The following is a 72,089-nucleotide window of genomic DNA, read 5'->3' on the forward strand; positions in this document are numbered from 1 at the left end:
TAATGCTCTCATGAGGTCTCTCTGTAGTTAAGCAAGAAGAGGTGGAATTGTAAAAGCCATGAAGGGCAAATCAATACGTATCCGGAGGACAGTGAGCATCCAGGGTCTCTTCAGGCTATTAAAGGCTGGTCCATCAGGGGGAGAGTGCTTTTGCTTTTTCCTGTCTTATTGCTGGTGCAGTGGGACAGGAAGGGGGGGGATTTTGTTGTGTTGTTTTGTTCTGTTTTAGATTAACTTTCTTCTTATTTAATTATGAGCAACACTAACTTTGGTAAAGCTTTACCAGCTTACAACATGAAACTATTCTAATGTGAAAAACATTTTTTTCCCCTAACTTGCCTGCAGATTACTATTTACCCTCTTATTTCTAATGTTACAAGTTTACAACTGCGTTTTCAAAAATGCACAAAAAAACAAACAATTTCAATAGGGCAGACACTAAGCTGCATATTTTTTTTTATCAATTAATAAATTTTGTCTCAATTAAAGATAATCAGTAATTGATCCCTATAACCATTTTGCCCTATTTCATTAGATGTTTCCGTACACATCTGTAAAGGCAGCACACACACAACCTGGTGATTATGTACATGTCTGTGTCAATGTGGTGAAATGGTTTCTACATCAAAGTACGCCTCAGATTTCATTTTCCGAGATGCTTAAAGCCCTTTGATCATGGCTCAGCTCCTCGTGTTTGCCTATATTCTGAAAAAAAAATCGGTTCTAATTTGAATCACATTTCATTTTGAATAAGATGGATGCTGATAAGGTGAGAGCGAAGCCTGCAGCCGATTCACCAACAAGATTAGTTTCTCTTCCTACACATATTGCAGTTTATTGAAGGATGAAGAGCTCTTTTCTGCTGGTGAAAACAAACATTTTGCTTGAATTGAAGCTGTAGACGTTGGCAGCAAATTCTTTTTCCAGTTTCAGCAGTTACATTTGACATTGCGCAGCTTCAACACATTAAAGCAAAATAAAAGGAAAAAAAAATTCTGTCAGAGAGAAATTGTTAGAAGTAAAAAATATACTGCGTGCTGCCGTGGAAAGTACGTCACCTGCTGAGCACAAATCCATTTGAACTTCACATAAGCTGCAGACAAATGTACTGAGGTGATTAAGAATTTAAATCAAAGTGGCAGCACTTCAAAAACTGACTGCAGGGAGAAGGAAATTAAGGAAACACAAACCTTTGAGAACAGATACTGTTAAGCCACTAATGTTGCATTATAAATGGACCTTTTCAATTTTTTTTTCTTATTGAAAATGTTATATTACAGGTCATTCATGCTGAGAAATGACTAAACTATTATGTATCTACACTGACCATTTATGATAGTTATTTTCTGCAAACTTTTATTAAAACAAAAACAAAAAGGAACAAAAAAAACGTATTTGGAGAGTTTGTCAGAGACTACCACAAACAAATACATGCCTTTATCTGAATTTAGTGATTTAGTGAAGATTGTCCTAATTTTGTTTTTTTTTTTTTAGATTTCTTTTTCTTTTTTTTTTTTTTTTAACAGTTTTATAGTAGTATACCAGCTGAAAATGAGATATGGGAAGAGGAAAGCCCTGGTTTCTGATGGAAAACTTGAGGAGAAAAATGCCTGTGGACCAACAGTGGTAGATATTGTCACTGAGTCAACACAGGTTTCCTTCGCCAGGAAAACAAACCGAGACAGTGGAATACATCTTTAAGAGAGCGGAAAAAAAAGAAAGGGAAAAGCTGAAAAAATTAAAGTCGAGCAGTGCAAGGAATGTGAAGAAGAGAACTGGAGGGCATGTAACTGAGCTTTGAGAATGAGGTTATTACTTCCCTGCTTAACTCATGGCCTGAATCTTCTTCATAGCCAACTGATGCTCGCTGTTTGGACTGGGTGCAGTACGCTCCTGAGATGAGGGATTGCCTGTTAAAGATTTTCTGCATTACTTTTCGGCAGTGCAAGCCTAACCACTGGGCCACATTTCCTAAAGATGAGTGGACAGCAAATTTAATCCTCAGAGGGGTGAGAGAAGCTTAAGATTATGTGCCATATCTCACCAACCAATGAGAGGATTTGAGGCTGTCTGGTTCTGATGTCTTGGCCAACCACAGCCTGGAGCTGAGGATCAAATGCACAAGGGGGAAAGCTGCAGTAAAGAAATTATGCACTAGGATGGGAATTGTGTTTAAGAGTAGCTCATTACAAACCTGCAGGAACCAGAAATGCAAAATATGTGCAAAGAAGAAGAAGCAGCTCTGGAATTTTACTTTCACTGGCTAACTTGTTTTTAAAAACAAAAATGTTTCCCTCCTTGATTTTAACCCTTTTGAGTGTTTATTAATTGTGTGATTCCTGCAGTTACATGTGACTTGTTCATTATGTATGGAATGAGACCGTAAGGAGCAATGTTGCCATTAGATAAAAAAACCCAAACAATTACAATAACAACTTGTTACATAGTTCTTAAATGAACATGATCAGCAACATGTTTAAGTAGGAATATGAAAGCAAAATATAGTCCCATACACCTCAGAGTGATGGGGGAGTGTTGCGTTTGGTTTTAGTGCCCTCTAGTGTCATAAAGTTAATGTGTCACACTGGTTTTACAGTAGCTGTGATACTTCTACTGGACACCTTACATACTCAGAATCAAGTTGTAATATTGTACTTTTGTCTGAGTATCAAAGCAAGGAAATATGCTGAATTTTAAAACAGAACAGCTGACCTTATTGTAATGTACTTACACTTATAGTTGTCAAAAAGTTTCACAGGCTCTGTTATCAGTGACACTGCAGAATACTTTAGGAAAGCTGTCCTCATAACAGTGGTACCAGGTTTGATGCACACATTTATTTTACAGATAAAAGTGTTTCACAGAATTTAAATCAGTTCAATATCTCATACCTGATGTGCAAACAAAACAGAGTTTATTTAGACAGTTTGATGATACCCTGTTCTGTACACATTTGGAGACAGTTGAACCATGTCCTCATTTAGGAACTATGTCACCTCTTGCTTTCCAGCAGAGGAAACTCAAAGAAAACCATACATTGAAGTCAGAACAATTTTGAATTTGCAGATCTACTTCTTGCACAGAGATTTCAGCATCCTGCACTGAGATGACGCAGTTAACACTGGCCTCATAACATTCCCACCTGTTATTACTCCCACACTTCTCCATCAACCTGTCTTTTAGTGGCAGACAGCTGAGATTAGTTCACAGAGCTATGCTAAGCATATGTCTCATAATAATGTGTCAGGATTTAAGTGTGGTTAAAACTACCGACTGGATTTGATCATCTAACACTCATATTACCTTTGACCACCATGCAGTTTAATGTGTCACTGTGTTCTTCCTTACAAGAACACTAAGTCCTGTTCAGCTCTATGCCATCTGCACAGTCATTATACAGTAGTCTGACCTCATCACTGTGCACGTAAAATCATGAAAACTTGCAACTAATGAATTAATATAATGATAATGATGTGGTGATGGTTTGGTGCAGGGGTGCCCAAGTCTGGCCCTTGGGATCCACCATCCTGCAATCTTTAGATACAACCCTGCTCCAACACATCTGAATCAAATGGATGAATTCCCTCTGCAGAGCTCATTGGCATGGAGACTGCACCCTACAAATTTAGTAACTCTATCTGATCTGGGCTCTCTAAGGTGCCTGGTGTACCCTTCCTCCTGCTCAATGATTGCTGGGATAGGCTCCAGCTTCCCTGCGACTGCCTGGTAAACACAGGGTTGGAGATAACGCAGAAAGATTGTGGGGTCATGCTATACTTGAGCTAAAGTCACACAGCTAGTTCATCCCTTAGTGATGTTTTAATTCCTTTAATCCAGAAAGGTTGACTTTCTGCTTATTGCTCCTTCAAATATGATACAGTGTGTTTGACCATGTTTGGGAGTTAGTGATTTTTTTTTTAATGTGTTAACCCTTTAACTTGTACACTAACAAAAAGGCCAGAAAAAAATGTTTCTCTGTGTTTTTCTGTTTGTTTTGGACAAGACTGAACAGAATAAATGTTTTTAGCAAATGGTTGAGATGTTGAAAAGAAGTTAATAAAAATGTAACAACAAATGGTTACTACTTACCGGTAGTTTGAGTTTTATATACCCAAACCAGTTGGTAGAGATGGTAAAGGCAGGTTTATTTCCACAATCTTTTAAATAAATTCATTAAAGTCACAGCAAATTCACATTTACCAAATGGCAAACCACAAGATTAAAGGGTTAATGAATATGTATCTTTCCCAGCCTTGGAAATGACTTACATTACAGTCTGGTTTGGAAAATTAGTAAAACATCCAAAATAGTCAAAAAAAAAAAACAAAACAAAAAAAAAAAAAAACACAAAACAAAACAAAACAAACAAACAAACAAAAAAAAAACGGTTGAGATATTTTAAAGTTTATTGTAGCTTATCATTATAATTAATACAATGGCTGTTGACATGACTTGTCTGCCAGCAAGCTCGTAGTTAGGAACAAAATGTGCTTCATATGCAGACTGAAGTAGTTCAGGCTGAATCCTCTGTGTTATTTAGACACATTATGGGAACGTGCCACTGATAGCAGAGGGTATCTAATATCCTAGTTTCACTGACCCAGTTTAGACAGCTGTGAAGGGCCTGGCTTTAAAAGGCAATTCTTCCCAAATCAATATTTTACACAAACTGCCTGCACCACTTAGCTTGGAGCAGTTTGTATGTCTGGAGACTTATTTTTGCACAAACAAGCTCAACCAGAACTGGTATCATTCTACATTTGCATCTGCCAGAGAGATCACATCTGAAAGCATATTTAAAAATTGACTGACATCTTTCCTTTTAAAATTTAAATGAGAAATCCATGCAGCATGCAAATCTGAGAGGATGTACTAATTCTTTGTATGAAATGCTTCAGATAAGCTGCAACACCTAGAACTACCAGTCACCTGTCTGTTTGTTCTAGGTGTACAGTGAGGTACTTGTACATTATGCAGACGGGGACATAACTTTCTACAAGGGGCTTACAGAGATGACAGTGAATAGTGTGATTAATAGTCTCTACGACCACTGAATGGTCAGTACTGTGTGTACATTTGTAATAATTTCATTTATATTTAATGAAAGATTATGTAAATGATTTGTGTATCTTACACTCAGATCTGAGAATGTTCTCCCAGTAGGGAGGAATCTGCTGTTTGTGTCCACAAGAAATAACCTGGAGTTTGTACATAGTTTTGACTGTTAATGAGAAAAAAAGATTTTTCAGTCGTGTTTCTGTCTCATAGAAAAATAATAGTCATAAAGGAGAAAACAATTGATTTCTAATTTGAATTTTATCAAGCAAAGATGTTAGTTTGTTTTTTAAATATACAGTTTTGTACCATACAATTAGACATGTATCTGTGATGTATTTAATGGAGCATCTGCATTGTGTGTTGACTCATTTGCACAGCTCATATTCATGACCCAAGTAAAGGACTATTTGATTTGATACATTATCACTCTGTTTTATTGTAAACAAAACAATGTGTTTCGAACCTTTAATAAGTAACTTTTCATGATTAATCTCATGTGATTACTTCTAACTTTAACCATCAAATCATTTGGTTCATTCCCCAACTTTTCCAAACCTCCAACAATTTTCTACCTGCTAAATTTTAAGCAGCAATTGTGATGTTACTTTTCCATGGAATGCTAGGAGAAAATATTCCTGAATGGATTTATTTTTGTTAGCTGAAACAGTGGACACAAATAAATATATGACATTGGGAGTTTTTTGTTTATTGTCAGACTGTGTTGGTACATGATGTTAAAAACACACATTGAGATGTTAAAACACACATTAACATGGTTACCTCTGCAACGTAACTGCTAATTCCAAAATATAGAGAAAAAGTTACTGTAAATCCTGTTGTCTGCTAAATGACAATAGGAGTTGTGGCATGTGGCAGAAACACCTCTCTGTTTCTGTTGCGATGTACGTAACTTTCACAGGATCGAACTAAATAAAGCTGTAGGAAGCTGTTTTGAGAATTACCATGTGAAATTGGGGAGCTGGTTCTGATCATTTTGTTGCTTCTGTTCCTTTACTTATTTATCACTCTATGGCAGTTAATAAAAAACAGAATACTGCTATTACAGAGTAATTACTTTGATCAAAAAGTCAAATGTTAAAGCGAGACAGTGTTATAGTTCATATAAGCTTAGTCACAGAACATAAATTGCTTCACATATGGAGCCCAATTGTTTGCAATTATCTTTATGACAAAGTAAAACTTTAATTTGAACAATATGATTTTCCATATAACCTCAGTCAGCTGATCTGACTTATAAACACTAATTGTTTTTAACACCAGTTAAAGCAGAAATAACTTGTTAATCACAGCATAAAAGGTCAACACAACTGTTTGTTTAACACAACTATTAAAAAATGGATCTAAAGTGGAGTTAAAACTTTTGTGAAAAAACTAAGTAAGTCACAGATGATCTATTGTCATTTAGGATCAACAGAAGGCGACTATAAGATCAAATCAACATGGCACATTACTTAAAACTCAGAACAGTCAACATCCTCTTTGGTCTATCAAGTATGAAATACTTAACTGTGTCAATATACTGTTCATTCAGTATGGTACAGCACATTGCAGAAGTGCCATCATGTGATGCATGACGTTCCTGAGTAGGATCACAATGATTTCTAACTGGATCAAATTGTCCAGAAGATTTTAGGAGCTTGACAAGTTCTATATTTCAGCCCAGCATGGCTGGATTCTCTGTAACCTTGCTAAATTTTCTGCTTAGATCAAGAAAAAACATAGGCGGTACATTTTGAATCTAATGATTGTACCTCTGCTTTTGTCGCCTGATATTAAAGGAAGTTGGCTGCAGGACAGGTCTGGAGCTAAAGCTGCTCTCACCCAGCTACTCCGGCTCTGAACCACCTACGAGTCAATGCAATTTTGTTCTGATTGCCTGAGGCCTCCAAAGACATGCATGAAGTGAGATAATTTTTTTATTCTTTCAGAACCTTAGTGCCATTATTGCCCATGGTTATATTGCTCAAGGGATGTGTAGTTCATTTGATCTCTGGCAGCAATTTCTTTCTACATTTTGGCATCATGCACTGTGATTTTAATTCCACCAGGAAAACTGACTGATTCATTTTCTCATGACCCTCCCGACAATATGATTTATTGCTATTCTCTGGTCTGTGTATTTTATGTAAACAGATATATAAAACTGTATTGTGTTCTCTAAAAATTCTTGTAGCACAGATTCCTGCAAGATCAACCATTGCTGTGAGCTTTCTAATGCTAGCAAAGTGAGTTCCTACTGACCGCAGTCTTTTTATATTCCACTCTTGGTTTCATTCTTATTGACCATTGAGTCTGCTAAAATTGCACTTGAAGGAACCCAAACACATTACTTGGAGCCTCTTAAGATTCATGGTCTTGTGAATTTCATTATCTGGCTGCTTCCAAAGGCAACAGCTGAGATGTTTGTAGACAGATTTTGGTAGCCAGACAGTTCACCCCATTTCTCCTCACGCTATGTCCGGTAACTGGATGCTAACTTTTGCGAGTTAAACTTTAATCCAACTTTCAAATGCTCATCTACCTAAGAGAAAAAAAAAATCCATGAAAGGCAAATTGTTTTCTACATTTTAATATCTTATTGGCGTTGATATTTCTTCTTCCAAATAGCAGAGATGGTCTAAAGTGTCAATGTGAATCCTGTGTGATTTTGAGCAAGTTTTTAATGATTGATATGATTTTATTATTCCTTTTGGTCAAAACTTGTTTATTATTTCTGTTAACCTAATTTCTGATCCTTATTTTTCATTTGGATTGACCTGGAGTGTTTAGATCCTCAGTTTCAGCTGAGATGGAAGAGAGGTGAACTACGTAATAAAGAAAATGCAGATTAGAGGATACATACAGTAAATTATAGTGTTTTAGGTAGTCGGCCGCAAAGAAAATGTTGCAGACTGAACAAAAGGTGGTGTGGTTAGCACCGTTGCCTCATAGCAAGAAAGTTCCTGGTTTGAGTCTTCCTGCATGTGAGTTTTCTACAAGTGTTTCTTCCTACAGTGCGACAGCATGCTTAGTAGGATAATAGTATACTTAAATAAAAAGTAGAAAATGAGTGGGAGGGCTTTTATATTGTCGTTAGTGAAATTTTACCTTGAAAGTCTATCATCTTTTCACTAATTGTACAACCAGTTATCCACCAGAGGGCAGCCTTTACCCATATGAGCAGTCTTACTCCTCCATCCAGCTACGCTGCAGCAGCCTCCCTGCCCGAGGACATCATTACACACTCAATAAAGCAATAGTCAGTCATTTTCTCTGCTAAATTGATCCCTCTGCTACATGACAATAGGAGTTGTGGCATGTTTTACTGCAGCAAAAACACAGCATGCCTCAGAGTGTGACATGTTGTCTGTAATTATCTTGTTGTTGTGCTCTTGCGTGACCAACCATCTGTTGACAAGTGCCGTACACTTGTTGTTCAGGGGCAAAGGTCAGCATTGCCATCCTCCTGGATCATCTGTATGGTTGCAATGACACTGTCCTGGTATGTACCGAGGCTTGTGAAACATTTGCGTGGAGGACATGGATACAGCACACACTTGCCCAATTAAAAATATTTGAGAACAGATATGAAAATCAACAAAACTGTTATCAAATGCAGCAAAACCCTGATAAGATTACAGCTGTGTTTACCATGCACGTTTAGAACACAGAGTCTCTTGCTCTCACTGTTACACAAACAACGTCACGCACACACAGATGCAAAGTGAATCGAGACTGTTTTTTATGTTTCGTGAGATATAACTTTGCTTGGTAAACGAGGATAAAAATTCAGCTTCACCCTTCATATCTATTGCTTTACATTAAGCTCTTGCTTTTGCAGGAAATTACACACCTCTTCCATTGAATTAAAATGTGTCCCTTTCTTAAACTTTACATCTTTGTACTATGTAGGGGAAAAAAAGTTGTTTAACTAAAAACTAAGAAGGAATACTTAACTAATGTTTTTTTCTTTTGCATAATAAAAAGTGGAGCCATTCGTTTGAATATAAAAAATACTTTATTAGAGCAGAATAAATATATTCAAGAATGGAAACTCAACACATTAAAACATTAAAAGCAGACATGTCACATCTACTTTTCATTTTTTCCAAATTTGCACAAGATGTATTATCAGAGCTTGGTGTGTGTTCCTGCAGCCTTCCTCTCTCAGCCACTCCTTGGGCTGTCAGCATGACAGGGTGGAGCACACAGAACTGCACATGTTTCAAGCATGCTCTGAAAACTTCACTCCCTCTCTGTCAGTTTCCCTTCCCTACCCATATTGCGTGCACGACTGAGCTCAAGGAGAAAAGAGGAGGGACCAGTGTCTCTAACCATCTATGCTGTTACCAATCACAAAGATTTCCCCACCCTCTCTGTCTCCTTCCCTCCCTTCCTGCCCCCTCCCTCTGTCTCTAGGCACGCCAACCCACAGAGAGAAAAAAGAAAAAAAGTCCAGGGAAAAAAGTGATAAGCAGCAGGCAGCTTCTGGGTTTTGCTTTCAAGCGGACTCCGCTGTGAGGAAGTGTGTACGTGTGTGTGTGTGTGTTTGTGCGGGGGGTGTTCACTTTTTCTCCTGCCACTGTAGCAACACTTTGCAGCAGCGTCGGCCTCGAAACAGAAAGGCAGCAGAGCCACAGGAGGGTTTGTGGCAGGCAGAGTGGTCCAGCGTGACTGCACTTCTCAACCTGACATTTAGCCTTCGTTGCCCTGGAGTGGAGACAGGACAGCACGTCAGACTGCCCCAGACTTCCTGTCAGCGTCCTTGTCAGAGCTGAGGACATCACCCTTTTTCCTGACAGCTGTGTCTCCCACTTCACACACCTCAGCCTCTGTCATCCTCCACTGAAACTTCTGCACCTGCTCTAAGCATATCTCCTCTGCATATACCTTCCCTCCAAAATGTCAGATGATGACTGCCGTTCTCCCATCGGCCTGGACTGCTGCAGCTGCTGCCTGGACCTGGCCAATGGCTGTGATGACTCCTTGTCCAGCAGTCCATCTCAAGGCCTTGGTTCTACAGGGACTCTGCCGGGAAGCCCAACCAGCCCCAGTGTAAGCCACTTCCGCCAGCTCCGCAACCAGCTGATGTACCAGAACCTGAACACGGACAAGCTGAACAACATCATGAGGCAGGACTCCCTGGAGTCTGTTGTGAGGGACCCCTGCTTCCTGCTCAATGAGGGGATCTGCAGCAGCAACATTGACCAGACCATGCTGTCAATATTGCTCTTCTTTCACAGGTATGTCTGTTATTTGCTCCTCTGATCTGATCTTTCAGTCATAACTGAGCCACTGAATCTCAAGAGTTTTTCTCTCAGAAGATAAAATCTTCATCTTTACTGAAAGTTTCCCTTTTCCACCTGATGACAAATCGAAAAAGAAAATGAAAAATGGAGATTGTTTACACAAACTCAATAATAAATGGAGAATGAATTGCTTTGTTAGAACCTGAAAAGGCAGACTTACATTAAGTGCTTCTCATCATGGATTAAATATAAACTGGTATGGGTGTGTTCACTTTTTTGGCATGAGGCAAGCCAGTTTGAAAGCACCTTCTGAGCTACACAAGGAACTGTGGAAAGTAGTATTGGGATTTACTGACATACTGGGTTCATTAATCTTGCTTTATGGCTCATTAATTAATGACATATTTTTATGTATTACTTAACAGCTTGAAGAAACCACAGTAAAGAAACAAATCATACACTGACACACCCCAACATCATTCTGACTTTTGTAATGCTATTAGAGGGAAATGTGAGCGGATCATCATGCTGTTGTTTGCTTTACTTTCAAACAGTTGAATGTAATATGAAAAAACAACAACACCAACACCGTTGGGATATTCTTTCACAATTATCTTTTATTGCTGCAGGTGAATTACATCTGGCTGGACTCCCTTTTCCTCTCTGTTCAGCTCACTTTGCAGTGTTTGTGAGGAAATCAGTGTCTTTTAGCCAATCTTGTCAGTTTGATAGTTTGTTTGGCAGCTACTGTCAGCGGGCTTCAACCTGAACTGTTGTTGAACTCCTGAACTTAATCAGCTTCATGTAACTACATGACATCTCTCACCTTATAGAAATGGGAGATGTTGAGACCTAAAGTAAAATAGCAACACACACAAAAGGAATGTGCTCTTATTACATGATGGTTACTGTATAAATGGAAGTTGTTGGCAATTGTCTTTTACAACAGAAATATGTGTATAAGGAATGTGTTGTGTACATGCAGATGGAATATGATAATCTTATGACAACATGACAATAAAAGACAGATTTTTAGACTTCACGGCAACCCACATGTCATCTTAATAATTCTAATCTTTAGCTTTACTTATCGGTGATGGAATTAATTTATTCAGAATGTTATTGTTCATTTTCCTAATCCCATTCATGAAACATTTCAACATAATTAATTTAAAAAAAAATGAAAAAAACAAAACAAAAACAAAAAAAACAAACAAAAAAAAACAAAGAGAAAAAACAAACAAAAAGACCCGCACCAAAAAATGGGGAAAAAAAAAGCCATAGAAAGTACATCAGTTTATCTTTTTATGCTTCAAGTGTGCCTCACCCTGTATAACTACAAATACAAATGAACCAGTGTTAGCCAAAAGGTTCATTTTTAACTAATAATGCTACATTTAAAAAAAAACCCCAAAAACTAGCAAAAATATTTGTAAAACTGTTTATAGGTATCTATTTATTTTTAAGGAGAAATCTATATACTCAAGATCTTAAATGAATCATTCTCTGGTATTTTCAATCTTGAGCAAATTTTGATTGAGATAAAGTATCTGCGATAAAACCTAAATGATAACAGATGCTTGGAATGAACAGCAGAAAGTTAGTTATTGTCATTGATTTACTTGTTCACAAGTATTTTCATATCAAAGATGTCCTCTGCCCAACAGTCATCATCAGTATTTTATCAAACTTCTGCAGAAGCTGAGCTGCCATGAAATATCCACTAGTTAAACTTTAACTTGCGTCGAATTTCCTATGTGCCATAATGCAGTTCTGTTGTGTCATGATCTATACTGCACATGTAAAGACGGTACTGCGACGGTAAAACCATTTACTGTTCCCTGCACTTGAATGGACTGATAACAGCTATTAGACCTCAACAAGGTTTAACTTCATTATGCAGCTTTGGGGTGTAAAAGTTAATCAGTGCCAAACTTTGTACATGTCTCTGTTTTTGTACAGTACAGAAATGATAACTTATGTCACAATAAAAGAAATCCAGCGGCCGTATAGAAAAATAAACAAACTCTAAATTTCCATTAATTACATTGTGCATGGTGAGTTTAAACATTCTTTTGTTTAACACCCTTTTAAGAGAAGTTGCACTTTGGAGCTGCTCAGTTCCACGAAACAACAGCCTGTTCATGATTCATTTATGATAACGAATGTGTGTCATTATAACAACAACAGATGATAAAACTTTGGCTCTCAACACCTACAGCTTTAACTAGTGAATGCTCAGTTTTCACTCTTTACAATACCTTCTCACAATATGTCTTAACTGGAGATAAAAATCTTCAGCATACCTTTAAGCTCCTTAGAAAATTAGATAGTTAGACAAATGCAGACGAGTTATTCTTCACTGGATTACATAAGATTCTTCTGCCTTGTCATTCAGACTCAGTCATGTATATTAATTGCAGCTCCATGCATTTTTCACAAAGCAAGGCATCAATGGCTATTTGTCTTACTGAAATTCCCAAAAGGAGCAGAAGCCAAAATTTAAAATAATTCTTTTTTTATGTTGCTTGACTGCTGTTGGTTTGTGTAAGATGGATTTCTGTCTGCAATATAAACAAAAATCTGTCTAATCAGGTCTATTTGACATAAGCATCTTTTTTAAATAAAAATTTCCTGACTTGTATTACTGGTGTTGAGAAAAATTAGAACATCAGTAAAGCAGTTTTTGCAAGTTATGGCCAAGGGGCCGTCGACCATTGTGATCATGCATATTTCTTTGCCAGCTCAGCTGATTGCTTGACAAATAGAGACTTTAGCAAGAACATTTTGTCCCTGAACCTTCTCCTCTCAGGAAGAAATCACAGACAAGGATCATGTGGCCTTTTTACAGTATAGAACAGATTTCTCAACGGATTAAAACATCGATTTCAAGTGTGTACCCTTTTGGCTTTTCATGCAGAAACACAAATGCACTCATTCATTCATACATGCACTGGCAGTCTAATCCTGTCAGTTGAAACAAGAACGCTGCCTTGCTGAGATGAGGTTTGGAGAAGTTCATGCATTTTTCAAGTGTTCGCTTTAGAAAAGTCTGGCCTCTCATGAAAGTCTGGCTGAGGTTTATGCGCTGACCTCTCCCTGGGTGGTCAGTCTGCCCAGCAGCTATTGGTCTTATTTGACACTTGTTAACAGAATAAAATGTTCAGCAAAGCTTGAGGAAGCGTGCCAGGATAGCTTTTGGACTTGTTGAGTATCAGTATGTGGCAGTGGCAGCAGCCAGAATCTGCTATGTGAAAGATTCATGGGTCACAGAAATGTAATGAGAGGAAAATTCAAAGTCTGATTTGGAGTTTGAAGTAGAGCAAGAAAACCGCTTAGGTGGACAGGATCTGTGATATTAACAGGATTAAACCAGGGGAAATGTGCTGATTCACTTCGAGGCTTGCACTGCTACAGCTGGCTGCAACAAAAAATGTCATCTTACAAACCTTCACCACAGGCATTCTGTCAGTACTTAGCAGCCACTACACATCACCACATGCCAGGGTGAAGAGGGGTGAGCATGCAATGATGACAAAGACATTTATCAGCAGACTTCGGGTCTGTGAGCAGTCAGCCAGACACTTGGTGGGCAGTCAAACACATGGGGGCTACAGCTTCGAACATTGCAGCAGACTCAGCCTGCACTGGCATCGCAGTGTCAAAGACTTCATAAAAGAAGTTTTTATTTTCTGAACAAACCACAAATAAGACAATGAGACAGAACTGAAGAGGAATTTGCCCCCTCTACACAGGACTTACAGGCTGTCAAACCGTCTTTTTATTAAAATTGTGCATTAGGTAATGCAGAAGTATGCAGAATTTTACATTCCTATATGAAACTCATCACTGTAAGGAGTGAAACTTTCAAATACAGGTGAGAACATGAGCTGGTTAGGGACCTGGAATTGCAATGGCCTCCAAGATCAGTGCAGGCAAGAGACTGCATGGCTTGTGTAAATATGGAATGTCATTTTAATCTCTTGGTTCATGTCTGCTGACTCAAAAGGAGAAAGAAAAAAAGAGACCTCATTATAAATCAAAGAATGAAATTTTTTTCACTTTACCCTGGGATTATGACAGGCAACTAACTATGGTGCAGTTGACTTCTGAATATCACCTAGGCCTCTTACAATGAAGTGGTTTATGGCATCAAGTCAGACACCCTACTGGGCTGTGATGGTCCATGCTATTATAACAACATAATAAACAACGTAGCTTTGCTACAAGCAGTCCTACGCCTTCATTTAAAGTTCATTAATTAGCTGTAATCTATTCATAAATCAGTGATGTTGATAGGTAAATTCTTTCTATTTCTCATATTCGTTTCTTTTTTAAATTGCAGTTTTAAACTGTTTTGGATTTAACACGACAAGTACTTCAGTGAGGTACTCTCTGCAGGCTGTTCAGTCAGGGGGGAGTGCAGGTGTGTTGGAATATTTGTCATCACCGCCACCAGAGTATGTTTGCTATTTATTTCATTACAGCATGTTACCACAATAATGCCACACTGACATGTGTGAGCTCATGATTGAGGAATACAAAATTCAGCTAACTTACTATGAATTTGTACCTTTAATTGTAGAAATGAAACCTGGAGTGACTGGCTAGTAATTTTAGTAGCGGCTAAACGAGCATGTTTCGATACTGTGGGATCACATCTGCTTGTCTTTTAGAACTGCAGAGGATTGACAGCACTTGACAGGGCTGCTGACAAAGAAAGTTGCCTTTTAAATACTGTTGTACTTGTTGACAAGAAAGACAGAGAAGAGAAAGACAGAATAGGATTCTATCTAAGTCTATGCAGTTTTTTTCATATGAGATTTTATATTAGTTTTTGGTTTATCACTCAAAGTTGTAAATGCCTCCCTAATCTTAGGCGTGCCTCAACAGTGTCCCAGTTACTTCATTTACACACAGGTCACACCAGCAAATTGATCTCTTACCAGACAGTACAGCTTATTTTTGCAAGCTAAGAATTTGCATGGACAGAGACACTCTTTAGGACAACTTAGTTTGTTATCTCTACATGCTTTCCAAAGCAATCATTTTATTTTTGCTTCTATTTTGTAGTTGTAGGAGTGAAGGTATAGTAGGAACCTGAGTGCAACGCTTCACATTCTGACTCACACTGGAATATTACAACAATCCCAGTCAGATATTATGTATGTGAATCATGAAACAAATCAGATTCTTTCCTTTAGAGGTTTGTCAACCGTATACAGCATGTTACACTGTGATTAAATAACTTCTGCTTATCATCCCTGCAGTGGCTTGCTTTGCAGATAATGTTGTCATGGTGTAAAAGCAGACAAATCTGATCAGGAATTTATTTGCCAGATCAATATTATGTAAAGGGGGAGGTATCTCCAGAGACCAGAACATTAATTCATGAATTTTTTATACTACTTAGACCAATTAAGCGTTATGGGGAACATGGAGCCTATTGCAGCAATCATCAGATGAGAAGTAGGGTACTCCTTGGACAGGTTGCCAGTCCATCACAGGGCCAACGCATTGAGACAAACAACCACTCATGCTGACAATAATTTCTATGGAGAATTTTGAGTGACCAACTAACCTGTCATGCATGTCTTTGAATTGAGGGCTGAAGCAGGAGTACCTGGAGAAAACCAATGCATACACGGAAAGAACTCTGCACAGAAACCTCTCCCTGAGCCAAGAACCAGCGGCCTTCTTGCTGTGAGACTGCAGTGCTAACCACTACACCACCATGCAGCCAGAGATGAGAGCATGGTCTTAATAAATATGCCTGTTTAATTTCAAGCTGGGACAGGCATAAAGATCAGAATAAAGCTGTAGTCCACACTTAAAAGTCAAGTTTTACATTCCTTCCACTACTACCAAGAACTTTTTTTTATGAGTGCAGTGTAATGTAGAGTCCAGTAAAAACACAGTGCAGTATGAGAGAAAAAAGAAACGTCCCTTGTTTGTGCCAATATTAACCTTCCCCACACCGACCACATTAATGGATTATTAATGCAATGCATTTTTCCTGGCTGCAAAATTTCACAATAAAATTTTTGATCCAATTACTTCTAACAGCGACACAGACCACAAAACAAACTGGTGTGTCAAAAAAAAAAAAAAAAAAAAAAAAAAAAAAAAAAAATTCTAAGCTGTTTGTGGAAAGATAGGAATGGGAAAAAAAACCCAGCAAACAAACAAAGGCTGGGGGCATTTAACTGTCTATGTTCAGATTTTATTTGCATGGAACAAGTTGTGCATTGCAGGCAATGAATATAAAAATGGTTTAAAAATGATTTGATAAATTTAAATAATAATAATATTATTATAATAAAATTATTTTCCAATAATAATAATATTATTGGAAAAATCATCAAACAAAAGATAAAAAAATATAAGCATGATTTAAAACACAGTCTCAACCCATCTTAGGTCCTCTGGTAGACTGGTTCAAACATGTTGGCCACAGTGTTTCAAAGAGAGCTGCAAAACCAGGGACATTATTAATATTGTCAAAAAAAAAAGTCATGTGTAGAGATAATTATTTGATTTGTAGAGGTGCGAAACAGATAAATACGTGTTTTAGCATTGTGCATTATGTGTTTGCTTTGTGGTCCTAATCAGCACAAGAGCAGCTTGACTTTGTAATTTGTTTAAAAAAAAAAAAAATTCTGGGGGATTCTGACAGCATTTTGCAGGTAAAAAAAAAAAAAAGAAGAAATTTACTGATATTCTGGATTTGGCTTCTGGAGTCTAAATCAGTATAAAATGCTACCTTGGTTTGTAAGATGGTGACTGGAACTGAAGTCCATTAAGGAGGTCTGTTTTTCCCCTGTTCTTGTTTATGCTGAAGGAAATTCTGAGTTATATCTAAAATGGACTCATGGAGGGCAAGGGGTCAAAGGTAGGATATCAAGATAAGAAAAAAAAAAACTGAATCATAGACAGTTGGAACAGAGCTGTAACTGACAAAGGTGATGAACTGCAAGAGCTGGAAAGACAGAGAGAGAAAGAGAGACCAATAAAAAATAGAAGAGACAGAATGCTGGAGCTGGAGCTAAGACAAAACAAAGTCAGGACTGGCTAAAGATAGTGTGCTGTTGACGGTTATTGGAAATAAGATATAGGTCAACTGCAGATGTTTGTGGTTAAAACTTAAATAGTTTTTACCATGATGAAAGGAAGCTCTTCTTTTGTGACTCCAGGAAGTGAAAAGTCATGAACAGTGTTTGATTTACACAAATCTTTATGAGTTTCCCCAATAATACACTTAACCACAGGATTTTACGTGTCCGAGTGTATTTGTTGGGTTTTCACCCCAAATTAAGCTCCCAATCACTGAGAAACCTGTTTAAAGGAGGATGAACAACAATGGCTTTTTAATGGACCTCTTACTGCTTTGTTGTGTTGTGACTGTGTGAATAGTGTCCTTGGTACGTTGCCAGAAGATGCCTGGAGCCAGCTTTGATGGGTTTGTGTGTCAGTTTGTAAGTGAATACTTTTCGGAGCTCTGAAGTCTTCTGTCTGTGAAGTGATGATCCTTGTGGAGAAAACACAGGGTTTGGCACACATTTGCTTCCTAAATTCACACAAAGTCAAATAATGACTGCTAATATTATGACCAAACTGAGCACTACAAACATGGGTGATGTATAAAATTTCCCCTTTTTGTACTGGGACATGCTCCTTTATAATGAATACAAGTATGGTCACAAAAGTTGTTCCAGTGGCAGGGATATTTTTCTAGGGAGCCCTTCTTACAAAAAGGCTTCAAAAGATGTTAAAAAGAACTGTTTTCAATCTGTATAAACTCATCCCTAAGTGAACAGACACAGACTCGAGTGATGGTTGCTAACCTTGAATTTTTCAGCAAAGTTGGGACTGCTCCCTAATTTGTAGCCTCAGATTTTCCACTGGACTAAAGACACAAGGAGCTTCAATAACACCAGGCACACACTAGCACACATGAATACACCCACAGTCAGCAGAGGTGACCCAAAGCATTATGCTGCTGTTGACATATCATACAGCAAAATCCATCTAAGCTCTTTGTCCCAGGTGACAGGGCGCAGACACAGTATGTACCAAAGGTGGATTAGAAATCTATAAGTAACACAAGCTTGTCATCTAAGTCAAATCCTCAAGATCATAGTGAGCAGAAACAATCTTTCAGTATTATTGGAATAGCCTGATGAAAACTGCCTTCCAAACTTGCACAATTAAATACAAGGACAAGAAACTCTGGAAAGGATTTCATAGCAGGAACTTCTGCTCTGATTGGTTAGTTTTAAGCAGATACAGCTAATAAGGTCTAAATATCAGATGGCACAGTCATGGAGGTAGACACCCCCCTTCTAAGAAATAAATTGCACTGCTTTTTTAAACATGAACATACTGCTTATACTGTATTGTGTGAAGACAAAGAAGATTTTCCTACAGATCCCAAAGCATTTCCAACGACCATCTGAAAAATGTTTGAACCTAATGCAAACTAAGTCAGCTTTGACCTGTGATATGAACTTGTAATCCATTAAAAATGAATGTGTGCGGTTATCTCACAGTAATTTCTCTTTTATGGGCAGAGCAGGGTAATATTGCAGCTGGAGTGTGATGGGAAAGCTATTTATGTATTTTTGTAGCGTACATATTTGCATAGTAAAACACGTCTTCCAGGACAAACACCAAATGACAGTACCTGTAACATTAGCAAATCTTTAGCTCCAACATTTGCTTTGTGTATTTTTACATACAGCAGCGTAGCGTGCAGCTTTGTAGCTGGTTGCTTATGCACCAATCTGTCAGGAAAAAAGACAAAACAAAACAAGAGCAGTCTGTTAGATTTGCACAACTAATCCACCAACTGTTGTCTGTTTACGAGCATGGCATTCTAGCTGTTCTGATGATGAAGCAGCACTCCCTCTTATACCCATTTTCTTGTGTTTCTTCTCACTTTACCACCATTTCCACCCCGGTTAGAACTGATGTCATTGTTGTTCTGTGCAGAGTGCAATCAACCTCTGATCAGGAATTTTCATCATTCGATTTGCACTCTATAAACTTAATTTGGAAGCAGCACCTCATCCTAATGAGAGTTCAAAGAAAGCTCTTAAGATGGACACAGAAGTTATGTGTTTCTGTGTGTTTCATTATGATGCATTAGCTTTGTTGAGCAAGTTCAAAGTCTCTTTGAGCTCATTTTGACAGCGTTTTTGTGGACAACCCGCAGAATGATGAAAGAAGGCATCTAAAAAAGATGCCACCACTTTCATTAGTTAGGAAATGACTTTTGGTAATGTACATTGCAAGTTCTCATGATTTACTGGACTGATTGTGCAAAAGGAGTGGCATCCTTTGATGATACTTAGGTCATTGATATTGGGATGTAGCAGAATGTTGTAGCTTCTATAGCAATCGCATGACTTTGCTGCACAAAGGATTCCTGCAGGAAGTCTTCATCATGACAAGAATAGCCATGCTTCCAGGCATGCGTCTGTTTGATACTGTAGGTTTGAAGTCATATATGGTTTAAACGGCAAACAGAAGAAAGCATTCTTATGGAGATTGATTCCACAAATACTTCAAAAGAGTAAAGCAGTACCACCCATCCCGCCCCATTACAGTCCTTTCTTCTGTCATGTTTCATGTTGTGTAACTTTCTTCATCCTTGCTTCATTTACTTACTAAATCTCTTGTGTGGATGCCTGGTTTATCTCTTTGTCTTTTTTTTCTAATTCTCTATCTCTCCATTAGAGTCCCAGTTGGCAGCTGCTGGAATTATCTAAATGTGCAGAAAGGAGGTGATAATGTGGTGGGGTGGAGTGACCGTGGCTTGTGTTCCTTGTCTTATCTTTCTGGACCATGACTATGGCGCCTAATTAGATAGTACGGAAACCTGTCAGCACACACTCCTCCTCATGAAAGTGGTCAGGATCACAAACAGGCAATGTAGTCGTCATTACTCTGTTTAAATATTCTAGTATGAATAATGATAAGTGTAAAGGATTTTTGCATTAGACTGCAGTTCACGCTCAAGAACCTGCAGAATGGTTTGGTAATGGAAACTATCCCCTTGTAAAGTAGATTCAAAACGTCATAAAACGATAAGACTCAGACTGAGCACCAAAGGTATCTGAGGGCAATAAAATGTTCAATGTTCTATGTGTGGTCAGTATGGGCATCTCACTTTTTTTTTTTTTTTTTACTAACTCTGCACTAGATGTAAGAATAGCGATCTTCTCCGCCGCTCAGGGCCAAATTGAAGATTGGCTCAAGTAAAGAACCCTGATTGCTTTTCCCCTTCTTCTAATCCCTTTTCAACAAGTAATTACACTGCTGGTACAGTGTGTCCACAAGAGCTTGAAGACCTTTCATGTATCTGAATAAACCCCTTTTTTTTTTTTTTTTTCCCCAAAATTCTAGTATAAATACTGATTTTTTGTGCCCCTTAAACAGACTGGCATCCTCAGTCTTTGAGATTAATTCCTATGCTTACTCCATCTGTTTTTCCTTGCATGTCTGTTTCATAATCCCAAGTGTTTTTATACCACACTGCGTCAGTTTTTTTTTTTCCTAACCACAATAGTCAGCTACACAATGCACCCAGACGGTGCTTTTATGTAGCAGTACAGAGCCAGGCCTATCATTAGCCCATCTTATGCTCCCTCGGCTTTATTCACACGCAGGTTGGGTACATCATGTACCCTGGATGCACGCAGGCACACACACAAACGTATTCACAGGGGGAAAGGAAAAAGTAAAGACTTAAATGTATCATTAGGATATGCATCAAAACTTCCCTCTAGCTCAAAAATGACAGGAATGTGTACAGTTTTATTTATGCGATAAAAAACAAAAACAAAGAAATGTGTGCACACAGCGGCAAGCTGTAGGGGTGGAGGTGTAATTTAAGAGTTTGAGTTTCCCAAACAAGGCGCGCCTGTCATGCAGAGGACAAAAAGGTAATGAGTTTGGTATTAAGAAACATAACATAATTTTGGGCAGGAAGCCCAAGTCAAACTGAGTTTTCCACCGTTAAGTTAAATAAGCATTAGTCTTGTTTTGGCAAATGAAACATTTATGTAATTTGGGTATTTAAAAGTACATGTAAACTGGCTTCATTTTAAAGTCTCTGAAATCTGAAGTGTCACTCCGGCAACACCCACGATACTTCTGGGAACTCCTTGTATGTTCCGTAAGTTATTGCCACATTAACTTGATCCTTTGCAAAACATTAGGGGGATTAAAAAAAAAAAAAAAAAAGAATCCTAACTACACACCTGTGAAGGTTATGAAGCTGCAGAAAACATGTTGGGTAACTCGCTCTTCTGTGGTGCAATGGGTTTGTTTCACCAGATGCATTCGACTCTGCAATAAACCACTTTTCCTAAACCAGAAGTCTTTCCGGTGATGGCAAATGCAGAACTTGGAGGAAATACAATATATCTGACTCTCTGAATTAAGTTCAAAATGGGCACCCTAAAAAAAACAAACAAAAAAAAACATCCCTACAGACCATCAAATTCTAAAATGGGAATAGTGACAGATTATCTGTTTGTTGTTTTTGTGCTTCCAAATTTCCTGAATCTCTCTGGCTTCAGGTGCTTCTGCTTTGCCTAAAACAGGATTTGAGTGACAGAAAGACGCACTGAGAAACTGAAAGACGAGAAAGGCATATCAAGAAAAACAGAATCAAGCAAGTCAACAAATAAAAGTGCTGTTTTAAGACCTTCTGGGTCTTTCTCATGAAAACAACACAAGTTATCTCAGCGAGTCACAGGTCACGACAAAACGGAGCTAATTCTGTCAGCGTTTTATTACCCGCAGCTGTAGCTCCTGAAATGAAGTCAGTTCTCATCATCATAACTCAGAACAGAAAAACAGGAGACACATGCCCAACTGGTGACCAGTTTGAGCCTGTTGGCAGAAAGCAGTGGCTGACTGAAAAGATGGACCTGCTCTGCCAGGCTGTCTTTTCCTCCTCTCTCTGGATTCCTTCCTGGCAGACAAGAGGCTGTTAGGAGAAAAAAAAAAAAAGAATGCATGCGCCAAGTTTCAGTGAGTCTGTGATTGTTTCTGGCTGTTCTTGCTGCTCAGAGAAAGAAAAAGCAAGGGAGAGAATGAGAAACCAGCCAAGTCATCCAACCATCCATCCATTTTCTATACAGCCTATTCCAAGTCAGGGTCTCGGGGAAGCTGGAACCTCTCCGAGTAAGAGACAGGGTACACTCTTGACAGGTCACCAGTCTACTGCTGCCAGCCAAGTTAAATGAGCGAAAATAACAAGATGCGTCCTGTCCAAGGCTTCACTTCTGCCTTTGTGTTATTGTGTTTAAAGAGCCACCAATACCAAGGAGCAGTTTAAGCCAGCTGTATCCGATGGGGTGCTTGAGCCAATGCCTCCATCATGCAATGCCCCCATCAAGGGCACTTAGCAGCAGCAACATTAAATGACCCCCTTGTGCATTCTTTCCAGTATGGGGTCATGGAGACGAGTGAGTCACAGATTCATTATTATGTTTGCATGTTGTGCTGTGTTGTTTACACAGTCTGGGAATAGGTGAAACAGAAGTCCTCTGAAAACATACATCTGCAGCAAGGTCATTTCCATGCAACAAAACTGGCATGAAGACAGTCAGGCCTTGCTTTACCTTGTTGTTTTTTTCCCCTCATCATTTGTCTCTTGCATATACACCTGAGAACAGATTCCACCGAGGCTGCCATCCACATCCCTCACGCATGTCTTTCAAGACCCTGCAGTGCATACAAAGACCTATCTATTACAAGCCCGATTGCAAGGTGTCACACAAGGGGAAGTGGCGCCTCTGAGGGGAAAAGAGAGAGGGGAATTTATATAACACTGCAGGTCACAACCTTTCAGTACTTGTAGAAGACAGCAGGATGAAGAGGTTTTTAATACGTCAGTGTGAATATCCTTGGCTGTGGAAGAGCTTTAGTCAAACAGGAAGCCCTACATCTATAGCACCTCTATGCGTACCATGTGAAGCCGCAGCTTTGCATTCAGAACAGATTATCTTACACACAGCAACATGATTTATTGTCAAGCAGAACTTACTAAACATCAACAAAAACAGGCCCATTCTTTGAGTATAAAAGTGTCTTTTCTTTTTCTCGCATGCTTTTTAAAGAGCTCTACGATAAGCAGTTGTTTTTCATTGCAGCTCATGTTTTGTTGAATTTACAGGAATATAAAAAGGAATCGCCGTCATCTGATATAGGAGTTTTTTTCCCCTCCTTCTCATGCATCATCTCCACCATTTCCGTCTGTCAGTTCCACACAGTTGCTTTGCCTGACCTTTAAGTGTACACTGATCCATCATCCTTGGGCTTGTTTAACTTCATCTCAGCATTGCTGTTCAGCAAACGGCTCTCACATGCCAGGTCATGGTGTGGGAGTGAACAGTATACATAGAGAAGAGGCTGTTACAAAACGTTTTGTGGTGAAAGTGTAAAAGATATCAAGAACTCCCAGGCCAGATTGCAGAGCAAAGACAAGTTTTGCAGCTTATTTTGCATAAAACAACTGCAAAGTTCAGTGGGGGCATAGGAAGTAAATTGCGGAACTGCACGCAAGGGAGTTGGCAAAGATATCAGTCCAAGAAAAGCAAATTAAAGTGGAACTTGCAAGTTAACTCTAGACTTAGAGTGGAGGATTAAGTAGAAAGACTGGGTTATGGAGAAAACAATGTCTAAATGCTTTAAAAAAAAAAAAAAGAAATTATAGTTGTTTTAGTAGGAGATGTTTTTTCTTTCTTTTTTTTTTTTTTTTCTACATTAAAAGACTAAGCTTAGCTGTACCATAGAATGGAGACAGCAAAGCTAGGATGAGTTTAACATTAACAACTACAGATCCACCCAAGAATTTTGATGCGGAAAATATTGAAAATGAAAATGAACTGGCACATGACTGCTTTCACAAGGCTGACAGGTGCCAGAAATCACGAAAGGATGAGGATTAGAAGAGTTAGCAACACAGTTAATGACTGTGAACATTTTCCAATAACTGTAGTTTGCAGACATAAGGATAAAGGAAGTGAGGCGGTGTTAAAAATTCATTTTAAACACAACAATCCAGCCCCCCATCTGAAATAAAATAAAATGAAATAAAATAAAGTAAAAAAAAAAAAAAAATGGCACAAACCGTCCAATGTTATGCAAAATAATACAATAGTAAAGATTGGAGCAGTTCTCTTAATGTAAACTTTTTCCTCTGGATGTTTGCACTTCTGCATAAAAGTCTTCAAACACACATTTATACAGAATGTGATTTGTGCACTTTGTGAACAAGCCAACCTCTTAAAAGCTGATCTTTCTTTCCACTGTATATGAAGCAAACATATCAGAAACATTGTCACAGTTAATGGCACGTGAATCAGAATGTCTCTGACCACATTTTGACAAATGAACCCTTCAGTCACAAAACTGACCACTTCAAAGTAATAAATGAATTGTTGTGCATGTGTTATTATGTCAGTGTTTTTTGTGTTATGACTGATTGCTGTGTCAATGGCTTAAAAGAAAACAGATATGAAATATTGAAAATGTTTCTAAATAGGGCAGAAATCCCACTGCTTCATATCTAGTTTGCAATCACTGCACAAGTGATGAAGGCTGTGCTGAAGAGCCGATCCATGTGTAAATGTTCTGACACACCATCCGTAAATGATCTGTAGGTGTTCTATAATGGTCAAGTGCTCCCAAGGCTGCCCTGTTCCCACTAGAGGTTACATAACAAATAGTGACAACAGTGGAAAAAGTGTTTGCAAAGCACAGGTAATCCTTCTGTGCTTTTTCCATTATTTTGTCAGTAAAGTCACCTGTTAGAATGAATGCGTTGTTATCTGATCCTTTTTGTGCTTTTTTGAGCCTCATTTGTGTATTTCTAGTTCTCTTTTTCTTTGTGGGCCCACTTCCGAGGCCTCAGGAGGGAAAGGATGCTATTGTAGCTCATATCAATGGGAAATTCAGAGAAACACCCTGATAAAAAACAAAGTTTCTCGTGCTTATGCTGTGACAGCCAGCAATGGGAGGATATATAAAAGCGCACACACACAGCTGAAAGACAAGCAAGATACTTCCTCCAATTCACATGCAGATATGCTCTGTAACAGGAGATTCAGTAACAGATTCAGACAAGGTACAGCGGTGCTTGTCCTGCGAGTGTTTTACTTTTTTTTTTTTCAGTATTAAGTGGCAACTATATCTAGGCCATCTTAGAGAAAACAGCATTTCTAAGCACATCTCCAGGGGCATTTCTTTTTGGGAGTCTTTCATTTCCTGCTCATGTTAGCATTTTCATTTGCGTTTGCATTTTAGTGAAACAGATGGAAACAAATATGCTGGCTCAAACTGGAACATGTAGGAGAGCGAGGGGCGTTGATTACTCCTACTGCATCTTCTTTTGGAATCCCTTTTTAAATGTTTTAGTTAAGTAGGTGCAACCCCACTTGGTTACTAAAAAAAATACAAAAAAAAAAAAAAAAACATGCTTCAATGACACTTTTTTGAGGACTTTTCTTTTTAAATGGTCTAACCAAGAAAATTCCCCAGTCCATAGCATCTCGACTAAATCATGTTTATGTGCCTTCGCAGCTGCTACAGTTATATTCAGACGTGTGTTTTCCACATTGTTTAAAGTCCCGATGAAAATCACAATAGAGTACAGTAATAGTAAAAAGAAAAAACACTCTTGACCTGCAGTTACAATCGGGACAGTCTATGGCACCTGTTTTCACAAACACATGGAGCTGTGCAGTGGGAGAGATTAAAGACTTACAGATTTCTCTTATCATCTTGATCCCTGGATAAGAGGCTAACAAGTTTTGCAGATGTCTGCACTGTACTCCACAGCAGCCTCGTGAGCAAGCGCTGCGACGTGTCATCTTATAAACACAGATGAAGTTTTGATCTGTACTATCTTCAATAGCCTACCTCTTATTTTGACTTAGCAGCTATCAAGTCGAAAAATAAGTGTTCAAATGTTACAATACTTTGTGAATATGGCAAGACTAAAATGCTTCACGATCACTGTTTTATTACTGAATTTGATCATTTTTTGCTGATTGTGCAAGCTCCATAAATAGTGTGGAATCCTTACTTCATGAATTTGTTGTTTCAAGACTTTATCTTACTGTCTCTTTTGTAAACACACCCGCGTGCCCCCCTAACCCCCCGCCCGTATCTCAAGGTAACTATGTTTTTTGATAGTTTACCTTAAGAACTGGGAGTACAGCCAAAACCTCCTATCAGAGGAAACATTGCCTAACAACAGCTGTGAAAGCCCTCTCCTCCCTCCCTTTTTCTCCTCCTCTCCTCTTTGCATTTTCCTGTTTTGGTGTTTGGTGGCTCTCTGCTCAGACTTTGATACAAAGCAATGGGCTGTCCTCAGGCAGCAGACTAATACTGTCTGGTGAACTGAACTCTGATGAAAGATGATACAATGGACTGTAACTGTTCTGATCTCTACGCCTGTGCACTTTGTGTTTCTGCACAATTCAAGATCCAATCAAAGTGAAAATGAGCATTAAGTTCTAAAGCTTTATTTTTCTGTAGCCTCGCAGTTACACGCTGTTTTTGCAAGCAATTACAGGAAATTTGTATTTGTAATAAGGAAACTTGCATGTCTTGCAGCACCTGCCTGCAATCAATACATGTGCAAAGAAAGCCTTGTGCATACTGTAACTCAGTTTTGACATGCTGATACAGCATGTACACATGCATGTAAAAATATGCGTCATAACTTATCTTCCGCGGTTTCTTATCCAACCTGAAAAAAAAGAAAGAAAAAAAAAAACCTCTTCAAGTTGCTGCATGCTTTATGTAAGGAAAAAGAGGATCTGTTGCAGGATAGCAGGGCATGACCGGGCAACATCATAGTGTGTTCACCTTTATACAGGAACAGAGCCCAGACATGGTACATTTGCAGAATAAACACAAATATCGAAGTTCATTATGCACAAAGGCTGATGTTGTTTAACCTGAATCCTTTCTATCTCGGGTCCACATACTCCTCATAGTCACAGAAACACATTTTCTCATACTGTCATGTCCTATCACGGTGCAAAGCAGCACCTGTGCCAAATATAGGTGAGCGTGTGCCAGACAACACCTACGAATATGACGAGACAGGTCAGAGACAGGATAATTAACTCGAGACAAAGTCAGGGCTTGGCTCTCCTGAAGCGTGCCAGTCAGAAAGGATTTACTGCTTAGAGACAGTGTGGAAGGACAGGAATAATAAGAGCTAATAAAGGAGGGGGGAGGTGTGCTGTGTAGACACACAGAAAACAGAGAGGAGGAATGTTATAAACCAAACAAAAGAGCCACACAACAGAGATAGCAGGACAAACGATTGTGCACAAGGTGGCAGACGAGACACAGAAGTTGAAAGGCGAAAGGGACCAGTTAGCGTGACAGCCGCAAATACATTCCTCTCTGACAAAACATATTTACTCGTACAAAGACCACATACTATTATTATTTTACATGTTTGTAAGGGCTGACAGATACCTCCCGGGTATGCTGCGCCCTTCTTTCTTCCTTGGTAGCCTCACTGTAATTACAGCAATTATTTTTGCCATTAAAGGTAAAAATAAGTTTCATATAGAGTGGAAAACACAGATACTGACTTGCGGTTATACGCGTGTACATGTGCGTGTTCGTAAGTCAGGCGTTATCAGAGGAACCTCTGAAATACATGATTTTGTTTCAGTTCTGCAAATCCTGTCATACTTCCTCAAAATAGCTTAACTGACCCTGGTTGCCTCTATGAATCATGGGCTAATTTACTTTAGTTATAAAATTGACAGGAGCAAAACGTTTCACATGTAATCATCAAAAGCAGAGGCATATATGGAAGGAATAAGACTTAAGTGGTTACATATTCTACTACGTACTCTACAGTCTAAAATACATATTTAGATATACCAAAAGTCTACATTTCTATACATTTTGGCTGATTGTTTTTTTATGTGCAATAATGCAAGATTAACAAAGCAATGGCTGGCATCAGTATTTGTGTTTGACCTCACTAGCTGTACACCATTCTCTTCTTTTTTAACTTTTTTTCCTGGCTAGCTTTGATGGCTTTCCACATCTCAATACTCTGAACAGTTTATTTCGCCCCTATTTTAAAGGCAATTGCATTTATCTCACTTTCTGACTGTTTTCTCCTCACTCTGCTGTGTCAGCATAAGGCCAAGACATTGCAGGCTGGGAATCTCATACATCAGTGCTTAATTTCAGTGATTTTAACACAAAGATAAGGTGACAGGTTTGTGGCTTCCAAACACTGCTTACGTGAGCATCTTCCAAACAATAAGGGGCTCTTACGCACATTTTCTTGCCTTAAGGCCAAATCTGATAAGAAACTTTACGTCAGCCACAGCCTTCATTCCAACAGACATCAAGCATGTCCATCATCATTCGTTTTTTTCTTTTATCCTGCTGTTTTGAATTTTTTTTTTTTTTTTTGCATTGACTGACATCAAAGAAGGACATTTTCAGAAGTGTTTCTGCAAAATCTTCCCTTTTAGCATTGTTAACCTTTACATCTCCAAGGGCGTTTCTTTCTGAAGTGGATTTTATTCACTGTGAAAAGAACTCAGTCTCAGGAAATTTGCGCATTTAGTAAAGATTTTAATTTAATGTCTGTAAGCAGTTGCCTGTCAAGAACTATGAAAGTAAATCTACAAAGTGCATGCATATAAACCGAGTGTGCATGTGCATGATTGTGCGTAAATGTGCCTCAATGGAAGTATGAATGCATTTGAATACAGTGTCTTTGCACGTACTTCACATCCCTGTCCTGATCCATCCTTGTCCTTCTTGCATGAGCAGAAGGTTGGTAGGAATCTCTTTTTTTGGCATCTATGCCTGAATGCACACCTTGACTTGCACTTGAGTGTGACCGATCAGCGTACCTGTACAAAGTGTGCTTGCGGAGCAGATACAAGAGTGCTCTTTGTTTTATAAGGGAACTTTGGACCCTTTGTGCACACATTGGATTCAAGCCAATTTAGCATATATTGTTTACCTGAGCCACAACTGACGGGGACAGCACATTGTGTTTAATCTGTCTTCTCTGCATCTTAACACAGTTTGTCTGATGTGCTTTGACACACTCAAGTTCAAGTGCGTTCAGTTTGAAGCAATTCCTGTTTGTTCCATGGAGAAGAGTTTTAAAAAGTTAGACAAGCATCTCACTTCTAATTTATAGAAAATATCACCTTTGTTTTTTGTTTTTTTGGTACACTATCACGTTGCACTATGTTCATAAAATATTGAAAGTATATTTATTAGAAGAAAAGATAGAAAAACAAGTTCCTATCTGTTTCCTCATCCCAAACTTGCGGCATCTTCAAAAGTCTTATATTTCAGCCATCTTGACAAGTTGCACTCCAACTTCATGTCTATCCGTATTTGAAGTTTTTAAGAAGATGTCATAAAATGTCATCACTTTATCATTTTACAGGAGTTAGGTCCCACTCTGTGCTTATTGCTACGAAGTAAGGACCACATGGCATCACTTACCTCCATCTTGTCATTATAACATGTTGGGTAAAAATGATGGCAGAGTTCAATTTTAGCCAAAACAAATCATTTTCCTAACCACTGCCCAGTTTTCAGGCTGCAGCCAAGCAATTGAGAGCAAAACAGGAAGAGCACATTAGTGTCACCTAAGGTTCAAATATAGCTGCACCTGGGAACACAGTGTCATGGCTCTGACTCCAGTTTGTGTTTATTTCTCCTCAAGAAAAGATTCTAAGGTCTTGGATAAAATTGATGAATGCTATGCTGATTTGTCCTGGTGAGCTCACTTCATGCAACTACGATGAGCCATGGGTTGGGGGTTAGGGTTGGGTATTAGGGGGTTATTGTCCTGTTGTGGGTCTTAAATCAGTCTTAAATCAGACTGAGCCACTACTTCTGTTGCAACTGTATGTGAACATCTCTTTATAGACCAGATCCAGCTGCATGCAGGCTGAGATCATCTGGACTAGTAATGAGTCTTAGTTAATAATAACTATGTTTGCACTGCCGCAGCTTCGTGAGACTTACATAAATGTCTGCAAAGCAACACATATACTGTTATTAAGCTGTTGTACAACAGAACCTGTAAGAGCAACAGGGTCACTTGGACAGATTATTTCCTGCTAATGTCTTGTTTCATCATTTTTAAAACAGTTATCCAGATGTGCACAAAGTTTTAGTGTTTCTCTGCACATACCCCACCTCTCCCCCACGTTTCCTCTTGAGTTGTTTAGTTTTTCCTGTAAACTTTTCCAATAGACAGTCAAATAAATATTCAAACTGACAGTGAATCCAACAAACAGTTATACTTATATATGTCTTCCAGTTTGGGATGATTAGACACAGAAATACAGAACAATCACAGCAGAACAATGTAACACAAAAACTTTTACAATGGACTCATTGTAAACAGATACAGGGATGTCCACTAAAATGGAGCATGTAAGTGTAGCACTTCACATCGGTGCATCCTCATTAACTTTGCAGAATGTGCCAACGATGATGCAGTATGTCTGTTCACAGCTTGGATGTATGTGATTTAGGGACTCAATATGGGCGTCCGGCATCTGGATATGCATTTTACTTTCTCTCCAGGAGAAGATCAATGTGTTTTGCTTTATATTAAATGCAGCATGTTGTTTTTTAAGACACTGTATAATGGAAGCGTGGACATCTGGGCCAGTCTCTGTGTGTCTCTGGCCGTCCTCTATCGGTGGGGGATTCTCACCATGCAGACAGGCTGAAGAAATATTGTGTACACCATGTTCTTTCAGGCCTCAGCTCTGCGCTCTGTTCACATGTGATTCACGGAGCACCTCAGTGGAACTGTGCAGATCTGTTACCCCTGGGGTTTTTCAACTGAAAATTGAATGATTTTAATCTTTTTGAAATGGAGAGTTACATGAAACACCGAATACACTCGAGTTCCCCATTGCACCACTTTATACTTTATACTCAGATTTGTATCAGGTTCCCTTTGGAGGGAAATGTAATTGTTTGGTTATGACTTTATGGCTTCACCTAATTTATAGACATTTATGTCCTTTAATACAGATTATATATTTGTAGAACTCAGCTACTCAGCTGAAACCTAAATAATGATTAAAACATCTGAACTGAACATGAAGGATCTGCAAAGAATATGTAAAAAGAACTAGATACAATGGTGACAGAAAGCTTTCAGACCTTTCTTTTTGCACCATTTTCCTTAACCTTTTTGTTTCACATTTAGATTAAATTAAAATGATTTTTAAAAAAAATATGAAAGTCACTCAAGTATTTATGTCTTTTAAATGATATTTTGTGACTGTTTTATTCAATTATCACACCTTGTTGTGCCTCCATGACCAATCTGGAGTATGATGGAGTTCTCTGCACATGATTAATAAGACATACAGCTGTCTTAAAGTCAGACTCTTGATGATGTGTGTGACAGCAGCGTGCCTTGCAGGTGAACCAACTCATGCCAGCTTTACAAAGTTTAAAGTTCCCCAAACCAGACACCGCCAAATGGGGCCGATTTGAGATGCAGTGTTCATTATACAGCTGTTTTGTATAATGTATACCTCTCTGAGGTGGCACTGAGGTGAGAAGCAAACCGAGACCTACAGACATAAGTTTGATTCTTTGATATGCATCACACTTTGGTTTTACATTTACACCTCTCCACACTGATCAGATTTTCCAAAGAAAATAACTGGCGTTTGATTCAGAATGACTGGTTTAATGCACCCTTCCTGTGGGGAAGGTTTACCGTGACAGGAAGTGAAAGTTTTGTTAGGATAAAAGGAAAAAAGTGCAAAGAAAAAAATGAGCTGATGAAGTAAAACAAAAACAGAAAAATGTAAAGAGCCTCCAGAAATGTATCTTTTTAACAAGCTTGCAGCATCACTACCAGGAAGACTTGAGACTGTCGTTCATGAATGCAAATAGAGAGAATGCTGAAACTTATTTTAATATTTTGCAAAGCCCAAAAAATATGTTAAGGATGAGTAAAAAATCTTTCCATTTCCTTATATCTGGTAAAAGAATTGCATAGTATTCTGTTATTTTTGCACCACAAAGCATTTTGTATATTTTAAGGTCATTCCTTTTAGAGAATAACTGAGTGGCCTGTCAAGAGTTGAAAATAGCTTGATGAAACTTTCACAGGTTAATAGGAATAGTAGCAAAACATGGATCTGGTTGTCTGTATTGATGACTTAGAGGCCTGGAAGCATTTCTGCGAGGAATTATGTACGTAAAATTTTCCTTTTATAAATCAACAAAAAATGATTTATTATGAGCTGACAATAAAAAACTCATTTGGCCTTGCTTATGCCAAGTACTCTGCCGGTGCTTTCTGAGACAAGAACAAACAGAAGTTTGACGTTAACGACAAAATAATCACAACAAAAAAGAAAAAAGGAATACAGCAACTATTTTGTTAAAATTACCAAGCATATCGCCTCGTTGCACAAAAGGTGTGTTTGTTGCTCATTTGTGTAGCTGTCCACAATACTGATGAACTTTTCTTGACAATGACCACCAATGTCTTGTCTCTAATTATCCATGGGAACTTAGTCACTGCTCCTCTGTCATCTTGCAGGTGACAACAGATTAGCTTTAATGCTCAGCGGAGGAACCTGCTGGAGTCTGTGGGAACGATTCAGTGTTTGGATGACACAGACAGTGAGAGCTAGCAGGGTGCCTAACATCCAGTTAAATCCAGATCGTGTTGACAAAGCCAGGCGTGCATGAGCAGGCCATGCACGTATACAAGCATAGCCCAAATGCACGCATCAGCATACACACGGGAAAACAAAAACACAGGCAAGCACACAAACACACAGCAGGGGGCGGCATATTGAGGGCCCACTTCCCTCTGGTGTTGTTCCAGTTGTTGGGGACTCGGGTCACACAGCTGCGAGCGCGGTCAGATACGTGGCTAGAAAAAGATGAAGAAAAGTTGGAAGAAGTTGAGATGACAAGCAAGAATATGTTGCAAGAGGAAAGTGTGTGTGGGGGGGGGCTGCAGAGGAGAATGTGCAAGAGACAGCTGAGAAAGAAGACAAACATTTAATCTTCCTAACTAAACTGGCTGATTTCATTTGCATTTTCTACTAATTATGGCAAAAAAGTGTTCACTTTGTTGACAAAGTATTTGCTATTAAAAATCCGCCATCACTTGCTGGCAGTCTGTTAATTAATGCTATCTAGATTACTGCACAATACCTCTGATTTTATAAACATTTTCTCTTTTAGAAAAAATTGTTGAGACTGTTTACTGTTTTGGTACGTAAAGCTGCTAATTGGTGTGTCTACTTGTGCGATGTGTTTACTTACAGTGGCTTTCCTGTGGCAGCCTTAGTTATGAAGAGCATACAGTATAACAATGATTACTTTCTGGTGTTCAACAGATGACACAATTAGCAACAAAAACCTGTCAAACTGGGAGCAAAAGTACCATATACTAAATTGATTTTCATCCAGAGTATTGTGCATGCATTAATCAGATTCATACATACAAGGAGGAAGTTTAATGTTGGGAAACTCGGATGGCACATAGTTACACCTCCACCACTTCAGACAGCTGAGGTATATGGTACACTAAAGTCTCTATAGGCAGATAGATATGACCAGATGGCGCTGAACCCTGTAACCTTTTGTTCTGGAACATGAGCCAGACGTGCAAAGTGCCAGTCGTTACAACACTAAGTGTTTTGGACCTAATCTGTGAATATTATCATACATGAATTTTATTTAGACAAGAAGGAAAAAGTCATTTTATTCCTAATGGAAAAGCAAACTTTACATAAAAATTATCTTTACAAAAGTAATAATAATAAAAAAAACTTGTTTTGTGAGCTTATTTAGCTCCAGACTGACTGACACACTAAAGTCATTCAAACAGTAAATGGTAACTTATATAAGGCAGCTTTATAATGTGGTGCTTGTCAGGTGACGGTTCACACGTAAAAACAAGCTCAGACATATAAATCAGCTTTCTTGTCCACATGTAACAGTTCTTATTATGTATGTGATGTAAAATAATCCCTCAACACTTAATATATTCTGGGTTTGTCATCTTCAGCGAGCCTCCTTTGTCATTAGGGACGTGGTTGTTTGGAGAGCGATTGCTGCTCCAAAAGGTCAAACAGCAAAAGTAAGATGCTCATGACTTGACAAATTGCACACTCCTTTCCAGTTTGACAGTTGTGCATAATGCTTTCATCAACTTAATCCTGTCTTTTAGCAACTAAGATGTTATGACATATGACACTGACAGACTGTGATGCACAGATGTGTTCTTTTACAGATAGTCTGATAAAGATGTGGAGCCTCACACAACTTAGGGTGGATTAACAGGGATACAACTCTTAAATTAAAGGCCTGCTTCCAGGGAATACAGTTGTCAGTTGAGGAAATCTGTAAGAATCGCATAATTTAGTTAAATTGTACAGATAAATTGGCTTCAAAGCTCCATCGAGCATCTCTATGCCAACTTTTTTTTCTATTTCCTTGTGACAAAGGAATTTCAGGTTTACTCAGTGTCATTAATTGTTATGACATTAGGTCATTATGTCGTTATTCAGAGTTATTTTTCTGAGATAACCGGCCTTAAAATGCACATTAGCAAATGAAAATGTATACATTGTGATAGTATTAGTACTTATATCAGAAGCAATTAGAATAAATTTAAGTAGATTACTTCTCCTTGTTATTTTTATCATCTCTGTTATACATATATTGTAAACATATATTTTTGGACACAGTTTGGGACAAGATCATACAAGATCAGGTTAGACTGATTAAATCAGATTGGATACATTATCAGCACTGTGAGTCTATGTCTGCTGATAGTTTGTTGCAAATCATTAAGTGCTCCCTGTTTTCCATTTTCATGCAGCAAACAATGCCATGCCTTCAGACACTGACCTCACACACACGACCAGAGCTGTCACTGCTAATATCAGCAAACACCTACATGCATGCAGGTCACAACATAAAGTGTCTAACAAGGCAGTTTGTCTTTTAAAATCTGAGTGACAGAAACAAATTTCCCCCAAATCAGGACTGAGTGAGAAAGAAGTAAATAAAGATACATTTCATGGCCACAGTGGCGCCATAAATCCTGTACATTTGTTGAATATCATTGAAATAAAATTCCAGCAGTTACATTAAAATTCAGCCTGAGACGCTGAGAGAAGCAATCTTACTGCATGTACCATTACAAGCAGCAACACACCGAGTTTTCATAGGTACTACTTAGTGGTAGAAAGCTTTTAATTATAATTTACATGGCAGGAAACATACAATCATGTCTTCCCCCATTTTTTGGGGTAGGGAGCTGTTAAAGAATCAGTGGAAATGACAGGGAGGTGTTTGTGTTCTTGAGCAAGTCCACTCTTTATTACCTGTGAGAAGCTGTATTCATTTGATTAACTCCTTGATAGAAACAGCTGCCTGGGTGACATGCTAACCTGTGTTCATTACCACAAGTGTGACAAGGCTGGAACCACTGCCAATTCCTTGATTCGTTTTGTCAAGACAGGACAAGGTCCCAGTTTAATGCCTTGCTTGCCAGAATTCACACCGATCATTTAGCTGGTACAAAATGATATAGGCCTACATCTCATTTACATTGGCTTCCACTGGAACTAATAGGAGGACCTGCAATATTTCGGCAAATGGTGCTGTGCACAGTGGACTGCAGCTAACAAGCTTTGGGACTGTGTAGCTCCTGACACCAGACTACAACTCAGCAGAAGTCAAATGTTTTTAGGCCATAATGTAAAGATTTACCTGGTGTTCTAATGGGCAGAATGTTCCAGTTAAATTTACTGTGAAAACACTGAAGTGCAGCCAAAACCCGGAGGAATGTGTTAGGGGAGGGAAACCTTGTCAGGCAACATTCATAACCATGCTCCATATCACCCCCAAAAGAAACAACAACATGTTTTAGTGCAGGGCTCATAGGATTCCCATCTGTTTTAGTGCAAACATGTGTACTCGTATAGAAAAAAGAAAGAAAAAACACACACACATTGTCCTGTCCACAAATTAGAGCAGTTTGGGTGCAGTTAAATGATCTCTTTAATTGCTCCATGGATGCACAACAAAGGGTCAAAGGTTGTGACTTAGTTGGCTGAAGCATTAAACAGCAGTGAACTTTGCTATTAGCCGTGTGCTTGTCATGGTTCATATTGTACAAGATAGTGCTAAAATGCAAACAATAATACCGGTAAATAAAAAAATGTTTATTTTTCTTTATTTATATGTTTATTCATTTTAAATAAACGGTTTTATTACCATGAATACTATATGGTATGGAGATTAGTATGATCATTGCTTTGCACATGTGTAATTATAGAGAGAGATGAGATCTTTTGCTTTGTGTGCTTATGTCTTTGAAACACACACTTCAGCATAGTCGCGATAAAACGACAGGCTCTATTTCAGGAAAGAGCTATTTTCATTGTAACTCTCAGGCCATTGTATTCTGTTGGTTTGGAGTCACATCATGCAAGTAACAGTCTGAGCATGGCACTCACCGTTATGGCTGCATCCCCAGAAGTATCACCAGCGCTCTATTGTCTCTTTGTGCACTGGGAACACATTTGTTGGGAACAAACAACAGTACAAAGTGAGCAGTCAAAGGGACCTCTTGCCTGTTGAACGTTCCTTCATTTGGATCCCAAGATGGGACAGTCTCATGCGCGTCCAACTGGAGGTACCCCGTTTGGGGCTCGGCCGCCCTCTCCTCGGACGGTGTGCGCTTTCCGCCTGGCTGAACCGTCTCAGAGATTCTGCTGCCATTACCAGCACTGGGGGTTTCCTGAAAGGGCTATGAGCTACACCCCCCCTTACTCACCGAGTCTCTTCAAGAGGCCAGATCGGCGGTAAGTGGAGGTGGCAGGGGACAGTCAGAATATTTGTCTGGTGTGAGACAGTGTATGTAGCATGATTGTGACATGTGTCAGTGACAGATGTGGACTTCAAAGACAATTCAGGAGAAGAAGGATGGGGAGGGAGCGCTGGCAGTGTGTCTTTGGCTCAATAATGCAGAGCTGAGATCCAAGATTTTATTTATGAAAAGACTACGTACAAGTCCACTCCCATGGAAGGAAGGCAGCTACTGTTTCACAATGTTTATAAGGCCAAAAAGAGAGCAAAAGACACGAAGCTGCAGCCAATTCTCTATGTCATTTGTATTAAAAGGGATTATTTGCTACACCATCTTATTTCCATTCCTCAAAGAAACCCTCTTTATTGTGATGGAGTAAAAGAAAGCAAAACTTCATTTGAATATCCTCTAAAGCCGAACTGAAATAAGATGCGTGCACATTGTTGTTATGCATGCAGCACTGATAGCAAAAGACACAGGAGAGTAACAGCAATCCTGTCATCATCTCCACATGTACAGCACGTTTGGCACAATACATCACACAGAGGAATATTACACGCAATCTAAGGGCAGAAACTGACAGCTTGTTAAATTTATTGAAACATCTCATGAGGAAGGCAGAGGCCGCGTGCCTTCTTGCTGTTCTTTGCTCCGGAGACTGGAGGAGTTGCGATAATGACTGCCTCTGGGTGTCCAAGCGTATCAAGGTAGTTTAGTATTCACAGTTTGTAGCTAGTCTTATTGCCCGCACTGCTGCCTTCCTCTGAGATAGCCTCAGGCTGCAGCCTGTGGCAGGTGTGGCTGTGACTGTGGCCTGACACTACAGGTCACAGTCTGCATTGTCAGGCGGGTCATTTCTCAGCCTAGGCATTCCTTAAAAACAGACTGCAGATGGGCTAAGCTCTAAAAAGAAGTGCAATTTCTAAAACAACATAGCTGCTTTGCTTTTATCCTTTGTGCTGTGGGTATGGTCATCTGCACTGCTTTACGGGATCTATGTGTATATCTTGAGCCTTGGGAGTCAAAAATTCAAAATATATCTCACAACAGGAGCTAGATGGTTGGCAGTACGTCTCAGTCTCCTTCTTCTGCCATGATTGCAGATGAACAGTGTTATATAACAAGTTTGGCTCTCGTGCAGGGGACATCTGATGGGAACCGTGGCCCATCGCCGAGCTGCAGAGTGACTCACTGAACATAATGAGGCTCTGAGCAGACTTCAGAACATTAAGCCACCTTATTCTTTGAGAAAGCACGACAAGTCAATATTAGCACAGAAACAGACAACTATAATTCTAAGCAATCCTGTGTATATGATGTATAAACAACTCTCAGTTAACATTTGTACTGGAGCAGTTTTAAAACTTAGAACAAGGTGGGAAAATTAATTTTTGCAATCTGTCATAGAGGTTGCTGTGTATGTTTCACCGAAACAGTGTAAATGACTGATGTTTCTGCATTTGCATCCAGGCTTAGCAATTTCATCAGGGCAGGGGAATTTACCTTTCTTTCTGTGTTGGAACTGGGCTTGGCATTCAACCTAACAGCTGTACTGGCACAAAATCTGAGATGACAGATACCACGGTTCCTTAATCAATGTGCTCTCTGTTTATGCCTGACAGTAAACTCAGCAGACAGAATTAGTCCCTTACACTCTAATTGTTCTGTAATATGACAAAGGTTATTTTTTAAAGAATCATGACAAAAGCAGTGTTTTTTTTCAGAGCTCCAAGTGCTTAAGATCTTAGAGAATTTATCATTTTATCAAACAAAATGATATCTTTTTTTATTTCATTGTGATCTTGTAAGATTGACTAACGGACTTTATTACCTCGACATTTGCATAATTTGATGCAAATATTTTACTTTTTAAAAAATATATTGCAGGATATTATATATGGGAGCAAAAACAGACTGTTCCCAGAGCTGAATGTCAAATCAGCAAAGAAATAACAATTCACAAAGGCTATTGCATAGCTTTAAATGTCCTTCTTGTTGTTTTAGAAATAAATTTTATAATCCAGAGGCTCTCTAAAATGCACTGATCTTTGGTATTGAATCAGTTAACCCTGCAAACAAAATGGGACATAATGTGACAGCTGACAAGCGCTGGGCAATATCATTTAAGCTCATAAAACCTGTACAGAGCAAAAACAAAGCCTATTGCTCAACAACAGACCGAGATGCTAATCAGTGGAAAATACTGTGGGAAAAAAAAGCACACTTGACAATAGATGTACTTTCTCCATATCTACTACTGTCCATAGTCTGTTTATTACATTTACTAGAGACTTTGTGCATCCGTGCCACACGTGAGAACAAGTTCAGAATACTACTCGAGGTGCAAACAAGCAATGATCAGAGCAGAGATTTACTTGCTGGGCCAAATAAATGCAGTTCAGACAGTGGATACTGATAGTTTAACTATAAAAGTGGATGTCACATAACAAAGACATGTGTTTATAGCCCTCTTGACCTTACTGCTTTAAACTGTGCTGAATTCCACATGTACAAATTATGATGATACAGTGTGTCCTGGAAGGACTTTTTTTTCTAATTGGTTTCAAGCAGAAAAACAAGCTAAAATTTTCAGGAAAATGTTTATGGAAAATCCCACGGAAGAAAAAAAAAAGGGCTCATGAACAGAGCCTCTGTTTCAGATATTGTGACATAAATGCGGTGTAATCTATATTTTCACCACTAGAGGCCAGTAGAGTTCAGATATAAAAGGGTTGGAAATTTACCAAAACAAAGGATGGAAAAGTAAATATATGCAAACGTGTTCGTTTACACATGTGATACAGTACATTGTGTTGTTGTTTACAGTCTGCGGGGATAAACAGTTCAATAAAACCACCAACACAAAGTGTGTAAGAATCAATCAACAAGCAGGCAAAGGCCGCCTGCAGGGGCAAAATTTGTGGCCACTTACTTGTTGTTTTATCTACATTTACCAGTTTATTCATGTTTATTACTTTAATACGAGTCAGTTTATGCATGTTTATTAGTTTCCAAAAAAGTTGCCTTATTCTTGTTTTTTATTCTACCACAAGGAGCTGTGCTTTAATCTAATGCATTGTACGTGTATGGTGACAAGATATTCAAAATATGACGTTCATATTGGCATACATAAATCAATTACGACTAAACGTTCTCATATAACATTTCTTTATGTAAATAATTTAAACAATAATGAAATGTGACAAAACGTCAGGGTGTAAGTTACGTTTCTCTTGTTGAAAATCGACGTTTTGCTTGCAGAGCTTGTAAACACAGAGTTGGGGCGGTTAAAAAAAGTTCGTTATGTTCTGTTTTCTACAAGTATTTCGGATTTCGGTCTGTGGGTTATCTGCTTCAAGTTGTAAAGGACATGAGTTCAGAAGCGGGGCATATGTAAAGCTGCGTTCAAATGCTCATTGTAAAAACAGCAGTTTTGAAGGGATGCGCTAGCAGGCTCATAAGCAGTCATTGTTTTCCATCCCAGTTGTGATGCTATGCAGATGAACCGACTTGTTGGAAAGAATCCGACTGTAAACATGGCAATATATTTGTTTACATTCAACTGAACGCATCACGTGTGGATGCCTCTCTGCATCATTTTTCATTCCTCAAAACAAATAATTCAACACAAAATTTAAGTAAAATGAACACACTGATGCATTTAATAGTCATATCTTTATGAATGTGCAGAATACACACAAATAAACACGAGATTCTGAACATTAGTTCTTGCATGAATATATCTTCGAAAACACAAAGTATCACGTCACAAATCAGCAATATGTGGCTGAAAACAACGTCATGGGTAAATGACTTGAATGACAGAATGTGACAAAGTGTACTTTGTTTGTTGTGCGGGTATTGCGTAAACTTTAAGATGCGTTATCAGAATCAATGCAGCTCGTATCTAGTTTTCCTTGTAGCACGAGAAGGCACCACGAGCACCGTCAGTACCGCCCCGCCATCTCATTTGAATAATATATGCACGCGTCATATGACGTCAGAAGCTAGCCTTACAAATACAGGCCGGTGGCAGAAATAGCAACAGACAGTCGCTTGAAAAACCAGCGAAGCTGACAAACTGACACAGCGCTGCGCTCAGATAGAGACGAGTCAGTGCATCGTTGCTAGAGACCAAACAAACCCGGATCTATCCTTCGGAGACCAAACAATCGCAAACGTGGCGAAAAGTATTATCCAAACGAGTCTGGTACTCAGCATGAACACGGAGATGTTCGCTAAAACGCCAATGGAGGTAGCCGTCTACCAGTTGCATAACTTCTCCATCTCTTTCTTCTCCTCGCTGCTCGGAGGAGACGTCGTATCGGTCAAACTTGACAACAGGTAACTTTCTGATATGCTTGAATGACGTTTCCTTCATTGACATATGACTTAAAGCAATCGATGCGACTTGAGCTTGTTGTGTCGCTCCAGGCCTCCTGCTGCTGAATGTTTACAGCGGCTCATAATATTTGCACCCGCGCAGTGACTGATGATGATTGTGGTTGCAGACCTTGTCCGTTCAGCTGCTGTTGTTTGTACTTTTAACGGTTGTTTTTGCTACTATTTGGCCCAGTGAAACTATTAGCAAAACAGTTTTCCTTTCTGTTTTCCTGCCATGGAAGCTTTCTGTTTCATTGTCTCCTGGCAGTGAGTTAAGGAAGGGAAAATGTGGGCTTCTGAACAGTTCATTTATGGATTTTTTTCCTTCTGTTTTGCAGTGCCTCTGGTGCTAGCGTTGTGGCCATTGACAACAAGATTGAACAAGCAATGGTAAGTTGTTAACACACACACAAATCTGATACATCCAGATGGATACACTGAATATTGTGCTGCACTTGTTCAAAATCTTTGACATATGACATGCAGCATAATGGCAGGTCATGTCCATGCTGCAGCATGAACTGCTTTATTGTGTGTTCATACATAAGAAGCAGGACATGGTTGTAGAACACAAACACTGCAAATGCCTCAAGTTCAGCAACATGTACACTTTACAGTCTTGTGTTTCTAATGAGATGCATGTGAGTAAACATAAAATAAAATAAAAAGGAGTATCAGTTATCTTCTGAGAACTTTGCCTGCAGCCTTCACATGTGCAATAAACATATCAACCTTGCAGGATTCGACATGAGCTGCGTGCACGTTTATGAAACTGATCCATGTTTTTTTTTTCTTTTTCTTTTTGTTATGACAGGATCTAGTCAAGAACCACCTGATGTATGCGGTGCGTGAGGAAGTGGAGATCCTCAAAGAGCAGATCAAAGAGCTGGCAGAGAAGAACAACCAACTCGAGAGAGAAAACTACCTGCTCAAGAACCTGGCCAGTCCGGAGCAGCTGGAGAAATTCCAGTCTCGCATTCCGACAGATGTGTTGCTACCTCTGGACAATCAGAGCGTCCAGATGACCCAGGAGCAGCATCAGCAGCAGACCTGTAACCACAGCGCTGGCTCTGCTGTATAAGTGGCTCTGCCTTGGGGCGGGCAGAGCCACAGTCTCTTTCCAGTAATGGACCTCCATTTGAACGTTAGCGTAACTAAATCGCCGCCACCGAGACCCCTTCGAAACGCCGAAGGCGAGGCATCGGGGCTGTAAATGATCGATGGGACACAAATGAACTGTTGACTCTGATAAGCACAAACCAGAACTTGAGATGCTCTGACTGGTGCCATGTCAGGCCCATCCTCTGATACCGTCCAGCTCCTTGCTGTAGTCTCTTTAAGTAGACACAAGCGTTAAGAATAGAGAGGGCAGACTAGACGCAGATGAGCGCTTGCTTTCAGACAGAAGGGGGTTTCCCTGCCTAGCCAAGCTCTTCCAACAAACACCCTTTGCTCTGGTGAGATGGGTGGGGGAGGGTGTGTGGAGGTGTTGATTGGGCTGGCCCCACAGGCGCTAACCTGGAAAGTGCAGGGAGTTTTGCTCCCTCATGACCCAGACGAGATCCATCTGAGGCAGCCTTCCAAGTCTCAACAAGAACAGCCCCATTATGTGGATTTGTCCCATCTCAGAATCCAAGTTTTCAAGGACTTCCTGCTGCACATTTCAGCCACATAACAAGGACTTCTCCTGTACCTGCAGTATCATGCCAATGTCTTCATGTACATTTAAACATAACCAGAAACAATAACAGGATAAGCTAAGGAGACAGAAGTGGAGGTTAATCTGTTAGATCTGGTGAACTGCAGCAGTACACTGATCAGTATACTGTCATTCGCACTCATGTAATCTTGTATTGTTTGCAGTTGGGGCTTGCTGCTTATGGGGGGAATTAATTCTGCAATATCTGTTTTTTGTTTTGTGATTCTGAACAAAAATCAGTTGTTTTGTACTTTTAGGAGCAGTGTACGGTCGCTTTTGTAATTTTTTTTTCTTTTTGTTTTGTCACGAGTTGGGCCGTATCTGCCCATGTTGTTTGTCTGACTTACAGGATAACTACAGTGTACATAGAGTGGAAACGTCCTGAGGTAAACGGAATGAAGATGGTTTGGAAGCATTTTCCGCTGCAGATGCACTCCTGATTTTTTTGCAGCGTCGTACAGTATCTGGCCTCTTTTCTTGTTCTGATGCCCACTTGAAAACAAATGGCATGATGATGGTGCCTGTTAGCAGGAGAGGAACACATTTGTACACTGAGCTCAGTTGTTTTTCTAGCTACCAAAGACTTTTTTTTTTTATTTTTTATATTCACACAGCAACTGAAGCTGAGTAAACGTGGACCATGTGGAAAACTTCACAGGGAGAAGTCGTGCTTGTAGCTAGTGCTAAAGATAGTTTGTTTTGTAAAGATAACGGTATTGTTGCTGTAAAGTATCCTGGAAACAGTACACTATGGTGTTTTTGGATACAACTGCACATTTGCAATAAACCTTATGTTTACGTAAAATATGTTGTTGGCTTGTTCATTAACTGTCAGTCATATGATGCTGCATCATTTCACACTCCTACCAATGTATCTGCATTCATCTACTACACTCTTCTATGTATATCAGTACGCACATGTAAACACTGTTGCATGCTCTGGAGACTGCGCGTCATAAGACACTGCAGTATACACACTTTGTTGATTTTAAAACTAAGATATGTAGAAAGACATTTTTAGCAATGAACATTGTAACATTTGATTATATTCCATTACAAAATCTCCAAGTCTGTCTTTTCTATCAAGCATTGAGCTTTGCTCTGTTTCCAAGGTCTGTTGAGGCAGCATGTGATGCGGAAAATCCAGCACGACGTCGCAGTCAGCCACAAGACCTCTGCTGCACACAAAGATACTTTGAATTAAAGCATGTTCCTCACACTTGCAAAAGATAAACATTCTATTCTTAGATATTAAGACTCTCAAAAATGTCAGGGTATACTACTTTTTTTTTTTTATTTGCACAACCACTAATGATGGTGAAGTAATAATAGCTAGGTTGCTTGTGGACGAGTCTGCAAAAGGGGGGAAAAAACACTTTGTACTAGAAGCTTTTTCCTTCAGACGACCTGGCAGCCTGTGCGTAACCAGATACATTGCGGCTTCCCTGGTGTGCAGACGAGGCTCGTATCCATCTGCTGCTGAAAACGGGGAGACTCCACTCTGACTTGGATTCATCACCACCAATCAAAGTCTGTGGCCCCTCTGGATGTTTTCTGTCAAAATAAGTGACTTTGTGTTTAGCTGATGGGCCAAATTAATACCTGCTCTGAAATGCATTCTGAATTTAAAGTGGAAGGAACAGTGCGCAGTTTATTGACTGAGGTGGGCATTTATTTAATATGGCAAAGAAGACGGGAACAGGTGTTTATTGGCTCCCATTTGCACAAGATAATCATATTCAGTCTGTCTGCCCAGATCACAGGGTGCTTTGTGCATGTCAATGAAAGAGGTTGCAGTGTTCGCGACTGCAGAAAGTAGTACTGAAGTTTGATCGCACTTGTGCTAATGCAGCTTCAGCCACAGAGGAAAAAGTCGGCCTGGCAGCAGAGCTAGCGTGCCAAAGAATATAGCAGCTCGCAGAAAGCCTGAAGACAATTAGGACTTGGCTTTATTTACTGCTTTGCTTGATCTGATAGTCTGTTTTGGGATTGGTTTAGAAACATTGTATTCCAGAGGTCCCCTGGTGGCTTTTCAGTTTAAACCTATTGATAAGTTTCCAAGCATGGCTCATAGCTACTGAGGACATATTTTTCTTTATACCAAAGCCATGATTAACTGTTCCCTCCATTTTCTCTGGAATTCATTTTAAAGGGATTGAGATTCAGTTATTATGGTAATGTCCATTACTCCTCCTAAGTTTGTTTATATGCACAGGAACAGCAACGTATCTGGACAGTCAGACGACTTCTGAACACAGTGTTTAAAATGAAATCCAATATCAAACATTAACCTCACCTCGTTGAAACTTGTTTATCTATTAGTTAATGTCTACAAGACACATCCTTAACGGGCTTTCGACTGAATTTCTAACCATAAAATAGATAAATAGAAAATCTGAGTCAAAGCTTCAGTAATTCTGTCACTTCCTGCAAAATACAGTTGAAAATTAAAAACTTGGAATGACTTTTTTTTTGGTGTGGAATTAATATTTAGACTACCTGATACCCGCCAAAAGAAGAGTTTTTTTTGGATTACCAGCGTTATGAAACACACACACACACACACACACACACACACACACACACACACACACTGGAAAAAAAATAGAACATCTGTTTCAGATGGAAGTTTGGGGCTGGTTTTGGGATGAATGCGCTCAGCCTCAGCGTGGTTGGGTTTGCATGCAGGAGAATAATTTGGTCAGAATGTTTTTCATTCAGATATGAACAACTAGCGTGTTTTCAAAATGTCGGCCGATTCAGCATGTGAACATTAGAGTCAGAGACAAAACAAATGTTGGATTGTGTCATGTTGTTACGCAGCGACATGTGCAGCCCATTTCTGCAATATGAAGGAGTTGCTCTGTTTCCAAGAGTTCAAAAGAATTGCAAATTGCCAAACACAGATGTTATGTAATATAGGAAAAAGAAGTATGTTTGTGGCGTTCCCAGAGAAGAAATGTGTTTATTACCTTGAAGGATGCAACATTTTACACAACTTAAGAACATGACTTTATTAATAGCCTTCTTTCTGGCAGATACTGTTTTTCGTCAGTTGTGCAAAAACTCTTTCCTAATGTAAGTTAGTTTTTTCCATAATTTGAACCTTTTTCAAAAGTACAAACACAACCCACAGATAAAAAGCAGGTGTTTTGATGCACACAGAGACGTACAGAAAGGTGGTATTTCTTGAATCTCCTTAACCCTATGCTAAGACTTTGTACTATATATGTGAAGGTGATAAATTTGACATCTTACACTTTACATTCAACTGAAAGGTTGTGAATATTTTAAAATATGTATCTGATAAAGCTCATATACATCCGAACACAAAGAAATATGTGCTTCAAATGGGTGGTATGTTTTATGTTTCCACTGAAAATGTGATTTTATCATTCCAGACAAAGCACAGCATAGTATAGCATGTGGTACAGACGCAGGGGCCCCGAGTCAGAAATGTGCTTCAGAACTTTAGATCATGCTCCTGATACACACTTTACCAGTGTAATGTAGATATGAAGTCAATGAACAGTTTGTCCTCTGGAGTTTTACTTAACATGATTTGATCTAAAAAACCAGGAGGTTCTTACCAGGTATTTCAACTGGATAAATTGATCATCATAACATCAGTATACACAACTCAAAAAATAAGCCAACATGCAGAAAATTATTTTTCTGTTCCAGCCTAAGCCAAACTTTACTGTCACACACAGAGCCTTACATTAAACCACATGATACTGCCCAAATCCTCAGCCCTCCACCACTGTGATTAACATTTGATGTAAAGTAAAATGCTGTGTTTAGGTTTATACAACACTAGCCCCTTTTTCCTCCTTGCCTCCAAAACTGCTGAGTCATGGCATGGCTGTTGGGCCTGATGTAACATATTCTTATGCAGTATGCAAGTATTTGCATTGGTTTGTGACCCGCTCTGAATCGAGAGAAGAAGAAAAAGTAGAAGAAGAATTAGAATTAGAAGAAGAAGAAGAAGAAAAAGAAGACACGTGTTGGGAATAATGCACTGGTTTATACTTAACATGGTGTCACTAATGGTCCTACTTTTTTTTTCCCATTACAAGTAATCTAATTTTTTTTAACGTTTTAACCATGTAGTGATTTTATGTTCAGCACTCAGTTGCTCTTGGAAAGTGCCTTTTTTAAAATAAAGTCGGCTTTGCTAATCACGCTTTCCATCGTGGCAACACTTTTACTGCTGATATTAATGGCATTGCTGTAACTCAGCACTGAAGCTGTCTTCATCTGATCAGGACTGTTTAACAATAAATCGTTCTCAGCTCTACACATGTGCACGCAGCAATGCACACAAATGATCAAGAGAGACATGCAGCAACGGTGAGTCCAGAGGACACAAAGGAAGAGTTCTGAACTGGAATCACAGACAACACTTGTCACCGGCAGAAATAAAAGACAATAACGTTATGAGAAATATTCATTGTGACCAAAAACAAAATGTGTCTTCGTGTTGGCTGGAAACAGTTACAATCACGTGATGAAGACGGAAACAGAGAGGGAGCCATGACTTCTAAGAAGCCTGGGATTGGTCTCAGTTTATTTTCTCTTTGTAATTTATTCCATTAATTCTTAATTTAAGTTTATTTTCAAATATAATATTCAGTTTTGTTATGAATAAATGAACATGCAGAGGAATTTGAAGCTCGGTTGGGCGGCACACATTTGACCATGAAAAAAAAAAAAAGTAAGAGTTAGTATAGCAATTTTTTGAGTAATTTAGTTTCATATTGCTGTAACCCTGTTACAGTAAGCAGTTACTTTTTGTGAGAATAAAAGAATAACTGTAAATAAGGAGTAGGCAACTCCAATCCTCAAGAGCTGAAGTCTTGCAAGTGTTTGTAACTGTAAAGTACATGTCAAAATAAAATCTGTCCATATTTCTGTGTATATCAGTACAGCGTGTTACATGTATATCACTGTAACTGTGACAGCTGTGTTACTGCCAGATTCTTGCCTCACATGCAGTCTTCTATGAGCACCTGCCACGTTAGAGGTTTCTATAAAAGGCATTAAATGATTAATTATTGATAAATCTAAGCCGTGCTGCCATGTTCTTTTTCAGAAAGAAGCCGTTTCCTCCTGAAAATCCTTCCAAACAATTCACACCTGTTCATTCGAACTGTAATGTCATGAACATTTAATATTCCATCTGAGACCCGTAGCATCTGAGCTGTAGCTCATGTGTTTTTTTCTCAGTTTGTCTGATTGTTACAGTGTTTCAGACTGGGGTGAACTTATTGGAATATATACTTTTAGGAAGAGTGGTTTGTCTTGAATCGTTTCCTCTTGTCAATGATCTTTCCCACTTTAGACTGATGAACCTCCACATATGAAGATAATCTGATAAACCAGCTAAGCTTGATGGGCACCAGAAATGGCTTTTCTAAGGTCATGGTTGATGCCTCTTCTTGGGAAAAGTGTGAACACACATCTGACTACTTCAGACCAAACTGCTAAAACTTCTGCTTCTTGAGAGGAGCTCACCATTGCTGATTATTAGTTAACCACAAGAGTTTCATTAGCAGAACCTGCTATTTATTCTGGCAAGTGCCCGACCATTTTCGCTATGTAACTGAAAGTAAAAAATGTAAAATTGAATGATGGCACAATCTTCTCATGATCAAACTCCAAAAAACAAATAAAACACACTATGTGAAAAAGACAACAGACAAAAAAGATGTCCATAGAAAAAAAAACAAAAAACATTTTCACATGGTAGTCATACAAAAGTATCAATAACAGATACTTTAGAGTTACACAAAGGACAATAAATAGACAAAAACGTGGGAAAAATGATTCAGATAATGAACATGAGTCATAAAGCAACCATGGACACTAACAAATTTTACAGAGAATAATGTGACAACAAATGAGCCCAGAGAGCTATAAAGATCAAAAATAATCACAAAGAACAAGAAACACAAGAGTCAGCTTTTGAGTAAAACTAAATCTTTACAAAGGCTTCAATTGTTAGTAGAGCCTTTGGCTGCAGCGTCATTCCATAAAAACAGAGATAAAGAACATTTAAGCAGAAATGCAAAAAAAGGAGACTGTAAATGAGTCACATCATGACCAGGCTAAACACACAAAGAAGAATATAATACCCCAAAATAAATTAAGTAAACATACAAGACATGCTACAAAAAGATCAAATATATAAATAAATGAAAAATGTTGAAGATGTAATATATATATAAATCTTGTTTCCGTTTCTGTCTGTGTGAGTCAGTCATTTCATGTATGACTGCCTGAGCCATCTGGTTTGTAATCTGTCCATGCCCGGGCGTGCTGGGGTGCCTGACATTGATCCAATATGTTTTACCTATCACATTCACAAGCCTCTTCCTTTTAATTATGAAACAATATAATATTCTCAATCTTGTGCTTTTGTATCAAACAGTTAATGTGTGATAGGAGTAAAGTGATTGTGTTGGAGACTGTTTGATTTAACCTCTTGTATTTGATCTTGGGGAGTGTCACACGTGCTTGTGTCTCAACTGATCAAAGCCCCCACAGGAATGCTGGCAGGTCAGAACATCGTAGTCATACAGACAAAAGGTCAGCAGCCACTGGTTTCGGATTTACAGCGATGCCACGGTTCGTAGCACAACTGCACAGCTTGGGTCCACACATAATTTAAAACCCCTCAGACTCCAGCTTCAACATGTGACACATGGAGACTTCTGGACAACATGATTGCATAACCTGAATAATATAGAGCAGTGTGGAAAATCACCAAACCCATATGCATACATACATGGGAAAGGCTTCACTTAAACTGTTGATGCTCATGAAAAAAAGTAGCATAGCAGAAAAAGTGTCATAATACCAACTGAAATGAAAAGGATCAATGTGTTTTTTTTTCTTTTATATTTCATGACTTGCAAAACAAAAACTACAAAGCAATGCTTTTAAGCCAGTGATTTTCCATTACCAATTGAAATAATCTTCAGTGAAATGCAAACTTTCAATTTTACAGCTTACAACTCTGATGGAACCATAATCGTGCAGAAACACACTTCGATCTGTTCGGTTCTTTTGCAGGAAATTTCAGGTGAAAAAGATGTGGGTCTAAAAGATATTTTGAAGAGTTTGTGTAGCCATTTGTAACCTCATTCATAAATTCATTTTCTGAACCGCTTAATCCAATTCAGGGTCGCGGGGAAGCTGGAGCCTATCCCAGCTGGCTTTGGGCGAAAGGCAGGGTACACCCTGGACAGCTCTCCAGTCCATCGCAGGGCCGCACAGAGACAAACAACCACTCATGCTTACACTCCCATTTGTAACCTCTTCTCCTTATTGTACTTCATGTGTCCGACAGTTTCCTGTGTGTTGTAAAGATCCCTCACCCACTGCTCTAGTTTTGCTCCATGCAGCAAATTTAAGACCTAAACGGAGCATGAAATGAATTCCAAAAACCTTGAAAATGAATCTGTTTTATAAAGAGCTGGGGAGTCATTCACATGACTACATGGTAAAACTTTAGTAAAGAATGTGTGCATATTATATGCCAGATGTAAAAAAAATCATCCTGGATCATCTAAAGATCATTGTGCAGGATTAAGTGGGGTTGCTTACTTTATTAGTGAGCTATTGTAACATCTTGATGTTGACACAATGCATGCAAATCCGGATTTACTCTGCTTTTATTATGTGCTTTGGGGTGGATTTTGGGTGGGTGGTCACAGAAGTAAATTGTGTCAACAACCTGCAAACAAAAGCAAACAGAAACATAATAAAGGCTTGAAAGTTCATAATTTGGGATTAACCTGTTACCATGTTGGGGAAAAGAAAATCTCATTTTCTAAAAGTCAGCAACGCTTGACAGTATTAGAGGGAGACATGAAAAAGCAGGATTTGTAAGCTTATTTTGACACAATTTAATTCATTAATATCTATACATTCATGAAGAAGCAACCTGATAGTATTAGTAATAAATCAACAGAACAGAGTTACAGAAGAGTCTGTCTGGTAATTTTACTTGTCAAAGTGGTCAAACACAAGCGTGACTGGTAATGACTTCAATCTATTCAATGTTGTGGCCTGAGGCCTTAAATTGCTTACATAACTGCAACTAAGTCAATAATACTTTAAATTCCACCTTTGCATTTGCTGCCAAAACATGTCAAGTCCGCCCTGAGAAAAATGTTCATGAACAGACAGAGGAAGACTTTTAAGATATATGAAACCAGAACATCCTTAAAACAGAAGATTTGCAGTACACAGGGGTTATAAACTAGATTAGAACACTTCCTTGTGATTGTGGCTCACATCTTCAATGATGTGCAGCTGAAGAGAGTTTACAGTCATAGATGGGATACCGACTCTGACTCATGAAGGTTTACTTCATGTCGCAGATATCTCCAGGTGTGTGTTCTTTTCTCAGAATCACAGTAAACCATGATGCAGCTTAAGAAATACATTTTTGTGACTGAAGAAAACAATGTAACAACAGTATAAAGTGCTGCCATGCAAGCGGCCTGTGTGCGTATCTGTATGTAGATTTTCACACACTTTGAGGTTCTGCAGGGAAACATTGTGCACAGAAAGAAGCTGACTCCCTTTATCTCACTCAAATATGATTCAAAACAAGCTTCTGATACAATAAAAACTTGTGCCCTGTAATTTTTGAGTTGTTGCGTGAGTACATTGTTTTCTGACGCAGAAACTTGTCTTGCAGGCTGTAGATGGTGTGTGTAATGAAAAAAACTCGTCTCCCTCCAACATCCAACGACTCCTCTGACGTCTTCGACTACTAGATGCGTTAAAACAGGACAGAACTTGTTTGGTCAAGCCAAAATTTGTGCTATAATGAGTCTGACACCTTCTCACAAACAATCTTGGAAAAGAACAAAGAAAAAAAACAAGTTTGCATAATCATTCATTTGTTCCCACACAGTGTAAAGTCACAGTTGTGTTGCTGTCAGCTGATACGGATTCAGTTTGCTTGCCGTCATTCGCAAGAAAATCACGTTGTTAAAAACATGTATTGTCTTTTTCAGGAATTTGTTGGTTTTGGAATTTTACGTACTTGTTGCAGCAGACACTAACCTAATGCAAAACATCAAATCCAAGAAGACTGGACACTTTTAATAAGCCACATGACTGAAAGCATGCAGTTATATTGTATAACTGAACATCTAAGAAGGAAAAAAAAGACAATCTTAAAGATCACACCTGATGGGTGTCTGCGCGGGGATGCCGCCTACGCTATGCACCTTTGGGATGGCAGAACAGTGTGTTCTCTCACGGTTTACTGCCTTCCTGCGGTTTTGCGGGGTTGTGAACTTTATGAGGATTGCTTTACAGCTGTTTAACCTGTTCCCAGCTGTGCAGAGCTGGGCAGATCAGAAAGGATTGTCAGTGGGCCAAATCTTTGCGTTCCTACGTTGGGAGCTACGTTACATAGCTATGTTTTTCTTTAATTACACTTTAGCCACCTCTAAGCTTGCATGGTTTACACTGCTTTTGGACTCCAGTTGCTATTCCAGGACACAAATAAGTATGTTAGTTTTCAGACGAAACCATATGTAAGCTTTTTTTTTTTTTTTTACAAGCAAACCAAATTAGAGGCTTTCTGGATTACACTGGTCCAATCCGATTCATTCTGTATTTTATAAGTGGATCAGGAAACAGACAACATAAAACTTTTTTTGTCACCAGCTGTAAAATGGCTAAAACTAGGAATCAAAACATATATAATGACACATTATTCACAAAATACTCTGGAACGGAACTACCTTTGTCTCTCAATAAATGACCATTTTCAGGCTCAAAGTGAAGAATGAATCCAACAATACATCTTTATTAGTTTGGATGTATTTGTATTTATTTTCCATTCAAACTTATAATGTTGATCATAATTCCAAACAGATCATGGAAGCAAAACATTAGGACCACCGTGACCCCAGAGGATGACTGATGAACGGATGATTATTGTTGTGCCTTTGAGCTACTTTCATTACGCAGACTTGCAGCATGTGCTGTTCTGTTTAATAACAGTCCCATGAGTGCCATCTCTTTCTAAAGTGAGAACTGTACTTGAGCTCCTGATGTAATACAAGATGCTGCGTTCATAAATGGATTCTCATGGAAGTCTCTTTAAGCAGACTCCATTGTAATAGGTTTCTTGGAGAATGCACATTCTGGAAGCACTCCACAACAGCAAACACTGTCTATTACATTTGAACCATATAACTGCATGAAGGAAAACTTCCTCTTCTGAACTATTTACTGTAAATATGGATGCATAATGTTTAATCAACTGAGATTGCAGTGTTGTTCTGTCAGCGTTACATCATTCTTTGATAGGAGTGTTTCAGCCGTATTCTCAGTAAGCAGAAGTTGATTTATGAAACGTCAAAATGGGCAAAATTATGAGCAAAACAAAAAGAAGAAGAAGAACAAAAAAGAAAACAAAAAACAAATATCCTCCCCAGGCACACAAACAAAAGAAACCCAACGTGCCGCCACGCAGGTTGTCACATGAACCACAATCCACATTCGGTCTGTTCAGAACATAACAAGCTTTATGGTCAGCCACATAAACAAACACACACACACACACACATACATACTAACCCTCACTCCTGAGAGCACATAAAAACATACTAGACATACTAGTTTTACATGATATAGCCAAGCACTCTCATTTTGCTGCCAAACACAGAACAAGCTGTGCCCTTGCAGGTCCACTGAAAAGGACACACTTATTATTTGATAAGGTGGCGACTGCGCGGTATTGCTGGAGTAAAAACATACACACAACAGCATATTTGCCTAATAAAATATGCTAAATGTCATTTCACCCAAAAGTTACCCATTTGAATACATGCACTGTAATTTATCATCACAAACTCCTACATGTCCACAGCCTCTTCACTCTGTAAATCACGTCTCATGAAATGAAGATATTGAGCTTTGAAGCTTGGAGGTGTCACTTTGCAGAGAAAACACATCAACAAGCTCAGTTCCCGGCTGCTTGGCTTCAGATGACTGACACCAGGAGAAAAAGAAGGCCAGCCTCATGATAGCTCTGGTATGATGAGTTTGACAGCTTTTCAGACGTCAAGCTTACATCTTCATGCCAGAAGCACGCACTGCATTGCACATTCCCAGTATCAAAACCCACACAGCCTGAGCTGTGCTGGAGAATGAAGACATTTTCACATGCACAGAAATGCTTGAGGCATTTGCTGGGGTCACATACAGTAGATCCGAAAACTCAGGCAAATGTTTCTATGACATGATAAATAGTGCACACGTGAATGTGTGCCATGTGCATGTTTGTCAAACCCTCTTTCTGATCATTTAAATTCTTCAAGATCTTGTCTTGAGCAGCTGTTCCGCCTAATGAATGCAAGCAAAAAACCATTTGCAGTTACAGTTACTTCAAAAAGGCAACTTACCATCTTTCACTTCTAAAGTACAAGACTGAGTAGTAAAATAGCAGGTTTTGAGTTTATCTAAGTCTTTGAAATGTTAGAAGAAAAAAGTGGCCTCGTGCTTTTAGCTTTTGCCCTCTCTGTTACTAAACTTATCGTTTCGTTGTCCAAAGCAAATGAACGGTTGCCAATGGTTTCCCCCTGCTTATCAGTGTCAACAATAAATGATAATCATCCTGGATTGACTGTTTCGAACTTACATCCACTAACCAGCTTGCAGGAATGTGACATGGAATGGCGTGCTGATCAGCTCAACCCCAGAGCTGTTGTGTAGAAACCAAAACAAACACAAACAGTGCAGATGGAGAGGAAACAAGATAAATTAAGCTTGGGAACAGAACGAAAAATTAGCCTCTCATGTTATTATTGCAGAGATTAAAACCGCAAGGATATAAGTTGCTTTCCAAGTGTTTTAATAAGTGAGTATGACAGAAGTGTATTGCTAAAGAATAAACAACCTGATCATGTTAAGCAAGCTGTGTTTAATTATGATAATCTCATATGCAACAGAATGTGTTTGAAATTTTAAAGAAATAATAATCCTGAACACCAAAATCATTGAAGTAAGTGAAACTGACAATCAACATGGCATGTTGTTGGTACTGTTTCGATTGTGACCTGGTATCACTACAGATAAAACGCCACCTATTTCTTGCAACACCGGTTGTTGTTTCAGTCTTAATACACAGAACAAACAGAGGCAGGTCAGGACTGGCTCTCCATATCTCCAAATGTAGACTGCATGTTCTCCTGTGAAAAAGGCATTCAAAGCAAGGAAGGTAAGTTAGGTCATAGAGTAAACACACAGGTGGGGAGCAATGCTCAAAAACATCTTTGTTAGCTTGTCTTCTGCTTGCCTGATGAGGATTTAGTAAAAAGGAAGCACAATCCTAACCGTTCAATGCCACGTCATCCGGCAACAAACAGATATATATATTTTTTTACAGTGCAATCTTTGCAACTTGTTGCTTGAAAATGTTCCCTCTTTGTAGGTAAGAATCTGGATGCATTTGACTGTCCATGTGCTTGCACTTCTGGATAATTGCTGTGTGTTTTAACCCAGAAGTCTCAGTTAACCTCTCGAGCTGCAAAGTGCCATGTCAGCATGTTTAACAAATTAAAGGATAAAAGTAATCCCATCTGCAACGCATGCAAACAACTGTCAAAATGAAAAGGTCAAGGCCTTGTATCTACTTAAGACCTCAAATGGTGCAATTATTCTCTTTTTTTTTAGCAGAGAAAGACATTTTCATAACACATTTTAACAACACATTTCATAACGTTTTAATAGCTCTGAGTATGGCCGATAATAGTGCTGACAAACACAAAAAATGTCACCAGTGTTTTTTCTTTTTCTTTGTACTCTTAACCCCTGCACCCCCGACCCATCCCTGTGACTGTGCTGTTTTTTGTTTTTTTTTTCTTTGCTAAAATAAAGCATCAATCATAAGCAACATTGTGACTGAGGATGATACCACAAACATGCAACCAAATAGACTTTAAAAGAAAAGATACTTAATGGTGTGACTAAAGTTATGAAACATGTTCTGTGAAAGAATTGAGCAAGAATCACAAGCTTGTTATCTGAGATGAGTGTGAGACTAATGTGCTCCTGTAATGTGTGACCCTGTTGGTTTTAAATGTTGAAAATCAGTAGATGGGGCAGTTTCTAAGAATACAGCCTCATTCCGTACATGTAGTGATGCCAGACAGGTCGCTGCCCTCGGTTTATCATGTACAGCCAACTTTGGTATCAAGTAGATGACCAGCAATGTGTTTATTTTAGATGCTGACTGAATCAAAGAAATTTGATTGATTCCTTGGTCTTTTTTTTTAATGGACTAATAATCTGTTACCTGCTGAATGAGTAAATGTCAGATAGGAAAGGAAATGCATCCTACAATATTGCAGATCTTTTTTTCTGTTTGTTTAATTCTGGATGTCTCAGAATGATAGATTATGAAAAGATCATTTTCCTGAAGGTTGCAAAGTTAAGGACTTGGGGCTAAACACCTGCCATCTAAATTTGGCCTGTGCTGAAGAAGTCAAATTATTGAGGACTACATCTGTCATGCATGTCTTAGCAGGTAATTATATAAGGCAGCTTTTATATAGAACTGTTTTCCACATTTTTGACCTGTCACAAAGTTGACTTTTAGCTGGCTTTGACTTGCTGCTTTTCTTTAATAAAAAAAAAAAAAAAAAAAAAAAAAACTCCTCCCTTCTGTTTTTAGCTACCATAAAAGAAGAAAAAGTTTACTGTTTTGGGGGGCATCAAAGAAAAAAAAAAAGCCCTGCTCAGTCAGATAAACTCCAGAGAAAATCCATTTCAGGGATAGGACGTTGAAATTAGTCAGTCTCATGTAGCCAATCAGATGTAAGCATGTGGAGCAGCCAAGCCTGTGTTGCATAACTCTGAGGCACACAGAGCCAAAAGCAGAGTCTGTCTAGCCGTGCAGACTCAACAGTCTTCACACGCAACACTCCCAAAGCAGAGGTTTATGTGTACATGCATTATGCGGGTGTGTAGTTGAGCTTTGCTTGCTTTGCCATGTGTGCTCTGACTTCCTGACAGAACTGTGTCACGAGGTTTATTTATCTATTCTATTAAAAAGTACATCCTTCAGATAGTTACACTTTTTTGTCTTCAGTCTGATATAATTTGGAACAGTATATGATCTCCTACTGTCAGCTTTATTTATGTCTAAAACTATGAAAATAATGTCAATTGCTCAAAGTTGACCAAATATTTGACAAGATTTTAAATGCATTCAATTACATTCCATTCAAAATTCTCACTGAAAGCAATTTTCTTTGTCAGTGATTCTGAAATATGATAATATTGACATGAATTTGGTAATCTGTGAGGGATTATCAGAGGAGTCAGTGTGTGAAGGTTTTATTCTTTACAAATGACTGAGAGAAACATTGCTCAGTTACAGAGTATAGTCTAGGCTACAGCCTGAACGTTAGCTTACTCTCGTTTGTTTCTGGGGTCAGTGGGTCTGAGTTAAGTGCTTCACACAAAATTCCAGACAAAGACAAAGCCAGGTTCTGCAGCAAAAACACAGGAAGTTTGCTCTGGAGCAAAAAATGCATTTGGAATAATACAACAGGCACTCTCTAAGGGACAAAGTTTATATGTCAAACAAGGTCAAGGATATGCCAAGGCCTCCACTTCTTTGCCTCAGTGAGCTGTGAGACATTCTGGCCTTAGTAGCTTTTATGACAGGACAACCATGTATGAGTTAAAGCAAGTACCCAAGATTATTTGAGAGGTGTTCACGAGTGAGGGAAGGATGGAGCGTGAGATCGACAGACGGATCGGTGCGGTGTCTGCAGTAATGCGGGCTCTGCGCCGGTCTGTCGTGGTGAAGAAGGAGCTGAGCCAGAAGGTGAAGCTCTCGATTTATCAGTCGATCTACGTTCCTACCCTCACCTATGGTCATGAGCTGTGGGTCGTGACCGAAAGAACGAGATCTCGTATACAGGCGGCTGAAATGAGTTTCCTCCGCAGGGTGGCCAGGCTCTCCCTTAGAGAGGTAGGGTGAGGAGCTCAGTCATCCGGGAGGGGCTCAGAGTAGAGCCGTTGCTCCTTCGCATCGAGAGGAACCAGTTGAGGTGGCTCGGGCATCTGGTCAGGATGCCTCCTGGACGCCTCCCTGGTGAGGTGCTCCAGGCACGTCCCTCTGGGAGGAGACCCCGGGGAAGACCCAGGACACGCTGGAGGGATTACATCTCTCGGCTGGCCTGGGAACGCCTCGGGATCCCCCCCGCAGAGTTGGCAAATGTGGCTGGGGAGAGGGAAGTCTGGGCTTCCCTGCTGAGGCTGCTGCCCCCGCGACCCCGGATAAGCGGCAGAAGATGGATGGATGGATGGATGGGTGTTGCAAAACTTCTTAATAAAAGTTATCTAAATCAGTGGGCTTTTTACAGGGTTTGGAAACAGCATGACCTCTGACAGAAGTCCAAACCAGGATGATTTTAAGCATTATTTTAACTGTGGCTGAGAACTCTAGGTGATCAGATTTCAGCTGCTCAATACTGATATTCACTGCTATCTGAGCTTCTCATCAACAGTAAACTCTCAAAGTGTCATAGAGATTAAAAGAAACTGAGGAAAGACTTGAAATCCTTCTCGCTTTTCCTGCGGCTGCCTCAGCCGTAGTGCTGGGGCCACAAAGCATTATTCAGTTCTGACTCTGCATTTTCTTGGAGTTTCCTGAGGAAAAACTGCTCTGGCTCACAGACAAGACAAATATTCTCACTCTCTCTTCTGCGGCCACCGGGACTTGTAGGCCTGTATGTTGGATAGGAAGGATCATCGGCCTTCTTCACAGTCATTTCCTCTCAGCTGTCAAAGCACTGCTAAGTCACCGAAGAGTGGGTCAACTCCCTTATGATGTGGAGTTCTGGCCATGCAGGCTCAAAGCTTAGCCTTTTGTTGTATCTGATGAAACTGAAGCCTGCTCCTTAGAAAATGGGGCAAGAGGTAAAAACTTTAATATTCACACGATACAGTCACAAATTTTTCTTACATATTGCTGACCCCTGTAAATGGGCAATAGCATTTAGACTTTTACATTCTCCTTGTAAAAACGTGTGCATCTCACAGAGCAGCAATAGAATTGCTTCAGTGTTGTGAATATTTTATGTGTGTCCAGCATGGGGCTGTGGGTTGTTCTGGAAAACAATATTTCTTTTATGGTATCTGTTCCTCTATTTCTACTGTGTGGTGGTTGTAACTGATTAGTACAATTAAAATTATGTGGTGTATGTTAGGATGTACTCTCATTTCTCTCACTCTCCATAGCAGGGTCAGATGAGAACAACACTACTGCGGTTATGTTTGCATACGTGACATGGACCAGGAGTCAGGGGATGGTGAGCATTGATTAACACAAAAAGTGCAAACCATGCAGGACAGTTGTCCAAAGGTAAGAGAGAGAGAGAGAGAGAGAGAGTAAAACTAAAGCACAGTACATGATGTTTATTTGATCCATTCATAGAGATGTTTTATTGGAATTCCCAAGCATTCGAGGGATGATTGTTTTTTTTTCTTAGAGCTGAATCATTAAATTGATTGAAGTTATCTCATTTGGTTAATCTATACAAAAAGAAAGAAAGAAAGAAAGATAGAAAGAAAGAAAGAAAAAAAACATGAAAAATAAATTATGACAGGTGGAGTAAATCCTATTGTAGGCTTTGTAAATACATTTCTAAAACAAACAAACTGTACTTACTTACTGAATAGTAAGTATACTTTAAGTGAATAATACTTAAAACAAAGAACATTTTGATAAGGCACACAGTTTTTAAATATTTGTGAATACAAATAATTGTGACTACAATGCACAGTACTGATACAATGACTGTGCAGTTTTGGTTTGTAGAGCTTTTTTCTTTACGCTAATCCTCATCCCACTGTAGATCTGTATAGAGTCAATGCTCTGTCATTAGTTCATCTTTGATTTATTATTATTTTTTTATTTTTGCATCAAGGTGCAGTTCTTGTTCTCTTTCCTCTGCACTGCTATCACATGCAGACATCAATGCTACCAGGAACTTGATGTTTGCATACAGAACCTCAAGTGTGTTCATTCTGGAAAGCATAAATCAAACAGCGACCCATTATTAAAGTAAAGGCACATGGTAGTCCGTGGTGTTGACTTAAGTGACCTACATTCATGCACATGTTGCATGCGAACCTCCTTCCAATCTCTGGCTCAGTTGGTTTGTTTTTTTAGGTCATGTAGATCACCGGTAACACATCTTACCAGCTGACCATCTTTAGTTTAAATGTGTTTGATACCACAGTGGGGTCATTTCTCCATGAAGCAGAAATTCAGAAATATGGCTAATACTCTTTCTCTGGTCACCCACTATCAGCCCTTCATCTTGCTGTTCCAGTCGAACTTTATCAACAGTTGGTGTTAAGAGTTGGTGGTTGTCCAGTCCTGCCTTCACAGTAACATCATCTTTTCAGAGAAGAGTTGAAACTTTCTCTTCTCGTCACACTTTCTATGAACACAATCTTGTGTGGACAATTGTTTAGACATGATTCAGTGTTCTTGCTTGGCTCATAGAAATCAGTAGAGAATCCTGAGAATCATCCGCATTGTTTCTTTCTTGGTGTTTTTGAGTGGGTAGCAGCTTCCCATGGTACAGTTAGATCCAGGATGTATAGGACTTTCTTAGAAATTGACCACAGGATGAAGTCTGGTCTGAGAGTAGCTGTTAGTATCTTGACCAGTGTTGCTTTGGAATTGATGCGTATGATGAGGAATGGCATTGGTTGCGGTTCTCCTTCCTTCTGGGTGATAGCCAGGTTGTGCTTCCAGGTGTAGCAGCATATCCTACTATGCCTCTGTGCCTGAGAGCAGACTTGGCCTCTGATGGAGTCCATTTCCTCTCAGTTGCAAGTTGGGGGGCAGCTGCTCGAATGCATCATGAGACTCATTGTGGTGCAATTGCATTTTTCAGTGCAGCTAGAAAAAGGTAGTTTGAGCACCCTGTCCATACAAGCCATAAATAATTAAACAAATCATTTATATGTGTCATCACACTACCAAGAAATGTCATCCTTCATTTTAATTTGTGCAACAGAATAAAATAGATCTTCTGTAGTAGATATTTGTTTTTAGTTATGAAGTTATTACAGCAAAAGTCTAAATATTAAATCTGTACCAATACAGTTCTGCTTGAAAATATGTTTTATATTTGATGGGTTTCAGTTAAAAGTTTTTGTCAAACGAATCCAAAAGTGAACTATATTGCTTTTTATTGCCACACAGGAAGTAATACATATTTTAAATTCATACACTAGTTTTTTCATGCTGCGTAGTCCAGTTCAGGGTCGCAGGAAAGCCTGAGCCTCTCCCAGCAATCATCAGGTGAGATGCAGAGCGCTCTGGGCAGGTTCCCAATCCATTGCAGTCTCTAAAGTCATTTTTTTCTCTTTGTAGAAGTATTAATAATGAGTTTTTACCCAGCTCTGTGTGCTGAAACTGACTCCCCCATCAGCTTGGAAATATGTATTGCAATGTAAAACTGATAAAAACAATTAAGTTAAAACATTTAGACTACAGTGACTTGAACTTTGCTGCCTTTGAGGACGTTGGTAATGACATGCTGAGATGTAGGAGTCCATTCTCAATATGCTATTCTGGGCGTAATCTGATTCAAAACTTAAACGAGGATCAGAGCAAAGTTTACCCCTTTTATGCCCTATTTAAGGCACTCAAATGTGTTTATAGCTGCCGATAAGTTCTATGGCAAATAACTGTCACACTTTCCCCATGGTGCTACAACACCAGTTATGTGCAACACTTGGCAACACAAATACACACCACTCAACAAACATCCTTATCTTTGCTAGCACAAACATGAGAAATACAAACAAGTTCAAAGTTGACTATGGTTGGTCATGTGTCTTTACATGTGTTAATATAATCTTTTTAATGGCAGAAGTCTAAAAAAAGAACTTCAAACATATGCTCAGAAGACACCGGCTATAAACTGACTGTGGTTAAATGCATAACAAATGTCAACATGAAAAGGAGAAACATTATGGTTTAATTTGGCAGAAAATGCACACAGAGTTTTATAACTCCAATTGAATAATTTTATTGGCTGTGGAAAGTAAAACAACAGATGCCCACAAATGACACCATGCCATTTAAGTTGAACTCAAACAGCTTCAAAATTTCAAAGCGCTAAGGCATCCCATTTATATACCTATAAAGCTAGTCAATGAAAGCAGCCGCTGAACTGGCAGAACACATTGTTTTAACAAGTCTTGGATGCAGCATGTGCTTGGATTTGAAATCAGTCAAAACATTACAGAAGGTGCAATTTCTCATGCAGCTTCATATCTTTTCTCTGTTTTTCTGTCACAGTAATCACAGAACAAACTTAAAAAGCAGAATCAAAGCAGCTCGGAACGCTGCAGGGAAAAGATCCAAATGAAAATTTCTTGTCTAGATGCTGCAGTTTGATGAATTTTCCTCCAAAACAAATGTGTTCAGGGTGAGCCCAGACAGAGAATGTCATCCTTGTTGAAAGTGACATTGCATGATAGTAGACGCTGTCTGTGTTGAGGAGTTTTCATTAGAAAACAGTGGGTGCCATTGTCCTCACGAGCTAGGACACACATCATTGGCAGGCACTGATAATGTCAAATGCAGGCTATAGTGCCAATGCGTAAGCAAGAGTGACTCACAAGAGATGATATGTAAAGAACTCTTTGATTTGGCATATGAATAAAGAAAAGGGCAACAAATTGAACAAGTAATCAAGTGTTCTTTGGACATAATATCCACCAATCTGATTCGGTTGCAGGAATACTTTTAGAGAATATCAGACAGAAACACACCATGACTTTAAGATGACTACTGCTGCTGCTAACTACAACAACAACAACAACAATACCAAAAACAATAACAATAATAATATTATCATTATTATTATGATTATGATTATTATTATTATTATGATTATGATTACTATTATTATTATTATTATTATTAATAATAATAATAATAATAATATTATTATATTATTATTGACTTGGCTATTTTTTTTAAAAATTATGTACTCTATGGTATTTTTTTTTTCTGTATACCATATAAAGTAAACAATATAGTCTTGTATCCATAGCTGCACTGCAAAACAGAAAAAAAAAAAATAACTAGAAGCCCTCAGATAGTGCAGGCTTCCACCAAGCCATTGCAATTTCTTCACCAATGACTGTGGGCATTGTTTTTAGGTAGAAGCTTGAATGGCAAAATGTTTCCTACCTTCCCACAGTAAAGAATACTTTTAAAATCCTGGATCTAGGTGGTGATACAACTCACCCCCAAAATCTAAGCACTTCCCGTTATTCCATTTCTGAGGTTTCCTGAAAATGAAAACTAAATCGAATAATTTTTTTGTTATATTGGAAACAAACAGACACACAAACAATCACTGCCGGATACACAAATACATATAAATATGGATAGATCAAAATATTAATTCAGCTGCGGTAAAATTCAAGTCTTTCTACCACATGGGACACATCCAATAGTAATGTTAGCGCTGTTCAAAATAGTGCCGAAGTCAAGTGTTTAACACACTGTGGCTGTGTTATATAATAGCTTCTGGTGTTTTCTGGAGTAGTTCCTAATACAATGTTGTGCCTGTCAGTGGCTGGTGCTGGTTGGGAGACTGCTTTCTTTTTGATTTGCAGCCAATTAAAGAACTTACATCATTAATCAGCTACAGAAGGGCTTTACCGCCAAGGTAAAAATAAAACCAGATATATCTGCGTAAATCTGAAGAATTAATAGCTATTTTACTCTTCTGAAATAAAAAAATCAAACTTCAATTTTACAAACAAACACATTTTTTTACAGTCAAAATATAACTGGCCTCAATTTTTAACCCCTCAGTTTACGTAGCAAACTCGTGAAATACCCTTAAACTAAGGCAACAAATACATTGTCAATATTTTGACAATATATTGTTTCTTATTTCCCCTCTGGTGGTTTCAGCCATCAGGGGTGAGGGAGAACATCAACACTGATGAAGAAAAAAAAAAAAAAATGCTGGTCTTTGCATACACCCACTTCAGCAGAACTGCATGTTATGTTTGGTTCATATTTTCCAAAACAAAATCTTCTTGGAACACTATACTCTGTGCTGTCACCTGACTTTCAGGGAAATCCCATAATTCATTGCAGAGGAGAGCAAACCAACGCTTCCTGCAGGGATTTAATCTTTTGAGCTAGAAGGGCTCAATGCTCTCAGAAGAAATGCAAGAGTCTGTAATTTAGAAAAATTCCTTCAGTTAATTTTAAGCCTAATTAGTGTTTTGTGTGATGGTGGTCCAAAACAGGAGTGGCAGTCAGATTCTTTTTTTTTAATTGAAGGCCTTAAAATGTCCAAATCATTACCAGGACACCATTAGAGAAAAATACACACTGTCAAGCCATGTTTACCAGTGCATGAGCATTACTTGGTGTACTGAAAGTTACTATCCATACAAAACTCCTGCGTATTTATTGTTGCTGGTCATCCACCCCCCCCCACTTTACTGTGTTGCCAGTTACTCACTCAAAAGGGAATGTTTGGATCTTGTGAAAAGCCTTCACCTAGAGTGTTGAGAAGTTACATTTCAACACTATATTGAATTGAAATGTCTCCACAGTAGCCCAGAAAGGACAAAATAAAACCTAGCCTTCTACACACTAGGAAAGGAGGGTTATAAGTTGTTGGGGAGCTCATTTTGTTGTAATTTGCAATTTCTGATGATAGACTACCTCATTTATATCAGGCCTATAGAGGGAATTTATGGTTTCCTCATCTGGCTGCATGCAGATATATATTTTGTTAGCAACGTGAACTGAATGTACCAACTGAAAAAAGCCCCCACTAAACCAAGAAGACGAAGAAAGTAAGAACAAAATGGATGCTTGTTTTGAAGAGAGACTTTGCTGTTTATTCTGCTTTAAACTAGATTTTTTTTTTTTAGTACAGTGAGAAGCATTGAAAATATACATTTGTGTAAAGCAAAAATTCTAAATGCTCACATCTTTTAGAAAAGTCAAAATCTGATATTGTTATAGAATCAAATTGGATTATCTTTGGTTTTTATAGTCACGGCACAGCTGGTTTAATGTTAGTTTCCACTCTTTTTATGCTTTGTATTTTCACAGTTCTTTTCCCATCTGGACAGCATGCAGATTCCCCTGCCTTTGCATACAAAAGGAGATTGTATTGAGGGCTCTGTGGCTATTTAGACAGCTGCATACATAAGCCTGGTCTTAACTATGCTTTTGGGTTATATCAGATTAAATAAACCCAGTGCTCTTGCAGAGCTTATTGCATAATAGGTACATGATCATGAACACACTTTAGACCAAGTTTTTATTTATTGCTAGTCTCTTGCAGTAATGGAGATAATCTTTTCTTGAGCCTATTAGGAATTACTGTTTCTGGCCACCAGCACAGGCCTTATGGACACACTTGACACAATAGCCACCAGGCACTGAGTGTGAATCAACTTTGTTCAGATTTTCTGCTGAAAGAAGCCGTGCCAGGACTCCTGGTGACACACATCTGTGCTAAGTTGGATTTCTACAGCCAAACAGGGCCTGACCCATTTACTTTTTTTTAATATTTGTAGCCTGGGAAAAAGTGTTTTTGATAAAGTCATGTCTACATGTCAGTGTTACATAGCTCGTACTTCCCATTCTGTGATTCATAAATGTACCAAACCAAGCCTTCAAGGCTCAAGAACTTCTATTCTGGGATCTTGTTGGTTTGCTGTCATGAGCAGTGGAAGAAATTCTTAGTCAGATTTCGTCTGTTGATTATGGGTTTCCCTTTACCGCTGTTACCATGGCAATAAAGGCAAGCTCAGACACAAACATGGGTGACAGCGAGATGTGAAAAATAAAAGGAAACAAGGACTCATCCCTAGTTTAGCTAAGAGTCTTAAAATAGCCCACCCCAGGAATGTGTTGTGTGTTGATGCTGCACACTGAAACTGGGTGTGTATTAAAAAAAAAAAAAAAAAAAGGAAAATATTGTGGTATTTGTTCCTCCTAGGATGATGCTTTTTTCCCAGGGTGTCTCTTCTCCTTGTATGATTAGCAGAAAGTACTGAGCCGAGTTGGTTTAAGCCAACCTTCAGTGATGATCTTTAAAAAAGAAAATAGTATGACAGAACAAATAGACCATGAGATTACTGATAAAACAAAGAATTTAGTCATTTATAGTTGTATGGGTTTCAAGGTGACTATGTTGTGGTTCCTGCTCTGACCTGTGCTGCAGTGGGTGTGCCTGTTTCCCTGGCAATCAAGTCCACACCAGGTTCTCATCGGGAAATCAGCAGCAGCAAGATAAAAGGCCAGCTCAGTTCACCAGTCATCGCCTGATTGTTGTTTCATCTGTGGTAACAGCTCTCGGCCATTGCAGCATTTCTGCTTAAGAATTTAAACTGCTTGTTTCACAACTGTCTGTTCTGTCACCAGTGCATGATTCTTGCCTGCCTGCCCGTCAACCTGCCTGCCTGCCCGTCGACCAGCCTGCCTGCCCGTCGACCAGCCTGCCTGCCCGCCAACCTGCCTGCCTGGCCACCTACCATTCTGCCCAGGAGAACAATAAACCTGTCCTAGTATCCACATCCAATCTGCACTTGGGTCCTTGTTTGTCCTACACTACAACAGACTATGACAGTTCTTGTACACACTCACCCACTAAAATGCCCCATAGTGCAGGTATACTGTATAAACACAAACTTTATAAGCAGCTTGAAAATGAACATATTAATTATTTAATCTTTGAATATATTATATAAAATATTAATCAATGTTATAAACAACAAAGCATGAAACAACTGACCAGTAATCAGTTCAGTATGACTGGTATTGGCATGAATACAAATGAGGGTTCATGCTGCTGTACCTATGATGCAGCTCTCATGTGGAACTCTTTAACCTTCAGCTCAGAAACACTTTTAAGCAACAAGCCTGCTAGTCAGATCCAGAAAGAGCATGAGATTGAATCACAAATGCACAATGAATTTGAACGTCTCAACAATCACGTGGGTTTAGAAATAGATGTTACTTAGATCTCTCAGTCAACCCTCTTTGTTGTAGCAACGGGATGGTTTGATGATCTAATGATTATTTAATCAAAATGTTTGTAGACTTGGTCCCATAAATAGTTTTCATCATATGGCAGCAGTAACATCAAGATGTGACCCACATGGAAAAGAAACTAAAAGAATGAGAATTTTAAATGTAAAAGTTTTTTCACTGTTTGGTAAATATAAATGATTAGTTTTAATAGTTTCTTTTTTTTTTTTTTTTTTTACAATATCTTTGTGAAAAATTGCCAATTTAATGTAAACAAACTTCTTCAAATTAAAAAAAAAAATTCTTAGTATGTCCCTGAGATACAGGTTGATTGATTAGAATTAATTTGGACATATTTTTCTTTCAACCAGATGTCCTATCTCTTACCAGGAAACAGTTCTTTCTGAATAATAATAAATGCACACTGTCATTGAGCATAATCTCAGATAACTTGACCCTTTACATTTGTGATATTATAAGCAAACATTGGCTTAAACAAGTAAGAATTGCATTACTAAGCTAAAAGGAAAAATTTGTGGCTGCTTGGAATACCATTAGTTATGCAATAGACATCCTTCTCAAAGTGCGTGTCCTTGAGCAGGCATTTGCCTGTGTGTGGTGTGTCTGACTGCAAACAGATGGGAATGTAAACACACAGGGATTATCTCTGGCACTAAACACACAAAAGGATAATTTGGCCTGAGAAAAATACAGGTTTAGAAAAGAGGTTGCTGTCTCAGTGCTTTTAGAATTGGAGCAAAGGGTGGGTCGTTCGGAAATGGCACCAGTACAAACAAAAAATTCAGTTAGCTTCATGTCCCAAACTTGCTGAGGCGGTCCTACTGTTCATGCAGTCATCATACAAAAAGTTAACCTTTTTTCCCTTCTCTCTATGATTTTCCTTTATAATTCAATTATAAATCTTTTAACTTTAGTAAACGCGCTGCTGCATTTATTACTAACAGTGTCGGCAACAAGACCAATGTAAGATCTGAGATTTGTGGCTTAGAATAGAAACAGATGAGGCCTGTAAATAATCGAGTTTACAGATAAATTAAACAACTTCTGAAATGTAATTAAAATGTACTTATATAGCGTTTTTCACTCAAAGCACTTTACACTACATAGCACATTCACCCATTCACACACCCACTCATACCCCGATAGGCACACCTGGGGGCAACTTGGGGTTCAATGTTTTGCTCAAGGACACCTCAGCATTTAATCAGAGATCTCCCAACCTTCCAGTTGAAAGATGACTGCTCCTCCTCCTGAGCTACAGCCAGTCCTTGTTATTGGACTGAGGCCTTTGCAGCATTGTGGCACGAAAATATCTGATGAAATGTACAGTTTTCTTCTTTACAGTGGACGTTCTGGGTCCTTTTGTTTCAGCAGATTAATAACGTGTGTAAGTCAAAACACTGGAGCTCATAGTTACAAAAACATGACTATCACTTTAATTTGGTATATCAACAAACATCATAGCAGAAAAAACACAAACACAGACTTTACAAGTCAACAATCAAGTGTTAGTAACTGAGTGTTTGTAGGATTTACTCTTGCCGAAGAATAAATCCAATATATGAAGATGTTCATGAATACCACAATGTCTGTAAAAGGTTCATATGGGTTTTAAAAAGTGAATGTCTATCGGCCCTTTTGCCAGTTTATCTAATAAGGAAAAATATATCATAAAACATAAATAGAAACCAAAGACTGTTTTAAGCAAACTCTCAGTAAACAGAAAAAAACTGCAGTCGAATACCATGCACTAGTGTCGTACGCGTTATGCTACGTTGCCTCCTGTTCCACATGATGCATAGTGACACTCCAACAAGTGCTTATAGTAAAACAGTCAGAGAACAGTGTCTAGGAAAAAAGTGTACACACAGAGTCAAGCAGCATGTGATCCAGTCTTATGGATGCAGCTTTTCAACAGCGGTTACACATTGTGACCAGTTGACCTATACATTTAAGAGCATGTTTCCCAGTCACGTCTCAGTTTGTTGTTAGTGTTCTCCATGCTTGTCAGTGCCCATGCTGCTGGTGTGCAGTCAGCACCATCTGGCACTGTTTACTTTTTTCAGTAATGCCGGCTGATGCTCACAGTGTTGTGTGTGATTTGTCTTTCCTGTGCTGTGCATTCCAGTTTTTTAGGCATCCGTTTGTATCTGTCAGTAGTTTCAGCTAATCTTCAGCTAAGTGACTCATCAGCTGGTCTGGCCATAGCTCAATCAACCCACATAGTTACACACAGTGTAGCTGTGATGGTTACTAGGTGACACCAGTCAAAGAAGACACTAGTGTGATGTAAACAGTGATAAGAGAAATGACACATTTCGTCATTTCATAAGTTGGTAGGCAGGGAAGGGTGAACCACCGCTTTGTATGAGTCATTTACACTGTGGTTACCAATGCGAACAACAGCACAATGCTGCTCCATGGCAACTGGTACACTTAAGGTGGTCTGAGGTGACAATGCAAACTGAAGGTGGTATCTTTGTTTAGAGCCGCTGAGAAACCAGCTCTCACTGTTAAAACATGATTTCAAAAATGGCTTATCACCTATCCTACATCCGCAGGGGGAACTGCCAGGACTCCTATTCTGTTGCTTATCTCATTCCCAAAACTCCACCTTCTTCAGCTCCCATTTTTGCTCCTTTTTAGCTGCCTAATGTTTTCTCTAATCCCTCTTTACTTCGTGGTTCCTCAAGATGCTTCTTTCTAAATGCAGTTCACTATATTTCTCAATTTTTGAGCAGCTCACAGCATGTCCTGACTACTGTTGTACTTCTCACAGAGGTTAAATGAAATATATGAGTAATTTGTGTCACAAATATTTGTATATAATAACGCAATGAGGACATGCAGTTTAATGTACTGTTAAATAGTTTGAGAACTTATCAGATGAGTCCATACTTCATTCCTCTTGAGGATGTTGTCATTCCACTGGACTGTGACTGGCAAAAAGAAGACACACTTTGATCATCGTGTATTACAAAATAATCTAGTTCTGGACTAAATGAAGGTTAACTTTATCAGTCACTGAAGATTTAAAATCTGCTCTGTGGCCTTTCTTTTTTATAACAGAATATCAAGAGGTCTTTTCATCCACTCTACTTACACAGTATTGCCTTGAGAGATGAAATGTAATTAAAGGGAATGAAGGGATTTCCCAAGAGTTCCCAAATGCTAATATGTATTTGGGATGCCTGGTGATATCTATTACATGGGACACACGTGTCTGCATGAAAACAGCCATGTGTATCCATTAAGACTTAGTCACAGAAGATCACCATGAGATGTATTATACCAAGTCATGCTTTAATGAATTACTTTGCGTATGATGTTTAACTGCATTTCTTTCAAATCCTTTATAGCCTTATTAGGACTTGCATGTTCTCTTCAAAGTGATAGTGCTTATGACAGGAATTTAGTTTGATAAGATGTCCTGAGATAAAACATTTCACTTTTGCTTTAAGTTTTCTACGCCCTATAAAGATCCCCCTCAAACAGGAAAAACAGAAACTACGATTGTTAACAGGGAGGGAATGTAAGCATGCACTTCAAGTTCTGGAGCTGATGTCATAGAAGAGAGTTTTACCCCGAACACCTGAGTAAAATGAAATAAACGTTTAAGGAATATGTTTTTCCAGTGTTACTGGAGAAACATTTTACCATCATATTATTAATAGGCCTAATACAAAGGAAAAAACATACAAGCTCAAGTAAAAAGCAGGTTATAAAGTTCCGTTTAAAGGAGGAGTCCCCTCTTCTGACCTTGAGAGTCACTTGCTTAACATAAATGACGTCAGCAGGAAAATCTTCCTTTAATGGGTCTCATTGCAGAAATATTGAATAACACTTTTGTTTGATCCGTTTTCCATATTAAGGGTACACAGTGTTGCCCATCATCGCAACTCGCGAAACATTTTTCCTTCCTCAACATTTTTCCTTCCTCAACATTTTTAGAGCGGTTTCCTGCGAAGAGCGGACCCTCCTGAGTCACCCGCGATGAGGAGGCTGTTCATGTTGCAGATTTTATCCTGGGCTTTGCCTGGAAATAACAGGAGGAGAAAAATAACCACAGAGTGGAACTAGGCATGGTCAGAATCACATTTTAAGGTGTTCAGGGTGAGTAGAAATGGTGAGAGTATGAAGAGTTCTCCTTGGATCTCCCTCAGTTAGACACACTGTGACCAGTCTGTCTATAACAGAGGTTTGGAGACATATATCTGTAATTTTTAAGAATTCAAATAACATTGTGGACTGAAGGGTGTTGAACATATATAAGGACATGATCCGCAGCGCTTCTTGGAACTGTGCTCTTAAATTGGCCAAGTTTTTCTCCAGAAAGTTCATGGTAGTTGGATAATGATGATTTAGATACTGACCAAGGCAGGATGGCTTTTACAGTACTTCAAAGGTTTAACAGGTGTTGATTCCCAGAAAGCCTGAAAATCACAACTGGATGAACACGGGATATGACTCCAGCTTATGTAAACAGAGAACAATGTGATCATCTGAGCCAGAAACAGAAACACATAAGCAGACAGAAAGAAATAAAAGGATAAGGCCTCTGTGTGCTTGAAAACACAGGTCTATCCTGCTGAGAGGCAACTTTTTCTTTAACAAGCCTCTTCCTCCACAGTACGGGAAAGACAAAACACCAAAACC

The 72,089-nt window shown here is 38.9% G+C and overlaps 1 protein-coding gene across 2 annotated transcripts; it reads left to right on the plus strand.

Annotated features, from left to right (window-relative positions):
• The first annotated feature begins 9,568 nt into the window (after window positions 1–9,568).
• Window positions 9,569–44,106, plus strand: tsc22d3 (TSC22 domain family, member 3). Of its 2 annotated transcripts, none has more exons than XM_079250498.1 (3): window positions 9,569–10,301; window positions 41,952–42,003; window positions 42,428–44,106. In XM_079250498.1, the coding sequence occupies exons 1-3, from the start codon at window positions 9,961–9,963 to the stop codon at window positions 42,692–42,694; spliced, it is 660 nt and encodes a 219-aa protein (XP_079106624.1). In that variant the 5' UTR covers window positions 9,569–9,960; the 3' UTR covers window positions 42,695–44,106. The 2 variants fall into 2 exon arrangements, with proteins under 2 accessions (XP_079106624.1, XP_079106625.1); XM_079250499.1 differs by lacking the exon at window positions 9,569–10,301 and adding an exon at window positions 41,288–41,574.
• The last annotated feature ends 27,983 nt before the right edge of the window (window positions 44,107–72,089 follow it).

This window comes from Telmatherina bonti, assembly GCF_933228915.1.
Source record: "Telmatherina bonti genome assembly, chromosome: 12".
NCBI lineage: Eukaryota > Metazoa > Chordata > Actinopteri > Atheriniformes > Telmatherinidae > Telmatherina > Telmatherina bonti.

Excerpts from the sequence above, each read along its gene's own strand:
- tsc22d3 (XM_079250498.1), top strand. The coding sequence starts at position 9,961 with ATGTCAGATGATGACTGCCGTTCTCCCATCGGCCTGGACTGCTGCAGC. Across the intron at positions 10,302-41,951 it reads ATATTGCTCTTCTTTCACAG|TGCCTCTGGTGCTAGCGTTG; the intron begins GTATGTCTGTTA and ends TCTGTTTTGCAG. Across the intron at positions 42,004-42,427 it reads ACAAGATTGAACAAGCAATG|GATCTAGTCAAGAACCACCT; the intron begins GTAAGTTGTTAA and ends TTGTTATGACAG.